This window comes from the organism of the source record quoted next, unplaced genomic scaffold (assembly GCF_019419815.1).
Source record: "Pyrus x bretschneideri cultivar Hongxiangsu unplaced genomic scaffold, Pyrus_bretschneideri_v1 Contig85, whole genome shotgun sequence".
In the NCBI taxonomy this organism is placed as follows: domain Eukaryota; kingdom Viridiplantae; phylum Streptophyta; class Magnoliopsida; order Rosales; family Rosaceae; genus Pyrus; species Pyrus x bretschneideri.
Genome location: NW_025999826.1, coordinates 1,254,127 through 1,325,198, shown reverse-complemented (window position 1 = coordinate 1,325,198; position 71,072 = coordinate 1,254,127). Strand labels below are relative to the sequence as shown.

Below are 71,072 nucleotides of genomic sequence, written 5' to 3'. Positions count from 1 at the left end.
AATCGGGGCATCTGACGCTGTCCGTACATACCATGTGAATCTCTCGGTATTCACTTCAATTCCAGACTTCTGGGGTATTGGGCAGATGTTCCCCATAGTCCCGATTCACCGCCTCGATCAGCGGCCGGCGGTGAGGGGAGTATTGTCAGACTTGACCTGTGACAGTGACGGGAAAATCGACAAGTTCATTGGCGGCGGGTCTAGCTTGCCGCTGCATGAGCTGGAAGGCAATGGTGGGAATAATGGCGGTGGGCAAAAGTACTATTTGGGGATGTTCCTGGGCGGGGCTTATCAGGAGGCGCTCGGAGGAGTCCACAACCTCTTTGGTGGCCCGAGCATTGTTCGGGTTTCGCAGAGCGACGGTCCCCACAGCTTCGCGGTGACGCGAGCTGTGTCAGGGCCGTCATGTGGGGACGTCCTGCGGGTGATGCAGCATGAGCCCGAGCTCATGTTTGAGACGCTGAAGCACCGCGCGGAGGAGTGCGGGCAGGGTGACGATGGGGGAATGGCCAGTGCGGCTGTGGCCACCAGCCTGGCCCGGTCCTTCCACAACATGCCGTACCTTGTGTCAGCTTCTTCTTGTAGCCTGACTGCAATGAATAACCATGGGTTCTACTATTGCAGCGAGGATGATTACGACGACATTGTTGCTGATTCGGCGGGGGCTGCTGCTCCCGTTAGCGAGGAAGAACAGTGGTCTTATTGCTGTGCTTAAGAGTCTCAAACATCCCTTTAGGTTGATGTTGGTGTGTCTGCTGGGGGTCGTCTGTTTAAATTTTTATTTTTATCTTTTTTTTTTTTGGTTTAATGTTTCATATGAAGAGCAAGGGACGTGATAGAGAGAGAGAGAGTCCTTTGTAATTTGTGGCAAAAAAGTAGGGGGAATGGGAGCCGAATCCGCCCTTTTGTAAATTCGGGGCCTTTTTCCCCTGTTCCTATGTTTCTTAGTAGACTTAAAATGTGTTTGGCTTTTTCAGATATTAATTGTCTTGGAACCAAATCTTATTTTTTGCCTTTTGTTTTCCCTTTGCATGTTACTATGTTTTCTTTCCGGTGCTACTCATGATGTTCTTGATTGCATTAGCAAGGAAAACTAATGAAAAGTGATTGAAAACTTTGAACTTTAATTAAAATGATAAAAAGATGTTGTAAGTGAATAGTACCAAGAATGATTTTTTAGAATAAAAATGTTATTTTCGTTAAAAGTGAACAGCACCGGTAGTGTTTCGTTAAAATTCCCTTCTTTCTTTGCATGCTAGGTCAGTTGATTAAAGTCTTGTTTTTGAACTTTTTGTATTCAAATTCGAATTCTCCTTGCTTGTTGTAATTTAGAATTGTTCACAGATGAGGATTCTCTTCCCTCTTGATCTCTCTCTCATTCCATCCTCTCCTACTTGAACGGTTACGATTAAATCACGTCAACATCTTATATTGATTTTTTAATAAAGACAATAAAACAAAAAATAAAGTATGAGAGGAGGGGAGGGAAGGTGATAAGAATAGGATGGAAGAGAATCCTACTCCATTGTTCACAATTATGTCTTGTTTAAAAAAGAAATTTGTGGGTAGTTTGGTTTGGGTAGTGCTATGTGTTAGTGTAGGAGAATCCAGTTAAGATTTTATTGGGCTAGGTTATGTAAAATCCTGTGGCTAGCTACTTGTATACCTTCACTTGTTTTGTTTTTTTTTTTTTGTCAAATGGTACATTTGTTAGATTAAATGTTAGATTAGAAAACCGATGTGGTTCAAACTTACGCTGTGATGCAAGGGCAATACTTCTCTTCATTACTGTGGTAGAGGGTCACCTGCTACACCGAGTCACTTGACTTGTATATATTTGCGCATTGTGTTATCAATTAAATCAATTACAGTTATAATTCTAGATTTCTCTTTCCTGGCAAAAACCCTAGCCTTATTCTCCCTTAACCATCCCCCTCTTCAAACACTTTTCTTAAACTTCTTCTTCCTTAAACTTCTTTTTGCCGTGCCTATTCTCACCCATGGCCACTCCAATCCTAGCGTTGCTCACTTTCTCAAACTTACCAATTTCAAATACCTCAGTTCGCTTTGTCAGATGAAGCCGTTCTTTGTTTTGTCACAATTTATTTGATCATGTGGATGGCACAATTCAGACCCTTGCCACTACTTTTTCTGATGTTGACAAAGAGCCCGTCAAGCCTAATTCAGATTTCGCTTTGTGATTTCATACTGACCAGCTGGTCGTTAGCTATTTGATTTCCATTCTTTCTAAACTTATTATTCCAACCACTATCGGCAAAACCTCTTCCCAGGCGATTTGGGAGTGTCTTCATGCACACTTTTCTCAGGCTTCTCTTGCCAATGCCACCAATCTCCAACTTCATCTTTTGGCACTTACGAAGGGCTCGTCCATCTCAAACTATCTTTAACAGGTTAAGTTTATCGCTAACTCTCTGGCTGATATCAATGGACCTATCTCTAATACTGATTGGGTGAGTTCTGTTCTCAAAGTCCTCAGTCCTGACTACTCCATGTTTGTGACTGCTGTAATTAATTCTCCTCCCTTGTTGGAATTCCTTGACCTTCGGTCCGGACTACTCATGTGAGTTTAAATTTACCTGTACACCAAGGGACTTCACTTGTATATATTTGTACCTTGTGTTATCAATCAAATAAATAAATTATATTCTACACTGTTCTTTACAATAAAACAATTTGGAATTATTTGGTATGGCGTTTTGTGGCGGTTGGGTTTGGTAGTGTTGAAGTGTTTGATAAAGAAAAAAGAAATGGAATGGGGTCAGTGTGTTTACAAAAGGGTTGGATAAGGAGATTCTGAGAGCATGGCTTATGGGGCCAGCTGTGTCTTTATATTCTGGATTTTTCAATGTGATCGTCACACGAAGCAGTAGATCATGTGTTCTTATGTAAATGGTAGGATATGTGTGTTATAAGGTTAATAACTTAAAAATTAAAATTTTCTACCACTTACATAAAAACACTTAATGTATCATCCGTGTTCCCATCATAACTAAAATTTCTCATTTTTTGGTTCAATAGTTTTCTGCCCCCCAATCATTTTGCTTGCTTCTGCCTTTTGAAAATTTTTAATATGACCGAAACACAGAGAGTACACCACATGTTATTATATAAATGGTGAGATATGTGTATTAAAAAATTAAATTTTCCACCACTTATCTAATAACATATGATATACTACTCATGTTCCGATCACAATAAAAAAAAATCTCCTTCTACTATTCTCATCGAATAATACTGTTTAAGGTTTATTCCAATTACTATTACATTACAAGTCTAAAACGCTTTATCGTGATGAATCCGTTTCAAACTAGAACGTGTCATGATGATAAATGTATTTCATGAAAGACCTTATGCATCAAATGACAATTTTATTTCAAAAAATGAAATAAAAATGGTTTTTTAACTTGAATTTAATACACACGTCCTATAGAAATTGTACTCGCTTGACCATGACCGCAATTTTGTGGGCTTATGGTGTAGGCTTTTAGCATCGAGTCTCGAGGCATGCTGTGGTCAAGATTGGCTGTGACACATGTTTTATTCAAAACTGGTGGTTGTGAGTCTTGTGACTTGCGAGGCACGAAAATTAAAGATGCAAGTTGGAAACTTGGGAAACTCAGCAACTGTACAATGTAAGACTAGTTAAATCATGCGGTCGAAGTTTTGCCTTTGATTTGTCCCTCTTATTACATCGCTTGTATCTAACCAAAAAAATACGAAACAATTTTAGATGGAGTTTTTTTTTTTGTTTAATTTATCTTTATTAATTAATGAAATTTTTTTTGTCAATCAAAAGATGATGAAAAGATTACTTAATTTTCTACCACAAAAAAAAAATGATAAGCAATAATATAATTTTACAGATCCAAAATTTACTGTTTTTTATTGAAGTTTCACTTACAATGATGTTCAAATACTCACTCCCCCCCCCCCCCACATTCTCTCTCTCTCTCCTCTCTCCCCCTCTCTCCTCATTTTCTAAAAAAATGTGCTTATACACACAAAGTGTGTAAGTAAATGTTAATTGTTATTAAAAGAATGAAGGAGAGTTCGAAACTATTACATTAATTTACAAGAGTTTAGAAGTCGAGATGCATTAGTAGAAACTCAACACCTTAACAAAAATGAATTCCTTGTACGTGTTTGGGAAGAAAACAATTGGACAAGAATTTAGAAGCCGAGATGCATCGTCATTCCGTTGATGGCGGTTTGGGGTGGGACTTATGGGATGGAATATGCATAATGCAGCTTTGTTGGACAAGTGCAGAAGATCCTTGATGATATTTTGTGCCCTCTAAGCGATCTTCTACAGATCTCTTTGTCTATCGGTTCCCTCAATTATGATCTCGTTAATTTTTTTTTTTAATTTTTTTGTCGATCTAGTGATCCCTGCAGGTTTGCTTGTGGCGATTTTCCGCAAATTTTGGTAATTGAGGAGTAGGATTTTACCAACCACATTGGAAAGAAGAATACATGCCTTTATCTTTTTGGCTAAAGTGGGCCATAAGATTGACATAACTATATATTTTGGTTATTGAGATTGAAAATTGATATAAATTCTCCTTGAGTTTGTCCACGGTCAATCATTTTGGTTATTACGTAAAAAAATCTTCTTCAAATTGAGGGTATTTTTGTTCAATAAACCCCTCCACTTGCTTTTCCATTAACAAAGATATTTTATAGAATGACCAAAATAATTGATAGTGGATAAACTCATGACCCACATCTATCGATTTTCAATCTTAAAGATTAAAGTGAGGAGTCGTCAATCTTAGGACCATTTTGACTAAGAAAAGCTTTTTAAATTAAGAAACAGTATCCCATCAGATTAATATCGTTTTAGTTTTGAATGGAAAGGAATCTAAACAAACAAGATACAACAAAGGCATACATCAGATACAGACGCTTAAGATAGAAAGAGCATATCAGCTATGAAGAAGATCCAAATATAGATTCTTGAGCTGGAGCGAACTACGCTGAATCTATTTTCGCAGAGAATATTAGTCTTTTACCGTTGTAGGCATGAACCGCTTTCACTTATTTCGAATTCTCTTGTCAATTCATACGTGATTTGATCAATGAGATTGGAATAGTTTTCTGAGTAGAGATTGCTATTTATGTTATGTAGTTGCATTTGCTGATTCGTTTGCTGGAGGAGTATGAACTCAAATAATTTACTGCAGATTCGATTTCCCTTGCTGTTTTTTATGCCATGGAGACGGAACACAAGATAACACAAGAGATTGGGATAGAAAGACTAAAGCGCAAGCAAGCATTATACTAAGGTGGACCTGGAAGACCATCCGCGGAGAGAATATAAAACTGTGAGATTAGCAAGGTACATGTTCAAGAAAGAAATGGTGCAGTAGATGCAATTGCCTTTTTGTTAATTTGATTGTTATTTCGGATCATTAGGCATCGAGTCTTGCTCTCATGGTGTTTCGCAACTTGGGTATACAATTATTTATGGTACCAGTGCTTTGGTAGCCTTACACCTTGAATAGGATTACTACTTCCACAGTGAAACAGTGTCATGATATAAAGTTTTGGCTAAACTTTCTGACTTGGATGTCTCCTATCTGCTATGATGAGGTACAAGAATTAACTCGCCCGATTACTAGACTTCAGAACATATGTAATAGGAAACAAAACACGCAGATAACTTCTTAGAGTTAATATATTTATGCTTTCTTTTCTGAAAGTTGGATGAAGGATTGTCGATGCTGGTATAACAATAAGTGACTTCTGCTAAAACAACTGATGCATGCGTTCATACTTTGTAGTGGAGATTCGATATTCTGCTCATGGTGGTTTGCACTTTTCAGGTGGACTATAATTGAACAAAGTGACGAAGATCCTTCACGATATATAGTTTGTACCGGCCGCTCCAATTCACAATGGAGCACGTAACTAACGCGAACATGTACAGATTATATGTCAGTCGATTCCCTCTATATCGATCTTGTTGAAAATTGAAATTGTCAAGAATCGCACCAAGATAATTTTGTTTTTGAATGGAAAGGAATCTGAACAGAAAGAACGGACAGTGGTGAATAAGCATATTCAACTGTGGAGAAGATTCACAGGGAGCGTTGGACCATACTTGTCACAAGACGGAATATAATTAAGGCTTTCTGCTGCTGTGGACATGGATGCTTTGCTTGTCAACTCTCATGCATGATCTGATCAACACCTTATTTAAATGGCCTCAAACTGCAGGGTCAGCTCAAGCACTTGGTGAAAGTGGCTTTTGTTCTCTCTTCTGGGTGGATTCTACTTTTAGTATTACTTTACTTCTTAAAACCTGTATTGAATCTGCTGGTGTCGATTGGAACATTCGTTGATATGTATAATACAAGTGTAGGGAACATTTTACTTTTTTAAAACAACAAAGCTCGGGCTCTCTCTTGAACTGCAAATCTCACAAACTAACACACATACTAAACTGACTTAAAACAATCATAAAGGGAAAAGTTTTTTACACGTGTAAACTGTGATTTATTTGTAAGAGATTCCTTCAACGTAAGAAACCAAATATTTTCCTTTCTGATCGAGATTGTTGTGTTGGTTAATTCTATAATGGCCTCTCGTTTAACTTTTGATGGAGAATGATGAATTGAATGAATTTGAGCGTTACAAGACATTACATGAATTAGTAGAAAGAGTAGGGAAAAATAAAAGGAAATAAAAAGCTACCAATTAAGATGAGAACCAGAAAAAGAAGAAATAAGGTGGTCCTCAAAGACCAATCTTGGAGTTGGTTAAAGAATCAAAGACGATGGGGGATGTGGAGAGCTAAGGGAGACACCACATCCTCTTTGGCAACCCAATCTGCTTACTAAGATATTGGCATGAGATATATATTGTACGCAAGCCATGTCCAAGTGGCAATGTTATCTGGACGGTTTACTTAGGATGACAAGACACTATGTCGAAGTTTCCTTGGCGTTTCTCATGTTTCTCACCCTATTTGATTCAAAGCTCACGATTCATAGTTAGCTCATACCTCCTTGGAAATTGAAGCATTCAGATTGGTGCTTTGATGGTGTTGGTTCTAAAAATTACAAAACCTACGTGACGCGTATGCCGAGTAACTAATAAGCTAACTACGTCTTTCGATTGAATGCGGGGCATGCCAACTCATCGGCTGAGCTCGGCCGAGGAGTAAAATTTGTTGATGTTGCGTTGAGTGCGTTGCTGACTTCTTTATCTTGCGACTGCGGTCGAGGAAGGAACAAATCTTGGCCTTTGGATTCTCAAGCCTGAAGACAAGGCTGCTAATTCTGCGAAGTTCACAAATCGTCGGTGCCGGATTCGGTCACAGTGATTATATTTGTGAAAGTATAAGCACGTCGAATCGACACCAGACTGCATGGACAGAAGTATTCAAAGGTGATGTATGTCTTGATGGTGAATGTGGTTCGGCCATTAGAATGCCGAACTCTGAAACTCACTTGTGAGTATCCAATCATAAAATCACTTGGCGTTCAATGCGCCGAATGTCGTAACTTGTGACACCTTACTTCGCCGAGAAGGCTAATAAGATTACCTCTGCCAATAAGGATTCGGAAACCCTTCTCGACCGAGACTTGGATAGGTAACCAGTCGACCTCGACACAGTGCTGTTTATCCAAACTGAAGGTGCTTCTCGGTCGGCTGATTCTACTGCAACAGTGCTGTTTATCCAAACTGAATGTGTTCGCTGGTTGCCTTCATAGTGCTATTTATCTAAACTGAAGATGCGTCGGCGGAAAAAAGAAAAAAAAAATCTCAATATGTTTGAGAGGTTTTGCACAGGGCAATTGTGTGTTGAAATGGAGGTCCTCCGATTGTTGCATGATGTCTTGTATTTATAGCACCAAATCCTCCTTGAGATCGAGTCAAAATCATATCTGGATTGGGACTTCTTGTTCTGTTCCAACTCCACTTCGACCAATCCTACTCCTATTAGGACTTTGAACTCACCCCTTTTTGAGGCCATATTAATTGTTGGTCAAGAATCCAAATTGCACTAGGACTTCTTCGACCTTTTTGCTCATCCGAACTACTCCTTCTTGTGATAGGACTCGACCATCCTTGCTGAATGGCCCAGGACCACCATGCAGCCCATAGTATATTTGAAACAGCTTTGGGCCGAACATAAACCTACACTTGGCCCAATAATATTATTTTGGGCCCAAACATATGACCTTACATCTTAGATAGGATTAGACATTTACCATTGTGAAACTGAGTCATGATATCTTAAAATGTTTTGGCAAACATTGCCCAACTTTTGATGGTGTGTGGAGCTAGAGAGCAACTTATATCGTACTAGCTAGTTTACGGCACTAAGACGTGTTATCTCAATGATATAAAGCTATGTGAACAAAAAATTCTGTCTTTGAAATATTGGCAGGCGAAGTTACGGTGGCAATGTACACATGTTGTGTAAGCCCTTTTCCTGAACCAATGTATTTAGAAAGAAGTATACTCTGATGAGGAGTGCACAAATATATTTTTGGAGTATCAATAAGAGTTTCCATAAATAAATAATAAACCGATAGTATTTACAAAAGTAATAGCCAGAACATCATAATATATTATATTCAAAGTAATAAAAAAAGTAGTAAAACAAAACATATGCATTGATAATATTAGCTATTCACAATAATTGTAATTTTCCCCAACATAATTTCTTATTTTGAAACGATTGCATAATGTCTCTTCATCCAAATATCTTTCTCAATATAACCGACAAAACAATTGTTCATCCATAAATCACTCGTTTGATTTTGTAAGTTGTTTTGCACATTATTCGTTGCAGAAAAACTCGTTTTGTACTTGTGGTTGCAACTGGTAAGATAAATGCTAGTGTCAAAGCAAGTACATTACGAGAAAGTCTGATCTATGTTGTTCTTTGAGTAACTCAGGATAGTAATATGAAAAATTAATTGGAAATATAATTGGACAAGTTTCATTAACTTTTCTATGTCAAAAGCGTATACTATATTACTTGGTCTTAAACATGCCATGCAAAGAAGTAACTCGGTAATATTCTTAGTAAACCGATCATTTAACTCAATAAGTTGCTTATCTATGAATCAATGACATCAGTGAATAAAAACACCATAATGATGCAAGTTTGTGATAAGATGAGCCTTTAGATTTGGTCTCCCTCCACTCGAAAAAATATCATTCACATTAGAATTTTAATATGATGTTTGTCACAAAAGGAAGAAACTTCATGAAGTAAAGATTCTTAGCCCCTCACCCTCATCATTTGCATATATTGACTAAGTCTATTGCATTCACAATATCTTGATACTTCTTTTGTAATGCATGTGATGAATCATTAGTGATTCCTAAAAGTTGAACAATTAATAAAGTCAATTGAATCTTTGCTTTAACTGTTTTTTTTCTTTTTTTCAGAACCTAATCCATCTATTATTACAATTTCAAGTACTTCTATCGTTGATGATTACATTTTAACCAAAGTGATTAAACAACTATAGTGAGAGTTTCATTGTGTATCAGTAGCCTACTTAAGATAGTTTGTTGATTCAAACTTTGTCCACTTGAGAGCTCGTTGTTATTCTTTTGGAATAGTAATAGCATGTTTCTCTTAAAGAATATCATGAGCTTAAAAGATGTTGCCGCAACATGCACCGCATAAGAAATAATAGTATGAAGATCTCCAATTTCTGAATGATTCTTTGCAACCACCATAGAGCTAATTGATGTTGATGAGCAACACAACGAACATGAAAAGCAAACTCATTCTCATCTAAAGTTAGTGTTTTAAGGTCATTGATTGATCTCACCCTTCATATTACTTGCCCCATCACAATCTTGCCCTCACAATTTGGATATGCTTAATCTATGTCTAGAAAAGAAATCATCAATTGCTAACTTGAGTAAGCAAGATTTAGTATCTACAACATGCTTAATACATACAAAGTGCTCTTACATGACCCATATCCACATAGCATAGTACAATAGCTACTTGCTTATTAGAAGACTTGTCTCGTGATTCATTAATAAGAATGGCAAATAATGAATAAGAAATACTACTAGTGATTACATTAATGTTTCAAACAAAATAACAGTTTTAATGTCCTGAATAACACGTGATATCAATTTCAGATTTTTCAAGAATATTTTTTAGCTTGACAATTTTTATATCATCATTATAATGACATAGCTATCACCAATATGTTTAGGCAATTAAAAATGAATAAATTAAAATAATGAAGACAAAAAAAAACCACGTAATGAGAATATATGCGATAAACGGAAGAAGTTTTGCGGGATAAAATAGATAACCGCCAACATGGGGTTCAAACCTAAAAGAAAAATCTCCACATTCTACAAACTTATCCTTTTCCCACTTCCGATTGCCCCATAAGTTCAATTAATATAGCAAAATTCCCTTCGGCCATAAATCACTTTCCAACCTCTGTCTTAATTTAATTACAGAGTAAAAAATTTTCATTATTGGTCTTCTTCACTCAAGTTTTAGCTTTATCGTTCATTCTTTATCCACTGTGATGTTTCTCACTTTCGTTCAGGTTCGAGATCGTTGCAGGTACGGTGCCAATTATCTCTAATCGAATTCTTTCTCATCTATCTCGTTTGATTTTATAGACATAGATGTATAGATATGCCTTAATCTATTTTTCTTATCAAATAATTACATAAGGATTTTACTTTTAGAGGTGGTATTATGTGAGAAAAGAGGGCAATCGAAACTAAAGAGAGAAAAATTGATGCAACAACATCAATTTACTAAACACCAAAGTGTCGTCCCAAAGAAAGGCCAAAAAGAATAAGGAATGCCCCAAAGTGTGTTGGAGAATTTAAGAACAAATGGAAACCTTTTTTTCTTTGATTGCTTATTTATTTAGGGAAATAGACAAAAAAAAATGACCTTTTTTTTTAATCTTGGGGATAGAAATAGGTCAAACTGGCTATGCACAAGTCATGCACACCATGCACAAAACTGAAATTACCAAAATTACTAAAATACCCACATACAAATTCTAAAAACCCTCACCTCATTGCATCACTTTTCTCATTTGGAAGAGATGCATGTCAAGAGAGCTCTATGAGCTCTGGGTTTCTGGGTTGAGCTCATATTTCGAAGAGAGGGAAGTCCAAAAAGAGGTGAGAAGAATGAGCTGGGTTTTGGGTTGACTTCATACCTCTGATTTCGAACAAAGGGATGCGCGAGAGAGGTGAAAAGAGTGAGGTTGGGGTTTTTGGGTTTGAACTTAGATTTGTGAGCTATGTGTGTTATTCTTCCATAACCAAACATAACAAATTCTTCCATCCTTAAAGATAGGACGTTTATACCATATTTTCTATTTTAGCCGGAAAGTTCCATTTTTTATAGCAACTCTTCGACATGCATAGTAAGGTTGGGTGTTTAGTTCCAAGTTTCTACATCATTGATTTATGGAATAAATGGGTTGTTTGTAAGATGAATTAATACTTAGAAGTTAAATTAGGGTTTGTGTTTCATGTTGGGGCCTATGGGTTATGGAATAAACTTTACTTTTTGACGTGCTACAAAGCTGGGATGGAACATTTCTAATTCAAGTGTTCAATTGCAAAAATTTGTGAAATTTTTTCCATAATGTGTATGTGCATATGGTGTGCATGGCTACATTTTAATATGAGAAGCGGGAATGTTCACTAGTTATGATGCACGTATGTTGTGCCTCAGAATTTAGGGTCATACAACTAGTTGGCCTTGGCAAAAAACAAAATTAAGAAACAGTTTAGAGGTAGTTAAGGGTCATGCGTGTTCACGAAATAACAACAACGAATATCATGTTTTCTATGTGCACGATTAAGCACTGGTTGATATATGTAATAAGACTTTTAAATTGCCATTGTAACCTTATATACGTAACAATTATGTTTAATTGTATCCACTATCAATAGGTTGTCGTTAAAGTTTCTTATTAATGCAAAAGGTAGCTCATGATGCATAGGATCATTACCAACTTTAATAGACATTCATTATTGAGCAGACACATTGCTATCTCAAATGATAACCCTTGCAAGGCTTGTTCTCAAGGAAAGTTGGTAATTAGACCATCACAACTAAAGGTTGATGTTGAATCTGCATCATTTCTGCAAAGAATTCAAAGGGATAATTGTAGCCTATTCAACCATCTTGTGGACCATTTCAATATTTTATGATTTTGGTTGATGCATCTACCCAAAGGACATGTAATACCCTGTATTAATATATATATATATATATGTGTGTGTGTGGGGGGGGGGGTGATTATTTCTACGTAATGATTTTATTTGATTTATTTTTGTGCCTACTTTCGATATGTGAAATACTTTCAATGTAAAATCCTTTTTTGCTACAAATTATTTCAAAAACTAGCTAGTAGTACTTCATGCTCATATGTAATTAGAGATATTTTTAGTTTGAGTTGGAGAAGGGGATTATGATGAGTTTGGCTAGATTTTTCTCACAAAGGCTAAGTGGTGTTTGGCAATCATTAGAGAATAAAGAGGAGGAGTTAGTCACTACTCTAGATAGGTTAAGGTGGAAGTTGGTAATTAATAGAAGCTAATAATTAGGGTGTAGAGGTGTGAAGCCTTTGGCTTATACGTGTGGCTAGGTGTTGAGTTTGGTTTGATATTTTTACCAAGTAGGAGTGAGTTGGCAAGTTGAGTTAATTTAGGGAGATTACTCACCTCTAAACCTTGGAGAGGTGTGAGTCTATATAAAGCCATGGCTAGGTATGTGTATGTGTTGGCATGCATGTGGCAATATGTTGTTGTTTTAGAGTGCTTACTCACTAGCCTAGGGGAATTTCAATTAATTGTCTATATTCTCTCTTCAATGCTTCAATCTATCATTCCAAATTTTCCAATGAGGTGAGAACGGGTGAGATGCATATTCCTTAGAGATGAACATGGCCCTGGATGCTTGTATCCACCTTGCATAATATTGATTAACTTCACACATGTCTCTTTGCCATTTGAACACATATTAGAGCTAAGGTTTTGCTTAACAATTGTTGTTTGTCTATTGGACCACATTTCATTGTTAATTATGAGAACAACACTTGGTGACTTGGTATTGGAACATATATCATGGAACTACATTTGGTAATTTGCTATTGGAACACATAATAGGGCTAATGATTAGATTAACATTTGTTGTTTTTCTATTGGACCACATATCATGGTTGATAATTGGTGAGGATTCATTCTCCAAATTGGATGCAAGGAATACCTTGCATGATATTCATTAATTCATGATTAATCTAACACTTGTTATTTTTCCATTGGAACACATTTCATTGCTATTGATTAGGACAACAATTGTTGCTTTGTGATTGGAACACATTTCATGGTAACGATTAGCACAACACGTGCTTTCTTTCCATTGGCACACTTGCGGAGATTCTTTGGAGAAGAAGTTGTCATGCAATCTACATAAAGGAAGGAGAAAAGAAACAACGGAAGGACATAGAGGAAAAGAAGAAGAAAAGAGAGAGGAAGAAGAAGAAGAAAGAAAGAAAAAGAACAACTCCAACAAAAAGTCATTCTCCCTTTCATATTACCTTCCTATTTTTCTTTTAAATGTTCTTAGGGCTTAAAGCCATATTTCATTGTATTTATAAGGCCCTCATATATAGTAAAATACAATGAAAGAAAAACCCAATGGATGTAGTCGATTTGGTGAACCACTTAAATCTTGTGTGTTTATGCGTTTACATTTGAGATCATTTTCATGAGAAGCACTTCCACCAAACTATCAAAAATCTCCATTTATTTTCACTTGAGAATGATGTACAAGAATGTACAAGAGTGTGAGACAAATCCCAGAAAAATACATGAGACTTTACCCAACAAATATTTCCATCAAACTACCATCATTTTCATCTATCAAAAGAAAGATATTCACAAACTAGAAATTCGTCCAGCCTATTTAACAGATCAAAACACCATCATCCATAGATTATATCATAATACTTTCTTCATGAGAGTTGTTCGGCTTTATATCTAACATGATATATCAAAATTTCAGGAAAATCCAACGGTGCGATCTTATCGTATGTTTAAATTACCAACTCAGTCTCTAATCCCGCAGAAAACTGGACGGCCATGTTACGAGTACCAAAACCCCATTTTTCGTAGCTCTAATTGAAACACTTCCTTCATAAAAGTTGTTCCTTTTCATCTCCTCTATAACATATCCAAAAACCAGATCAATCTAATCTATATGCTTGACTTATATCCCAGTTCGAACAACTGATAGTTTCAGCTATATTAAAGGAGAAGAAGTAGAAGTGGTGGGCTAAAATAAAAATAAAAGATGACGTTTGGAAAGGGAAAAGCTAGAAACATGATTCCATGCCTTGTGGCCTTTGAGACATATATTTCACTCTAAAAATTATTTCTCTAACATGGATGTCTATTCTTTTCTAATGAAAATAGGTTGCCTGACCATGATGGACGAGACGTTGGAAAAACATATATGGAGTGGTCTACGAGCAATATTTTATATGATGGATTATAAATTATTACTTTGTTATTAATTTTATGATTATATTATTCTTGTTACTAATCAATTTGATTTATGTTGAAGCTTGCAGAATTGTAAGATAAAATGTGAGTATTGATATCTATGTGAACATGACATATACATATGCATTGTAAAGCGAGAAAAAGAGTTGTGTTGAGTTTGTAAAGCATTTGAGTTGTGAGGATATTCAAGGGCTGAAGTTTTCCTTGAATAATAATGAATCGTGTATCTGTCAAGCGTAGGGTGTAGGGCTTAAGTACACAAATTGGTTGATTATAAAAATAATGAAATCTTGTATATGACAGGCGTCAGGTGCAGAGCTTGAATATACAATTGGGCATCGGAGGAAGTGTATGTTTAATAAAGTGGAAACTGAGAGTTTAACTACACAAATTGGGTTTAAGGGATGAATGGGAGTTAACTCATATTCTAACTTATCCAGAGCTAAGTGGTATAAGCATGGTATGAGACGTGCAGGCTCGGGTGCCTTAGATATGTGTTGACGGGATTAGAAGGGAGTGAGTACATTCATCCATGTTATTTGCATATGTTCCATGCATCTCATGGCATACATTTTATGTATTTGCAAGAGCTACTCATTTCAATTATTATTTTAGTTGGTACTTTTGTTATGAATTAATCTGTGCACTATAGTTATTCCACCGCGTATTTTAAAAATTTGTATGTAAGATTTTGTTGATGTATGGTGTAATTGTTATAATTTTATTTTATTTTCCACCATATCTTGGTTGTAGAATTTATTTCTATAGCTAAGATATCGTTCACACCCTAACTCGTGAATAGTCTTTATTCGCGGGTCGAGATGTGACAGGTCACATGTTTGTCGCTTGTCTACTCGAAATGTAGTTTTTGCAAGACTTCTTGCTCAGATAATTAAGTTGTGATCACAGTTCCCAAATTACCTCTTTAAGTCAATTAGACTTGATAACACTGGTGAATTTACGTCTCAAACCTTTGATGATTACTGCATGACATTGGGCATTGATGTTGAACACCCTATTCCTCATGTCCATACTCAAAATGATCTAGCAGAAGCATTTATCAAACGACTTCAATTAATAGCTCGCACTCTGCTTTTAAAAACAAAATTGCCAGTTTTTGCATGGGGACATGCCATCTTGCATGCTGCATCATTGATTCGATTGAGACCTATAGCCAACCATCAATACTCATCAATACAACTCATGTTTGGGCATTAGCTAAACATTTCACATTTACGAGGTTTTGGTTGTGCTGTTTATCTGCATATTGCACCCATAACGCAGACTGGGAATTTATGTGGGTTTTGATTCACCATCTATCATTAGATATTTGGAACCCTTAACAAGTGATATATTTACAGCTCGCTTTGCTGATTGTCACTTTGATGAGACAGTCTTCTCGTCATTAAGGGAGAAAAGACCATTCCAGAAGAACGGCAGGAGTTAACATGGGCTGTACCCACCTTGTTTCATTTTGATCCACGTAGCGTTCAATGTGAAAATGAAGTGAAAATGATCGTTCATCTTCAAAGTATTGCTAATCAAATGCCAGATGCATTTAATGATGCTATGAAAGTGACAAAATCACATATACCAACTGCAAATGCACTTGCAAGAATTGATGTCCCTGTTGGAAAAAATAAAGTGGCAGCGAATGATTCATCTGGTGCATGCCTGAAGTGTGGTAGACCCCCAGGTTCAAAAGATTCAGCCCATTGAAAGAGAAAGACGAAGGTACAACGAAATCCAAATGAAATCATTTAGGAAGAGAAAATGAAAGACAAATCCACAATTCATGATTCTGTATTTCCAGAAAAAGAAAATGTCCTTGATGAGACACATGTCCCTGAAGAGCCGGAGGTACATGAAAGCAAAGAAATCTCCATAAATTATGCTTGTATTAATGAATTGTGGGATCGGAATGAAATAATCATCGACGATATGTTCGCATTCGCAATAGCCACTGAAATCATATTAAGCGATGACATTGAGCCCCACTCTGTTGATGAATGTAAACAGAGACATGATTGGCTTAAGTGGAAAGATGCAATATAAGCAGAATTAAATTCCTCGAAAAGGTGTAATGTTTTTGGATCAGTAGTCCAAACTCCGCTTGATGTAAACCCCGTGGATTACAAATAGGTATTTACAAGAAAGCACAATGAGAAAAACGAGATTGTAAGATATAAAGCACTATTCGTTGCACAAGCCTTTTCACAAAGACTGATAGGAGCATATTTAGGCGACTTACTTAGCTTGTTTTCGTGCATCTATGTTGTTAATTCATAGTTATTTTAGTCATTTATGCTTCTTTTGTGTGTTTTCAGGTTCTAAGGGCTTAGGGAGCAAGAAAGTGCATTTTGAGGCTATTTGGGGCACTTTTGGGCATGGATTGGATAGCTTAATCATGGAGCAAAGAGGATGGACGAAATTGAAGCCTTGTATACTCTTTGGGGACATCAAACAAAGGGCCTAGCCCAATCAAACAAATCCTTTGAGCCATGGAAAACCTCTAGCCCAATCAAACATATTATGCCATGCAAACCAACCTATTTTAGGCCCATTCTATGTACTTAAACCCTAGCCCTTTAAACTAGCCTTATTATCACTTACATTCACTTATCACTCACCACATATCATTCATTTATCACTTAACATATCATTCATTCATCTCCTTATCATAACCATACACTCATCTACTTATCATAACCACACACCTATCACTTATCACTTATCACAACAACAACCTAGCACATGCACTCCCATTCTTTAACCCAATTCCTTTCCAACATCTCACATGCATTTCCACCTTCCTACTTCATCATTTCATCACATTCTCCCTCTTTAATTCCACATGCATTCACTTCATCATTACACCACCATTCATTCTTTATTCCACATACACTCATCATCACACAACCTAGCTAACCCTACATGCATTATTTATTAACTCTTCATCATGCATAAACATTTTAAATCATAAAAAAAACCAACCAAAACCGTGCATTACTACCATCACTTTCCAACATTTCTCATTTCATTATTCATTCACTTTGCATTCATTCATTCACATATCATCTCATTCACAACACAACACACCACAAACACTTCCTTAGCCTTGAGTTTCTCTCCCTTAGAATCCAAAAACCATCTTCCATTTCCACCACTCCTCATCCATTTCCATAATTTCCCAACACTTCCATCCCCCCAACCAACTATCCCTTAGTCCTTGTGCCACAATAAAGAGGAAGATAAGAGGGCCTAAACGTTCATACAATTCAAGATTGAGTTGTTGGAATGTTTAGGCGTTTCTTTGATTTCAACGTTTAATTTCATTTCTCTTTGTTTTGTAAGTATGAGGAACTAAACCCCCCTTAGCTAGGGGGTGATTCGAAATATATGTTTATGCTTGCATTATGATTTGAGTACTTCTAAATACGTTTCATAAGTTGTGAATTCAATTTGTTTAACTATTTGATTGATAACCTATTTATGTATGTTTATTGAGAGTCGACGCTTAATTTTCATGCATGAATTTGACGCTAGAATATAAGTGAGTTTCACGTAATAGTTATGAACTTATATTCACAAGTAGTGGAGGTTGCTTATAAACAATCGTGTTAAACATATTCTTGGCATAAGTTTCATGCAATCATAGTAACGAATGCCTCGTCAACACTTATAGTTTTCATGATGCTTAATGATTCTTGCTTGTATCTCTATTATGCAATTCATGTAGGGAACTTATGAGGAATGCTTTGGATTGTCGTATGCAATCATCCAATTCATTAACTTAAGGAAAACTTGACGGTTAATTTAAGCGGACCTAATTAACCCGGGGCGTTGAGAATTCATGGTTTATTGAAAAGCAATTAGAAATCTTTTTATTATGCAAGTGTAACATGTGTGGAGATGAACCCCTTGGCTAGCATCCATTCATTCCATTTCATCAATTTCATATTTACATTATGTTTTAATTGCAATTTGTTCATTTAGTTTAATTCCGTCCAAAACTCAATCCCCCTTTACTTTATTGTTCAATTTAGTTAGAAATCATTTTAGTTTGTGTTTTTAAAGCATTTTGAGTCTTTTGGTTTGTCTTAGTGTTTTAACGTTTAGTTTCACATTCTTTGAGTCTAGTTTAGTGTTTTATATTGTGTTTTTACGTTTTTGAAGTCAAATCCAAGTGGTTAACAATCCCTCCTAATCCCCGGTCCAGAACGATCCCTACTTATACTTATACTACAATTGACAAAAAGAGGGTTTAATTTGTGTGCGTATAAAACTCGCATCAAATTTTGGCGCCGTTGCCGGGGATTAGCAACTTTGCTAATCTCTTGGATTGTTTTATTTTTGTGTGTGTGTATATATTTTTAGTTTTATTTTGTTGATTTTAGAAGCAAGACATGGCACTTGATAGTGCTTCCCTTTTGTCACAGCTTATGGAAGAGTACCAAATGCAAAGAGTTGGTACATTTGATCATAGTCAATCAAGAATTCTATTCAACGTCTATGCATCCACCACAACCTCATATTCAATATGCCCAACCAAACTCAAGTTCGTCAATAGATTATAATCAAAAGCTTAATGAATTACTTTGTTTGGTGCAGGGCTCACAAAACCAAGTCGAGGAGGCTCAACAAAGGGAATATTGGCAACCATATGATGAGTTCTATAAGACACCTATGCAGCCACCACAACCTGCCCAAAGCAATGTAAGTAATTCAAGTGATAATGATACGATTTTTCAATTACTTACTACTTTGACGCAGGAAGTCCAAACTCAAAACAAGAACGAACAAAATCAAGACAAGAAGTTGGGTAAATTGGAGGAGCAAATTGGGCAGATTATGGAGTTCATGAAACAAATTCAAGAACAAGAAGTGGATGAGGAGCTGCTAATTGAGGAAGAGGAACACACGCAACCTATGGCAAGAGTGGAAACACCGCCAGAGGCACCTATTGCTCTTACGCCATCCAATTTAGGTAAGGTTGTTCCAAAGTTAATTATTTCTAACCCCGTTCCACTGAATGTCCCTATTCCTTGCAGGTTTCTGAATTCCAAGGAAGAAGAAGGTGAGAAAGACATCTTGGAAGCCTTTCCAAAAGTGCAAAGTATGGAATATCAAGAATTCGTCAAAGAGGATGTTCTGGAGGCAAACAATCCCAAAGAAGTTGAATTTCACGACATTGGACAAGTCATAACCATCACATGCAATCTGGCCAAGTCCAATATCCCTGAAACTTTCAAGGGAGTGGTGTTTGTCATTGAGTTCTCGTCGGAGCACACAGGTAAGCCGCCTCCCCGAATTTCAATTTTCTTTTATATTGATATGTTGTTAATGATCCAGGCACCCACTCTAGAATTTAAACCATTACCGGATCATCTCAAGTATCACCCGCCATTCAGAGATAAAGTCCATGTCATGGGTCCTAAATGAGCCTAAGAAGGTTTCGTCCGGCTGCAAGACGTAAAAGAAAGCGCTACTTGGGAGGCAACCCAATACAGTAAATAAAACAAAGCTTGTTCATTGATTTTTTTCAATAAATTACAATTGTATCTAAACATGGCAGAAAGATGGAGCCTTCACAAGGGTTGTGTACGTGAGGCCCCACTGCGTGGCAACACTCTCGGAGCAGGAGGCATCGGAGCAGAAGGCATAGGAGCAGGAGGCACAGGAGCGGGAGGCACCGAAGATAGATCATTAAAGGCCCCAAACCTTGGTGGAACGCTAGATGACCCAGGAAAGAGGTGCCTCTGGAAGAAAGCTGCAAACCGTTGACGGTCATCAAGCTCATCAAGCTTCCTCTTCATGCCTGTCGAATAATTGTTGGCAAGCACGTGCAAACTTCGGTTCTCGTACTTAAGCTGTTTGATCTCCTGCTTAAGACTCTCCACCTCCGCCATCAAGGATTCAACCTGACGGGAGCGAGCAAGAAGGCGTTGGCCCATGTTGGACACAGAGCCAGCGCACTGAACACTCAGAGCCAGGGATTCTTGAACGGCCAACTCATCGGACCGTCCTGAAAGCTGCTGACTGTCTTTGGGAGTGAGGAGGTTCCGAGCCACTGTCGTAGCCGTTGTTGGATCCGTCATCACAGAGTCCTCATCTGTAAGAGGGCCATGAGAAGATAAGAAAGACGGGCACCATACCTTACCCTGACGAGGCGCAACAGGATCACTGCTTAGACTCAAATCTAAGCAAATGTTCGATGGGTTGGATGAGCTAGCCATTGTTCAAGAAGTTAAAAGAGAAGGGTTGGATGGAGGAAAATCTCGACAGGCCGAAGATGATTTTTGGGAAGTCTTCAAAGTGTGCAGATAGAGGTGATCGATCACCTCTATTAAAGGAGAGGCGTTCACCGATTCAGAAATGAAGAGACACCGCTCTTCAAAAACCGGTTTCCTGGCGTAAAGATCGCCATCTCTTCAGACGCAATCCAAGCTTTTCAGAAAGCGTGTGCAGATTTGTCAAAAGTTCCCATGCTTTTCAGAAGACGCGTGGAAGGCGAGAAATCAGCTGCACACTTTAGCCGACAAACGTGGGAGACAAAGCCGAAAGCTCCCAGCTTTCTAGAAAGCGAATGCCACTTTGTCGAAAGCTCCCGGCTTTTCAGAAAGCGTGTGCCATTTTGTCAAAAGCTCTCTGACAAAGCTGAAGACGCGTGGAGGTAATTTCCGCATCTGCATTGCCACTTGCCATTACAATCCCTATATACATCAACATTCATGGCAAGGCATACATCCAGAAGCGCATAACTTTCCTTCTCGGCCGAAAATGTAAGCTGCAACCAACCCTTTCAAACATGTTCAGTTTTCTCCTTCTCTTGAGAACGCACTTTCAAACATGGATGTATCCCCCAAAGAAGATACCAAATGCCTGCAGTACGAATGAGGAAGAGGAAACGGTGGATCGAAGCATGTGGATTCATTCGCTGCCTCTTCGAAAGCAAAGGTATCTCATATCATCAAGGGCGAAAGCAAAGGTATCTCATATCATGCTCTTTCCCTGTCTTTTCCCTTATCCTTGATATTACTTGCATGGCAAAGTGAAAGAAGCAATCAGCCGGCACTTGGAGTCTATCTGGACTCTATTCCCTGGTTGCTTACCTAGCTTTGCTGAGCTATCCTCTAACCCTCTTCAATACGAATTGGAGAGATTGAACAAAGAAACAGATAAGAGGAGGAAGCTCAGACCTTCGGAGGAGACCAAAGGAAGCCTGCTGCCCAGTTCAAGAGTAGCACAAAGGAAAATCAACGATGGGAGCAGCGCAGTTCAAGAGTAAGCCTGTGGAAACTCAAGATGAAGCCTCACTGCAATCACCAAGGAGAAGATGGAACGAACACTCCATAACCAGATTTGCATCTCTAAACTCTTCTCTTCGTTAGATACATTCTGCCATGTTTAGTATGTTTAATTGCTGTTTATATGTTTGTTTGTGTTTAGTGTGGTTTTTAACATTGAGGACAATGTTTGATTTAAGTGTGGGGGAGATACTAAAGTGTTTTGATGCAAATTCGTAAGGTTTTATCCACCATAACTTCAAATGTTGTTTCTTGCTGTTTTTAAGTGTGTTTAGTGTGTTTTGACTTAAAAATTCGAAAATCACATAAAAATTTGAAAAACATGTTTTGAAAAGCCTAAAAAGAGTGTTTTGAGTCGTTTTTGTGTCGTAGGTACCTTCCAACACAATGATAAGGATTTGGTTTGTAAGTGCATGACTGTTAAAAAGAGTTATAAACATAGAGAAAAGTTTGATTTACTCTTGGTATATGCTTGGTTATGGTTATAATGTATGACTTCACATGCAATCATAAAAGAAAAATTCGTTTTTGTAACATGCTTGAAGGAAGGAACTCAAACAAACGCTACAACCCTGAGAGACTTGAGCCTATAACGTTCTTTGGAGAGTATAATCTGTGATTTCTTGTTTTCTAAAGTCGTTGCATGATCTCATTATTCTTTGCTTGGTTACTACTTAGAAGGCGTTTCATCATATAGTTCCAAATGCTAGAACTCATGCCCATTTCATTCAAAGCATATTATTGATTTGCATAACACATATTCAAGATGAAGTTGTGTAGTGACCACCATCAAAGCCAAAAAGCCATGTGCCCTTAACTCATTTTGTGTTTAAGTTTAACCCCATTGAGCCGTGTTAGCCCATGTTCTTTGTTAACCCACTTTATCCTCACCTAACCTAGAATATGACCGTCCTTACCCTTGTTCTTGAAGCATAGTAAACAATGAATTCCTTTTGATTAAGGTATTGCAAGAAAATGAGTGTGGGGGAAGGAATGCTTGTTCTTACGTTTATATGTATGTTTTGAGATTCAAAAGAAAAAAAAAAAAGTGAAAATAAGTAAGAATGAACTCACGAGCGTTGATGGTTGAAGAAAGGGTCCAAAAAGTGAATATGGCCCTAAAGTTTTGTGTGACTTTCCCTTGGGTGTTCAAAGTTGACTTCTGCGTTCTTAAGGGAATTCTAAGTGCCTGATTCAATACTTTGCTCACTATTGCTTTAAGAATGTTTGTTTACCCTTCACCTTTCATTGTTAGCCAATACCCTAGCCCCGTTACAACCCTTTGACTTCTATCTTGAGTGTTATGTATTTCAATTGTGGAGTTTGAATTTGGTATGAGCATATGGTGTCACTGGTTCTCGCGTCTAAGTAGTAGCATTCCATTCATGAGATCATATCTAAACATGCTTATTAACTCCAGAAATTGCGATACATATATGTGAGTGTTCGTTTTCATGTTTACATCAATCTTCTCACATATGACTAGATTAGGGTGTGTAGTTAGAAATTCTGAGTGAAAATCGAGTGCATATCTTGTAAGGAATTGAGCAAATTCTCTAAGGCATGTTACTACATTCAAAACATGGTTTTAAATGCTTAATTGTGAACTAGTATATGGTGACTATGATTAAGAATGTACTTAAGTGTGAAGATGACTAAAATTTGTGAGAATGATGATTTTTAACATGTCATGTGCATTGGAAATCCCTAAGACGGTTGTTGGAAGGTTTAGGTTGTGTTTTACGTGTTTAGTGTTGTTTTGTTTATTTGTTTTTATTTCTGTTTTGCTCGAGGACTAGCAAAAGTTAAGTGTGGGGGAGTTTGATAGGAGCATATTTAGGCGACTTACTTAGCTTGTTTTCGTGCATCTATGTTGTTAATTCATAGTTATTTTAGTCATTTATGCTTCTTTTGTGTGTTTTCAGGTTCTAAGGGCTTAGGGAGCAAGAAAGTGCATTTTGAGGCTATTTGGGGCATTTTGGGCATGGATTGGATAGCTTAATCATGGAGCAAAGAGGATGGACGAAATTGAAGCCTTGTATACTCTTTGGGGACATCAAACAAAGGGCCTAGCCCAATCAAACAAATCCTTTGAGCCATGGAAAACCTCTAGCCCAATCAAACATATTATGCCATGCAAAACCAACCTATTTTAGGCCCATTCTATGTACTTAAACCCTAGCCCTTTAAACTAGCCTTATCACTTACATTCACTTATCACTCACCACATATCATTCATTTATCACTTAACATATCATTCATTCATCTCCTTATCATAACCATACACTCATCTACTTATCATAACCACACACCTATCACTTATCACTTATCACAACAACAACCTAGCACATGCACTCCCATTCTTTAACCCAATTCCTTTCCAACATCTCACATGCATTTCCACCTTCCTACTTCATCATTTCATCACATTCTCCCTCTTTAATTCCACATGCATTCACTTCATCATTACACCACCATTCATTCTTTATTCCACATACACTCATCATCACACAACCTAGCTAACCCTACATGCATTATTTATTAACTCTTCATCATGCATAAACATTTTAAATCATAAAAAAACCAACCAAAACCGTGCATTACTACCATCACTTTCCAACATTTCTCATTTCATTATTCATTCACTTTGCATTCATTCATTCACATATCATCTCATTCACAACACAACACACCACAAACACTTCCTTAGCCTTGAGTTTCTCTCCCTTAGAATCCAAAAACCATCTTCCATTTCCACCACTCCTCATCCATTTCCATAATTTCCCAACACTTCCATCCCCCCAACCAACTATCCCTTAGTCCTTGTGCCACAATAAAGAGGAAGATAAGAGGGCCTAAACGTTCATACAATTCAAGATTGAGTTGTTGGAATGTTTAGGCGTTTCTTTGATTTCAACGTTTAATTTCATTTCTCTTTGTTTTGTAAGTATGAGGAACTAAACCCCCCTTAGCTAGGGGGTGATTCGAAATATATGTTTATGCTTGCATTATGATTTGAGTACTTCTAAATACGTTTCATAAGTTGTGAATTCAATTTGTTTAACTATTTGATTGATAACCTATTTATGTATGTTTATTGAGAGTCGACGCTTAATTTTCATGCATGAATTTGACGCTAGAATATAAGTGAGTTTCACGTAATAGTTATGAACTTATATTCACAAGTAGTGGAGGTTGCTTATAAACAATCGTGTTAAACATATTCTTAGCATAAGTTTCATGCAATCATAGTAACGAATGCCTCGTCAACACTTATAGTTTTCATGATGCTTAATGATTCTTGCTTGTATCTCTATTATGCAATTCATGTAGGGAACTTATGAGGAATGCTTTGGATTGTCGTATGCAATCATCCAATTCATTAACTTAAGGAAAACTTGACGGTTAATTTAAGCGGACCTAATTAACCCGGGGCGTTGAGAATTCATGGTTTATTGAAAAGCAATTAGAAATCTTTTTATTATGCAAGTGTAACATGTGTGGAGATGAACCCCTTGGCTAGCATCCATTCATTCCATTTCATCAATTTCATATTTACATTATGTTTTAATTGCAATTTGTTCATTTAGTTTAATTCCGTCCAAAACTCAATCCCCCTTTACTTTATTGTTCAATTTAGTTAGAAATCATTTTAGTTTGTGTTTTTAAAGCATTTTGAGTCTTTTGGTTTGTCTTAGTGTTTTAACGTTTAGTTTCACATTCTTTGAGTCTAGTTTAGTGTTTTATATTGTGTTTTTACGTTTTTGAAGTCAAATCCAAGTGGTTAACAATCCCTCCTAATCCCCGGTCCAGAACGATCCCTACTTATACTTATACTACAATTGACAAAAAGAGGGTTTAATTTGTGTGCGTATAAAACTCGCATCAAAGACCTGGAATTAATTATGAGGAGACATACTCTCCTGTAATGGACACAACTAAGTTCCGTTACTTAATAAGTTTATTGGTTTCAGAAAAAATTGACATGCAAATTATGGATATCATCACCGCGTATCTATATGGAGAATTAGATATTGACATATATATGAAAGTCCTAAAAGGACTTAAGTTGCCTAAAACAACTAACAAACCACGAGATATGTTCTTAATCAAATTAAGGCGATCATTGTATAGGCTAAAACAATCTGAACGAATGTGGTATAGTCGTCTCAACGAGTATTTGATCAAAGAAGGGTATACCAACAATATCATTTGCCCTTGTGTGTTCATTCAGAAATCCGATTTTGGATTTGCTATAGTGGTAGTATATGTCGATGACATGAACCTAGTTGGAACCCCTGAAGAGCTCAATAAAACTGTTGAATATCTAAAAATCGAATTGAAATAAAAGACCTTGGAAAAACAAAATATCGTCTCGGCCTACAGATCGAGCATTATGTTAATGGAATTTTGGTCCACCAATCAACTTACATTGAAAAAATCCTGAAGCGATTTGGCATGGACAAGGCTCATCCACTCAGCACACCAATGGTCGTTCGTTCTTTGGATATTAAGAAAGATTCATTCCGCCCAAAAGAAGATGATGAAATGGTCTTTGGTCAAGAAGTACTATATATGAGTGCAATAGGTGCTTTATTGTATTTAGCACAATGTACTAGACCAGATATAGCTTTTTCAGTTAACCTGTTAGCAAGGTATAGCTCTACTCCAACAATTTGTCATTGGAAATGAGTCAAAGATGTTTTGCAATACCTTCGTGAAACAACAAATATGGGTCTCTTCTACTTATAGAAATCCACAAATGACCAGATCCTTGTTAGATATGCAGATGTTGGTTTTCTCTCTGATCCGCATAAAGCCCGCTCATAAACTGGATATGTGTTCATTAATGGAGATACTGCAATCTCATGGTGCTTAACAAAGCAAACATTAGTTGCTACATCTTCAAATCATTTAGAAATACTTGCTTTACATGAAGCAAGTCATGAATGTTCTTGGTTAAGATCAATGATCCATCATATCAGGAATTCATGTGGTCTACTTTCGAAGACAGATAATCTAATTATCATCCATGAAAATAATGCAGTCTGTGTTGCCCAAATGAAGGAAGGATTCATCAAGAGCGATAAGACTAAACACACATCTCCAAAAATTTTCAGTGTACATGAGCTTCAGAAGGCTAAAGTTGTTGAAATCAGATAAATTTGTTTCAATGAAAATCTAGCAGACCTATTCACCAAATCTCTACAAAGTGCACATTTCAGAAGTTAGTGCAGAGTATTGGATTACGTCGACTTACCAATCAACTAAATTTAAAGAATGTGGAATCAGGAAGAGACACATATCAAGGGGAGCATCCATGATACATGCATGTTGTACTCTTTTTGCTTCGGTTAGGATTTTTCCCATTAGGTTTTTCCTAACAAGGTTTTAACGAGGCAATGTGAGCATACTTAACACTATATCAACAATCCAGGTAAAGTTGTACTCTTTTTCCTTCGCTATGGTTTTTTCCCACTGGGTTTTTCCAAGCCAGGTTTTAATGAGGCAACTGATGTTGATATGTGGGCATCCAAGGGGGAGTGTTGTAAATATTGGTGAATGAATGAATGCCCGCACAACAATATGGACTTGGGAAAAGAATGATGATTGTATTTGTGTGATACTTTCAAAAAGTGTGTTGTGTTTTTCAAAATGTAATTATTACATTTGTTTGGAGTTGCTCTATAAATAGAGCGCTCCGTGTGCTATCAAATGACACTACGAAAAGAAAAGATCAATAACATCAGCATCTATCCCTCCCTCTTTTATTTGTCATCCTCTTGTGTTATAGCTACAGTATGATATTTTACATTTGCTTCGCTCCTGTCACTAGCAAAGGTTATCTCTCTAACTTTTGCCTATTTATAACATAAATTACTGATGGGCTATGTTTTTTACCCCTTCGATTGGAGATGATATATAAATATGGCTTACCGTTATTCATTTACAATAATTCTAGACAAGACTATGTTTAGCCCATTCGATTGGAGATGACCTAACAACTCTCCACTCAGATACGAGGGAAGACTGGAGGGGAAAAGGGCCCATGTCACATAGCCCAATGATATCTAAATTTGAATTGGGCATGAGTTGTGGTCCAATAACTAGAAACCAACACAAGGCGGGAACAAAAGAACAGAAGCATTGAGTTGGTGGCAGATGAGCTAAAGTTGTATGGCCCAAAGGACATTTGGACTTGGGCTGCCACCCAATAATTATAGCGTGCACAAACACACAGGGGCGCATGTTAGCCTTTTCTTTTCTTGCTCAATCGTCCCACCTCTCTTCCCGACAGAGATCAAAACGCAACCAGACAGACGGACACTGTGGCTTCTTCATCTGCTCCTCCTCCTCTCTACGTTTGACGGTATCAAAATTCTCAACCCTAAATTTCAAATTATTTACCGTTTTGTTTCGCCTTTAGTTTTCCAATTCACAATCTAATTTCACTACTTGTAGATCCATCCAATTTTTTCCTGCCTAACAAAAGACCCTCAAATTTCTCTTTCTGTTTTGACCATATCGTTTTCTTTTGAATAAAAACATCAAATTTTGCTTCTTTTTTTTCCATTAAACTAAATATTGGGTTGAGTTTTGAGTAGTGGTTATCTGCAATTCTAGTATTTCATTGATTAGTTATCAGTTTTCAGAAATTGAATACGATATGTGGTTATTTATTTCTTAATTTTATGAATGTAATTGTTTATTTCATTCATTGTAGCCTGAATTTTGTACAATGAGAAATACAAAGGAAATTTTGATACGAGTTGAAAAAATTGGAACCTTTGAATATTATGAGTACCTTGATACTGGCATTAGTTGCTTGTTAGGGTTGATTGTTTTCAATTTATGAACTCATGATAGTTTCAGTAGTTGATTATTTGGTTTCGTGTAAGTACATTGAGCATTGTTTTTGTTTTGTTTTGATAGGGAGCTTTCGGAGGTTGATAACCGGTGTTCAAATCTGTCCTCACTCAATATGGTATGGGTTTAGTTTACTATATCTCATTATTTATATAAAAGAATAGAAACTCAGTGCCAACGGGCAGCTGATGGTTTTCTGGGTTGATGAGTATATTATTGACTATATTAGTTCATTTTTAACTTACAGCCATCGATTATGTGTATTACGTTAGGTGACTAAAGTCTTTGCCCCTGGTTCAGTATGACTAATGCTGATTTCAGCTTTTGAGATACTAATTGTTTGAGTAGTTTTGAGTTTAACCCATAGCTTACCGTCTACTTTGCATTGTCATGTGATTCGAGAAGTTACTAGTTACGGGTTCTTTTTCTTTAAGACTGATGCTAGTCATCTGCTATTAACTTATTGCAGACCAATTTAGATATTATTATCTCTTCTTCTTCTTTTTTTTTTCTTCTCATTTTTGTGAATAAAAGTATGTTAACTGCTACCGTTTATTTTGGTTGGTTTTTGGGACTTGAAGAGATTGTGCTCATGTATTGTTCTCCATTCAAATTTCATGAAAGTCTTATAACCTGGTATTCTTGATTAACCCTGAATTTTTGTTAAAATTTGTCCATCTTGTTGCAGGATTTTTATGGATACGGGTATCATGGGACATCGTTTGAGCAGACATATCGATGTTATCCTGCATCTTTCATTGAAAAGGTTGGAATTTTCAAATATGTATATATCTCAGCACAGTTAAAGGATAGATTGTTGTCCTTAGTTAAAGGCATCCTTTCCATTTTTCTTTCTCTCCCCTGTTTGGAAGAAGTTTCATTTTTCTTTGTAGTTCTGGGTCCATTATTTTGTAGTTGTGGTTGAATTTATAGCACTTGGTTACTGGGCTTTGGTTTTCTACTGGATGAACTCCCCCTCCCCAGTGATTTTGTTCTCACCTGTTCAATTCCTTTATTCTGATATCAAATTTTTCCTTTTATTTTCAGCCACAAATTGAAAGTGGTGATAAAAGTAAGTCTCCAACTTGTAGCTTAGTTTTGTTAGGTTTTCCCTTTATTGTGTATTTGTAATTTTTTTTTTTATCTTGCTTATTTTTCAGTTATAATGCCTCCCTCAGCCCTTGACCGTCTTGGTGAGTTGTTTTACTTTAGTCCTTTGTTATGAAGATTTCTTTGTCAGATGAATTTATTTCGTATTGCTTGCCAACTATGATATATTAATGCTAATATTGATCATAATACAGCATCTTTACACATTGATTATCCAATGTTGTTTGAGCTTCGAAATGAATCTGTTGAACGGGTCTCTCATTGTGGGGTGCTGGAGTTCATTGCAGAAGAAGGCATGATCTATATGCCATATTGGGTAAGAATTCAGCGTGTTCTAAACTTCTAATATATGCACGGCTTTACTTGTTAAAGTTACTTTGCAGTTGATTTTGCAGCCAAAAATGCTTTCTGATCTTTAACTTGAGCTGTTTCCTTTTGGCGTTTTTATTTCTTAGATGATGGAGAATATGCTCTTGCAAGAAGGTGATATTGTGCGAGTGAAAAATGCAACTCTGCCGAAGGGAACATATGTTAAATTACAACCCCATACAAAGGACTTTCTAGATATCTCAAATCCAAAAGCTATGTAAGTAAATGATTCATATGTTATTCCATATTCATTATTTCTTTCTCTTGGAAAAGAAGATTTTTTAAGGTGTTATTCGATTTTCATTATTCATTATTTTCCTCTTTATCAATTTTGTGTGTGGTATTTTATTCCAACATGTCTCTGCGATTGTTGTACTTGTGTTAATTCAATTATTTAGGGGAAACCTAGCTATGGGATTTAGGAATATTTTTGTTTTTCCAATATATCCTTATTTTACATTAAGATATTAATCCATTGTTTCTTTGATTTGTGTGCTTAAAGGAGGGAAAGTTTTCTTGTAAAGGAGGAAGCGAGATCAGTATTATAAGAGTAAATAGAATCACTGTTATAACATAGAAATGAATTGATATGATCTGTTACTTTGAGGACAACAAATGAGTCGATAATGCGTATTTGACTTGTTAACGTGTCTTGTTGAATTATTGCATTTCTTTGTAATATGTGGTGTGAGTGGCCTGTCTATTTTGTGCTGAGTACCTCTTCCAAGTGCATTCTATGAAACAGTCTATTTATTGTGACGATCATTTCTTGATTTTGTTTCTTAAGTTTTCTGTTAAAGTTCTTATGAAAAAGGCTACTTAGTACTACAGTCTAGTGGTATTCCTCTTCACTTTTAAGTGAGAGGTCTTAGGTTCGATTCTTGCCAAAGGCGATTTTGAACCACATTATTGCTAGCCCATTGTGAGGCTAAGCCCATCCCCTCCCCCTTAGTGTAGATAACATTCGTTTGTTTAAAAAAAAAAAAAAAAAAAAAAAAAGAGTTCTGATGCAAAAGATGTTGATTATCTTGTTTGCAATGCAGCTTGGAGACGACGCTGAGGAATTTTTCTTGCTTAACCACTGGGGACAGTATTATGGTAGCATACAACAACAAGAAGTACTATATAGATATTATAGATGCGAAGCCTTCTCACGCAATAACTATTATTGAGACAGACTGTGAGGTAGACTTTGCACCTCCACTTGACTATAAGGAACCTGAAAGGCCAGCCACATCTGGCCCTCTAAATAAGGCAACTGCTCAAGGTACAGATTTCTTTCCTCATGGCCATAAGCATGGCTGGCATAATTTTTCCGGCTTTTCTATTTGTTTATTAAAGTTCTTGGTTTGTGGTTGATTGGATTCCCCTATTGTTTCCTTATTGTTCCCTTTTCTTTCTCAAAGCTATTTATTTTCTGTCCTTGCTCTTTTCTGAGGTTGAGTCGGCTTATCTGGTTCGTCTCATGTATGTCAGCTTTGTGTTGGAACATATTGTTCTAGTGTAGTTAGACGTAGGTATTATACATTTTCATTGATGAACATACTTCTAGAGGCTACACAGATACAGATTGAAATATCCTGCTATGGGATTCATTTAGGAAGAAGCTAGACTTGGTGAATGCCTGAGATTTTACCAAGTTCACTGCCACTTGGCCATCCCCATTAATTTTTAAGATCTTCCGCATTGTTTGCTACAGTTGACAAACAAATTGTTGATTAAACCTTTTGGATTGAGCATTTTTACAGAATCCTCCTACTATTCAACTTTTTGACACTCGAGAAATTGGTAGAAAACTTTCACCAAAGAAAACCAGTAAATTGTCAATTACTGAAAAACTGTTTACATTTTCTGCTTGACGGCTGGAATGGAAAATATAAACATTCTTGCATATGGTCACTAAGGTTTTCTTCAAGTCACAGAAATTACACAGTTTTAGTCCTGTTAATTTTGAACACCGCATGTATTTCAACATAATAGTATTCCGTTGTCCAAAAAGAAAACAGAAAGAAATTAGATGAGTTTCTGTTTTTCTTGCAGTTGAAGAGGATCCTGCTGAGGCTGAACCTAAATTTAACCCTTTTACCGGATCTGGAAGACGCTTGGATGGGAAACCTTTGAAATATGAGCCAGCACCAGCTTCTTCCTCAGAGTCCAAAGACAAGAAACCTGCAGTCACCAATGGAAATGCACAACCTTCTATGGGATCTAGTTCACAAGCTACCAGTCGTCAGGCTCAGGGAAAACTTGTTTTTGGAGCAAATGCCAGTCGCACTCCAAAGGAAACACAAAAGGTACTCTCGGTTCTCTTGTTTCACGACATCCATCAGCTAACTTTGGAATTATATTACCGACGTTGCCAGTTTGTTGTGATGCTGATCATAAATCACTCTTGATTTATTCAATTCTGCAGGAAGCTGCAAAAGAGACTAAGAAAGAGCAGCAGCCGGAAGCGAAAGAAGAGCCGAAGTTCCAGCCGTTTACCGGGAAAAAGTACTCGCTGAGGGGTTGATTGGATCGGATTATCAAACCAAGTGTTGGTTTTAACTTATGTTGTCCCACAACATCTGACCTTATCTGCGTCGGATTGGGTGAATATAACAAAATTATGTACTGGTCTTAGATGTTGTACCGTTGGATAAAACAGTAGGTTTTGTCAAAACTGAGGATAGAAATACAGTTTTAGTTTGTGCAGCATTTGGATTTTTTATTTTTTATTTTCCCCTTGCAATCCACCTGCATTGCAACAAAAACCGTCTATGGTTAATCTAACAAAATTTATCGTTTGACCCACAAAAAAAACCTATCGTTAATTCGTTATACATGTACTGATGATTACAGAAGGGGTTTGTTTGGTATCAACTTTAAAACTCAAGTCATAAACTACAAGGCCCTGTTTGGTAGCATTTTACAAACAATACACCTCACATGAAATTTCAAGCATTTTACAAACAATACACTTAACATGAAATTTCAAGGATTAGATCCGTTTATTTTTCAAAAGCATCTCCAATGGCATAGGCAATCGAAGCAGGCAAAACAATACTATAAAGGTTGACGTGGCAGGATGCCTACTCAATTGGCGTATCTCAAATAAGAACTAGGAGTAATTTATATATGACACTTTGAAAATGTGTTCAGATAATACGTTAACCACTTAAACAAGAGATCCACAGCATCCACAAGGACCAAAATTTCACCTGATTCCTCAAATCTGAGATTCTTATAATCTGGGATACCTTGTAGCTAAAGGAATGAAAAACAAAGATGTTTCCTCTGCAACTTGTTACAACACTTTCTTTACGATAACTGATCGTGATGCATCTTTCATGTAGGTTTTGGAGATTGTGATACCCACTGCCTAAAAGAATGAAAAACTACAGATATTTCCTCCGCCAAATTAGGCTGCCTTTTGTGAAATAATGGACCGTAATGCATCTCTCACATACGAGTATTTGAACGAGAAGCCCAACTCCTTGGCTCTAACTGGAAGCACCCTCTGCCCATCCAGAACCTGCAACGACCTTGTTATGTATCTCAGCAATATGAAATCAGGAAAGGGGTTGAAAAGAAAATAAAGAAATTCTTACCACAGAAGCGCCTTCTCCAAGGACTGCTTTCAGGGCAAAGTCCGGTACAGGCAGCCATGAGGGCCTGCCCAAGACATTTCCCAAATGCTCACACATTTCTGCAAATCGAACAGGGTTTGGTGCAGTTCCATTGATAACTCCTGAGATTTAGGTAAAAACTGTGTTCAATATGTTGAAAAGTTTCGAGAACCAGTGTCACACGAGATTGTTGAGTGAACACATATCATCATTAATTCGTTTGTTGAAATTCTTAAAGAGTATTCGAACTATTTATAAGTGTAGTTATCTCCACGAGCCAGCAAACTTTAGATGAAACCAATATCAATCCTTTGGTTCTTTGTTTCACTTCAAATCAGTAATAAGCAATGAATCTTTACCTTTATAAGATGGATTGGATAGGGCTTCATATATCAGGTTCACTATGTCATCCAGATGAATCCAGGAAAACCTACATGATATTGAAAAGGATCAATTATCCAAGATGTTGACAGGAAGGACAAAATAAACTAATAAATGCCATCCAATCAGTAAGTGTGAAACCTTTAGTAACTTTAGTTTCTTCTTTATTAAAAACCCGACATCCTCGGTTGATCATAAATATCTAAAATGAAACTTAACTGACGATGTCATATTGTCTGATTAGCTAAACCAGAGCAATCTTTGCTTTCAAAGTGGCAATTGGAAAGTGTTAGTAGTAAAACATTGACTGATACTCGTCGGACAGAATTGAGGACAATACCATTGCTTTCCAGAGCCCAAGGGTCCTCCAGCAAACACCATAAAGAGAGGGATCATTTTAGCTGCAAATGCTCAAAGGTGTAAGCATGCGTGAGGCAGACTGAGATTATTAGTGTCATATGAACCACAGTTATAGATATGTAAAATTTGTAACAAAATCGAGTGACATTTTAAATGTTTTTTTTGCCAGTATCTAACGGAAGACATGGCACAGAACCGACCACAATGGCATTCTAGGGCCAACCCCACTTAGTGGGAAAAGGCTTTGTTGTTGTATATTTTTCTAACATGACATCAGAAATTGAAAGTTAGAGATAATTATGCATAGAACAGCCTGATACAATTACGAGGTCATGCAAACCTCAGTGCAACCAGATTGGTCAATGTATAATCAAACATAAAGCAGAAAAATTGCAAACCGAAGTCAATTTTAGCTAGTCTAGTTAGTGAGCAAACATTGCAACTAAGGTTTCACAGTATAGAGCATACCTAAAGCTCCACCATCATTACCAAGAACAACACCAATGCGAACGAGCGCTAGCCTAACATCCTTATTCACTTTGAGGGCAGTTCCTTCCCATTCTCTACAAACCTGAAAAAGACTTACATGTTAGTTGAAGATCCTGAAAGGCTTAGATGCGAGTTAAAGATGAGGACAATTTTTTTGCACAAACGAGAAGTTGCGATAGTGATGATGTGATATTCCGTCATGGACTGGAAGCTCTGTGTTGGTGATAGAGTGTATATTTAGCCGGACTGACAATACGTCCAAAAGTCCATTCTACAACTCATAATAACACTAGGCACCACGTCTATGAGTTCTAAAAAGAAAACATAAACATAATTCATCCGAGCTGCAAATGCCCTTGGCCAGTGATCCTAAAACTCTAAAACCGAGATTAAATATGATCAAAGTAATCAGGAATTCTTCTACCTATTCAGGTCGTACAGCACCATTGAAATTAGAAAGTTCAATTTTCCATTTAATTATTTCCATCATGTCATTTTTTTTTAAATAAAAATAAAAAGTTACTCTATCACAACCAAAGGACATGCCAAGAAGCTATTATTTCAATTTCCTGGAAATTCAAACCTTATTCAGAAAATTAGTCATCCGTAACCACAAAGCCTAAAGGAGGTTGAGGTAGCATCCCCAAAAGGGTTTCAGGGTGGTAATCAGTTTGATCCAACTACATTGGCTATGTTGTTGATCAATCTGACTATGCATTCAACATCTATTTAGTATGACAGTCATTAGTCAGATAATTAAATAGTCTCAAAACATACTGGATAATGGAAATCTTAGAAGTTTTAGGCATCTTTTACCACGTCAATCAGGCTTTCATATATTCTTTTTGAAACTGATTATGCATAAAACGTACATAATAAAATAATTCCATTGCTTACCTCAGCTAAGTAATCATTCCCTGATGGACTTTGCTCATCAAATATTTGTGTCTCACTAGTACCTGACCATAATGAATAAAAAATTAAAGATCCAAAAAGGAAAATGAGCTTAGTAACTTTAAAGAGGCTCCTTAAATTTGGATTATGAGTCTCAAGTAACAGAAAATCATATGCCAGCTATAGGGAGATAATGAGTGTTGCCTCAGCACAATGACTATATAATAGTTACTAAATGGTCTTCTAACTCACTCCAACATCAGAATGTATCACTTTAAGATATTTATCAATTATCTAAGAACTTTATCAATTAACTAGCAGATCCAAGGACGCTCCAATTCCATGGGGTATTGAAATGCTTAGTCAGAATCTAATGATCCAGAAGAATAAATTCCGCATAAATGCCTACAATGTTTTACAGATGAATACTAGCACAGCAAGAAAAATAACTGAAACTTCATGCAAACCAAGCAATAGGATGATGCAGTTACTTAATAGATAAAAAGCATGAGACTGAACGGACCATAGTAACCGACAGCTGTTGCGCTAACCAAGACTGTAGGTCGAACTGCATCTGGTAAATCGTTTATTAAATCTATGACCTTCACAACCAGTTGAAAGGCCGAATCAGTTTTTGGTTAAATAATACTCTTTTTATTAAGAAAAGGAACAAAAAGTGATTTGTATTTTGACAGCCGCATGAACTAATCAGTGTAAGAAACACTACTAACCTTCGATGTGACTCTAATCCTGCTAGTCTTGATCTCTTTCTTTATCTGCAGTCCAATTAGAAGTTAGTAACTTCTAGGCATACATACATACGTTCACTTCTGATATTGAAACAGCATGAATCACATACTGTATGGCCTTAGCCAGCAATGTTCCGTCAATTCATGGCAGTTTTACTGCTATAAAGTTTAAATATTCACCACTGGTACCAACCTCAGGAGACCATCTTGTGCTTATGGGCAGTCCAGCCAAATTTACGACACCAGTTGAACCTTGAATGCTATCTTTCCACTGTGGCTCCTCTGCAATCACGATTCCTGGAAAGTCCTTGACTACAGATGGCAGGAAAATTTTCAAGTGTTAACCCAATAGAGAAGACCATCTCAATATTACCCTGGACGATAAACCAGCAGTTAACGATGATTCTAGCATTGGGGTTATTTCAATCTGTATACGAATGTAACAACTTATATTCGGCAATTTTTTTATATTTCATAATAAACAAATAGAATCATTTTTTTGTTAAGTTACCATGTCCCCAAAAGCTTAACTATTAGGAACCAAGCCCAACAACATATATCAAGAATAATTTAACATGAAACACTAACACTCTTTCTCACATGACGTTCACACAACAACTGAACCAAATGAGGCCTCACAGGAGCACAGTAGAAATTAACAGAAAACTGGGGTATCAATAGTAGAACCAATGGCTTGAGTAACAACCTCTCTCCAAACCCCATCAAGCATCAAACAACAACACACACTAACAATTTGTTTAAAGTATACATAAAATAATTCTTCCTTTAGTTTTTGAGTTTATTCTTTGGGATGAAGGAGGGGCTCTTGGACAGATATCCAACTGTTTAACCCATTCTAAAGAGCATATTTTTTTTTTTTCTAGAAGTTGATTATCCTTCCAAGTGTTGGAAAAGTAAACACTAGCTGCTTATATATCATTGCTTTTGATGTAATGAGGAAGTGACCGGTGGAAAGCACTGGTGGAACAATAGAGCAGCTCCACTTTCAAATGATTCACATGAATTTGATTTTCTTGGTCCTCAGAAAATCTAACTGAGTCTAATTTAACTTGGATTCATAGAATCATGTGCACAAACTTACTATTCCTCGATTTCAAAAGATTTGAGAAAATAGCCAACAAGTGTAAATTACCTTCTTACCCGGAAAAATTAACTCAGACTTCGATCTGGACCGTGTCAAGACATGCACACTATGATTATCTGCATTACAAATTGGATCGAAAGAACATTTAGCTAGTGAAACTACGCACATGTAGTATGAGTTTCTGCTTCATAGACAATAAGTATTAGGCAACATAGTCTTAGTTAATGCAACCAAGCAGCACCACAACCTTGAAATCATTTGATTTGGTTCTAAATGCACCTTATTATGCATAAATACTGAAAGATATGCATGTCCCGTCTTGCTAGCTCCAGTAAAAAATAAGGACCAAATCAATATGCATTGGGAAATAATCAAATAACATAAACAAGCATTAATCTGAGGTGGATGCACGAAAATAAAATATAAACACAACAGAATGGAAACACTGCGTATAAGTCCGCAAGATTTCTATAATAATGGAGAAGAGAATGAGCACTACCTGCATGCAGCCTTTGCACCAATCTTCTCCCGATAAAACCCGTAGCTCCAGTTATTGATACAGTCAACTGATTTGCCTAAGACAACCTACAAGGAGTCAATCTCCAACAGGCAAATGCAACCTATAAATGCTCAAATACATTCATGTGACTTTCCAACTTTGTAACCACACACATAAATGCAATCATCCTAATCATCTGATTTATCACTCATCATCACCCACTATGTTATATAAAAAGGGCTGATGATAAGTAACTTTGTGAAGCCCAATCCCTACAAGTTCTGGACCAAACTGCAATGCAAAGAGGTGGTAAACGTTAAGTTAGTTATGTGGCAAGTCCAGTTGGTGAGGGCAATGTGCGCCCTCCTTACACCCAAGTTCGAATCCCCCTCCCGGAAAATTAGAACAGTTTAGAATATCGCTTGTGTCAGTGACAAAGTATTAAATTCTAGTAAATACTGAATCGACCAAATAAATTTGTATAAATATGAACAGAAATGTACGTGTGCGTGTTTGGAAGGATTCATAGTTTGAAAAGCATTACCTTCTGGGGTTGGTCAGAGGCACACCAAACACTGAGCCTCCTAGTCCCACACTTCTAAGAACCCAGAAAACAAAAAAGATTAAAAACAAAACAAAGGAGAAATTGGAGAAGTGGGTAGTGAGTTACTCACAGAGAGGGGCAGAGAAACGTGAAGAGAGGTGGAGACAGTGTGGGTCCATGAGAGAGCAGTGGCTCCACAGACCTCCATTGCTGCAGCAGCTTGCAAGCTCTCTCTTTCTGCTAAAACAAGATGTTTTATTTCTGTTTTGTGAGATGGCGGTGAAAGGAACGGCTAATGCTAATCCACCGAGTCCGAGTCACTCACAAATGGAAATGTGTTTGATTTCGAACCACACCCAATGACCCAAACTAAAACAACCGCCCATTTCTTTTTTAGGGTCAAAGGAGATTTTTATTACAAAAAACCACACCTTATAACATAGGCTCAACACATATTTTAAATACAACCAAAAAGGCCTAAGACAAAAACTAAAACAGAAAAAAGGCCCAGCAACAATAAGGCCCAGAAACCAAACAGCTTCCACCAGAAGCTTCTATAGCCACCTCCACCCTTTGAAACAGGTCCTTCGGCCGATTCCCATCCTCTGTCCAGTAACGCCTCCACAAATGCCACCTCCAACCCAAATTTGCTACCAGAGCACAACCATAAACAAGGGATAATTGGCAACCAAGTGAACGAAGCCAATTATCAGTATGAAGTTCGTGGATATCCACAAACGACACTGCTGGAAGCAACAAACAACAAGGAGAAAGTGGTGGTGTTTGTAACACCCGAGCTAGTGTAAACACCGGAACTCTACACACAATCTTCTCAAGAAACATGGCTGAAGATCGGATCAAGGATGAGCAGGGAAGAGGTTTACCTTTAGGAGTAAAGGAAATGGGGAGACCATAGTGAAAATTTGGAAGAGGTAGCAGTAGAGGTAGGGAGAGAAGAAGGAAAAGATAAAGTAAAAGACACAGCAACCGACCCCGGTCGAAGCTAGGGTCGGTGCCACCCGAAAATCCCAAGTTCGAAAGACTCACAGGCAATTAGAAATTCCATGGATTTTAGTGACGCATTTTTAGAGGAGAGCTAGTCGATCTCGCGTTTGACAATAAAAAAAATTAAAAGTTCTAAACTATTGAATGATGGTTCAACAAAAAAAACATATTATTGAATGATGATTGGTAGTGAATGGCATTTGATTATCCTGATTGAGGAATCTTTTAATACTTAGACGTGCGAATAGCCACATTGATTTGAACAGATTTATTCTCTTGAAGTTCAAATCACCCTCCACACATTTTAGATAAATTTAACGCATAATGTTCCTTGTATGAAAAAACCAAAAGGATCTACCAATCCAACAAGTTAAGTTTTGTCATGTGCTAAAAAATCTTAATTTATTGATAATGTGTTAAAAAAATATAAATCATTGTCGTTGACAAGTGATGTTTAACAACTTTCAACTTCAACTTATAGATCGTGTTGTATCAAACACTTGATAGTTGTGCTTCAATATTACATATTTGTATCTGATTTAATAATTTATTTCACTCTTGTATTCTTATCTTCGGCTATTTTCAATGTTTAGGCATAAAGGTTGAAGTTATAAAGTCATACTTAACTTCAAATTTGACTTCAAAAGTTATATCATCTCCAATGTGCATTTTAACTTTTAACTCTTGTGCATTGAAAATAGTTAAACTTAAAGCTAATTTTTTATTAATTTTGAATCGTAAACCACCGTATCATATGTACATTTATCCATGATATAAAAAACCATCATCGAGGTTCTCCTTGTTGATTCCACAATAGAAGCATCTTGAGTGATACAAAGCAAGTCTTACAAACAGCAATATCTTCTTCATGAGAAACTGATGGACCTCTTGCTCTTTTGATTTCCTATCTCGACTACGAGTGTCTTTCATATTGTAACGAGGCTAAACGGATTAAATGTACTTCGAATAAAAAGAAAGGTATGCATTTGTAGGAGATTTTAGAACTAGTCGTCACTACTTTTCGTCAAGATATAGATTATGGCCGTTGAACACATGTTAGGTGCAAATCTTTCGAAGAAAAAATGCCAGCAATTATTTGAAATAAAATAGTCATTAAGCAAGAATTCTATTGTATACCATTGAATGATGACAACAACTATTTGTAGGTTGGTCCGAAGGTGATCTCTGTTTGACTAGACACCCGCTTTCTCGAACACTCACTCATTTGGACACCTATGTGGTCGGACACTCGCAAGCTCGGACACCCATTCGTTCGAGCACTTACAAGATTGAAAACCCACAAGCTCAGACACCCTTAAGCTTGGACCTCGACTCACGAACCTAACTTGTGGACCCAACTCAAAGACCATAGGTATGGCCCCGACTTAAAGACCTGACGTGTGGACCTAACTTGTGGACCCACACATAGAACCAATATGTGAACTCGACAAGCGGATCTGGCTTATGTCAAGAATCAACTCATCGTGAGTGCACAATGATGCAAGTGTATACTCGCAACGAAGAACGCCACCACGTGTCTAGTAACGAGCATAGCCTCCAACCTCGCAACAGCCTCGCCACAAGCACTGCCTCTAGTCGAGTAGCCTCGCAATGTGTTCTACTTTTTGCCGAGTATTGCTTCACGTTGAGCACCCCCTCATGCTGAGTTCGGCCTGCACATGGATTGGATTTGAAGTCTTTAGCCAAAAAACTCTCTTGAGTGAAGACTTGGGGGACTCTTTGTTGTACCATATATGGGGTCTCAATCTTTGGGCCTCATTACATAGCCCATGATGTATGCATGAGAGGAGGGAAACTCTTAGTCTATAAAAGGAAACCTTCACCCTCACTTTAGGAGGATGACAAACCTAGCCTCTCTAGCAACAAACCTCCATATACAATGTAACTCTCATTTTATATAATGAAACTGGATCGACACCAGTGTGGCCATAGCCCCCACTTGAGATGAACCACTATATATCGTTGTGTTCTTGTACGTATATGTGATTTACGGTCGGATTTAGTTAGTCCAAGATCAATCCGATTTTATGCATCTACAAAGTTGGTCATCACTTTTTGAAATGATAATTATATTTTGTGTAATTCAATGAGAATCTTACTTTTAACCGAACAATTATGTCGATTTTAGAGTCAAATATAACTTTTGACTCTAAATTATTCAGCCTATTAAAGATAGCCTTAAAAGTTTACAGGTTGTTTAAAGAATTTGGCATAGATTTTTTGTTATACAATTTCAAATTACAAAAAGAGAAAGAAAAAAGGGAGATAATTCTCTAATGTGGTTTGCATCACCCATTTTTCTAGTAATATTCTCTCTTCTCTATTTTTATTTTATTTTTGTTTTATTTTTTTATAGTAATTAGTAATAAGGTAAATCTCAGTTTACTATCCTCAAGTTTCGTAGTTTTCAACATTTGGTATATGAAGTTTTTTTCGTCCCAGAGCCATACCTAAAGTGTTAATTTTGAGATAGTCTTATGTATCCGTTAGTCAGACTGTTAAGTCTTTCGTTAATTGAAGTGGCACCCATGTGAACAATGACTAAGCGCCACGTGTCATTAAGACGTCCACATGGAAATTAAAAATTCAAGCTAGCCCCACTTGGACATAAAAAAAAATAAAACTAAAAAAATAATAAAAAACTAAAAATAAATAAATAAATAAAAACTAAGGTTTTTTCCCATTCCCATTTCGAACCACGTTGCAAATCCCCAGCAACCCCATCTCCGTCTTCACCATTGCAAATCCCCAGCAACCTCCTGCTCCAAACCTTCATCCTCCTCATCCCAAAACCTAACCCCATCCTCCACACTCCAAAACCCAACCTTAGCCAAGAGACATCGTCGCATGAAGTTATTCATGGAGCCTAATCCTCCAACACACCAAGCCCAAGGCCGCATATCTCTACCCTCCCCCTCTGGATCCTGTCAAGGCCTCCAAACCTTCGCTTGAAATCCGATGCCAACGTGGATCTTCCCGAATCCGACCCGAAATTCGTACCATTGGATGCTCCCGAATCGGACCCCTACCCACATCTAGCCTGGAGACCCTGACATCTTGCAAATCCAATTGTTGTTGGCGGAGATTGGATTTTGAACTTCCTTCAAATTCACAAAAAATGGAAGGAAAAAAAATTAAAAATCACAGAGGTAGAGAGAGACAGATTGAGGAGGACAGGGATAGTACCTGCAAGCTTTAGGTGTCTTCGTGTAGAGAAGAAGAATTGAAAGCGAGAGCATAGAGGGAGAACAAAAAAGAGGGGTTGGTCACTGGATTGGATGGGAGGGAGAAAAGAAAGCTGGGAGGGGAGTGGTGCCGGCGAAGGAGTAAGGGGAGGGGGAGAGGCGGAGGAAGAGGAAGGATCGTGATTTTTTATGTTGGGTGGGGAAGAAGAAACAGAGAGATGAACCCAAATTGGTTTTTTAGTTTTTAAAATTTAAAATTGTTTTAGTTTTTAATTTTTTTTAATATTCATGTGGACCCATGCTGACACGTGACATTCATTCATTGTCCATATCGATATCACATCATCAGTTAACAGAGGTTCTAATGGAAATTTAACGGATATATGAGACTGTCCTAAAATTATAACTTTAAATACATTTCTGAAATGAAAAAAAACTTTATGTATTAAATGTTGAAAACTAAAAAACTTCAAGATACTAAGCTGAGATTAACCCTTAGTAATATTATTAGAACACAATGGATTTGGGCTTTATATCCAATCCGGGCACAAAACAACCGAACAACGGAAGCCTACTTAAAAACTAAAATATTTGATAACAGCAGCTCTGAATAGTCAGAGAGAATAGTGGTGAATGAAGTGGAAGAAATGGCGATGATGATGCGGTGGTGCGGCGCAGCGGCGAGGCGGGTGCTGATGGCGGAGCAGCGCGCCATCTTCACAACCTCCTCTTCTTCCTCCTCGGCAGCAGCAGCAATTGCAAAAGCAAATGTGCTTGGGGCGCCGATGCTGTGCGGGCGAGGAGACAAGAAGACGAAGAAGGGGAAGCGATTCAAAGGGTCGTTCGGAAACGCTCGGCCGAAGAAGGAGAAGAGGATCGAGCGCATTAAGGACAAGGTTGAGGTCCCCAGGTCCACCCCTTGGCCTCTCCCTTTCAAGCTCATCTGAATTTTTCAATTTTTCACTCTCTTTTCTCTAAGGGGTTTTAGCTCCATATATGTAATGTGGAACTCCCTAGTTTTTAGGGTTTTAAGTGTTTATGTCATACCTTGTTATCAAATGGAGACATTTTTATTTTAAGGCAATGCATATTTCTGGTATATATGTTTCGATTGTTGATTTGATTGTTTGATGGGTCTCTTGGTCTTGTAATTTTGTTGTCTAAAACCACAAAATGCATGGTAAAATTTGAAATTTTGATTGAGAACTAATAACAATTGATAGACATGAGCGTGTGTGCTCGTATCCCCCTTCCCGTAGTTTAGATTGGATTAGGTGTCGCTCGACCTACTTAGAATGGAAATGTCGGGACTTATGGTGTTTAACTGTGCTATTCATTCTTATTGGGGTTAAGAATGAAAATGGTGATTGCTGATGTAGTAGGGATTTGATCTGCATACAGTGAAGTATATCGAAGCAATTTTGTTGGAGTGGAACTGACAAAAAGAGATGAGTGCAATGCTAAACGGAAATATTGAACTAGGTAGGTACATTAGAGTTCTGGTGGGTGCAATGTGAGTGTAGCATACAAGGAGGGTTTGTGCTTTTTATAAGATGGACACCAACTGTTTACTTCAAAATGCTTTATGCATAGGAATAGGCGTCATGAGTTATGATATTCAGTTTGTGCGCAGAGTGGAAACACATTGCAGTTCAGTTTGTGACACTAGCTGCTTGCCTTTGGTATTATTCCAAGCATTGGTATGATTATGTACGGATAATAGTGGTTATGGTAGAGCTTAGTTGCCTCGGTATTATTCCTAATCGTTGAGTCAATTAGCTAGATAAATGTTGCTAAGTGATGTATAATGCTAACTTTGATTGAAAGCTAGTGACTTCATGCCTATCCCCAAATCATTTTGACTCTTGCTAGACATGGAGGGCAAACCTTATAGGTAACTTAGGTTTTTGGAGTGCCGATTGTAGATTGCCGGGTGGTTCATAAATTGGTAGGGAACTAAATAATAGCACATGATTGATAGAGCATCTGGTACCAAAATCCTTTCCGTCTCAAGTTTTGTGCACAACCAGAACATCTCAAGTTTTGTGGATCTTTCTAGCAATTCTGTGAGCTGGAATTTTGATTTTAGGAGAAATCTGAATGAGGTGGAGATAGAAGAGGCGGCTAGATTATTACAAAATGTGGAAAATGTTTGCTTGTCTCAATCAAGAGTGGATAACAGAAGGTGGAAACTGGACTTATCAGGATTGTTCACTTGCAAATCCTATCGCTCTTTCTTGAGCAACAACGGGATTGTGCAACATTTTCCACCCTCTTCTCAAATTTGGAAATCAAAAGTTCCTCCTAAGGTCAAAATTCTTGTGTGGCTAGTGGCTAATGGGAAACTCAACACTTGTGATCAAATTCAAAGGAGAAGCCCTTTTATTTGTTTCTCTCCCCATTAGTGCAGTTTGTGTAAAGCTAAGGAGGAGAGTGTTAACCACATTTTTCTCCATTGTTCTTACACGATTCAACTGTGGTGGAAATTGTTTCAGGAGGTTAGAGTTAGTTAGGTCATTCCAAAGGGTTGTTTCGAGCTTCTAAGTACCAATTTTGAGGCTCTAGGAATTGGGAGGAAGGCTAAAGCTTTGTGGGGTTGTCTGGTGTCGGGAGTTTTTTGGAACATTTGGTTGGAGCGTAACAAAGGAATTTTTGAGGATTATTCTGGTGTGGGGGTAGCAGATCCATGGGCAAGAGTAAGATATTGGGCAGTCCTCTGGGCTTCAGTTTCAAATGATTTTAAGAATTACTCTCTTCTCACATATTGTGGGATATGTTAGCAACAGTAAAGTGATTTTGGTTGAGTTTTTGCTACTTGGAATCAGATCCTCTTGAGAGATTTTCTTGTTTTGTTCTTGGTGGATTTCTTATCCACTTCGGTGTAACTCCACTTTTCTATTTTAATAAAATGTTATAGTTTCTTCTGAAAAAAAAAAAAAAAAAAAAAAAAGAAAATCCTTTCCATCTTTCTAGCTGATGCCCTGGAGCCATAATCGCAGCTTAAATCAGAAAATATAATGTTATTTACACATGGTGTGGTGTATTATAGCAGTGTCAAACAGAAAATTTGACGTTTATTTTGCCTACTTGTTGATTAACATTTTCATTTTTCTCTGTCGTTTGCAACTGCTTTCTCAACTCCACTGCTAGCTCTGCAATTATGCAGAGTCCGATGATAGAATAAGTGAAGCCAAACATGATAGTCACGACACCAACTGGGGATGCTAGAGGATAATATTTGCCTTCTCTTCTAGGTTCAGTTGCAAGCCTAAATCCAGCGTTGATTGCCCATGCCAGCATGATCATTGCGATGATACTCACAACCATGCGGCTGACGATGCATATCGTCTTCAGCTTCCCTGCTGCATCATTAGGAATCGAGTAAGATGAGAAGTTCAGATGAATGAAATTTCATTAATTAGTTTAGAAGGCGTTAATTTAACTATCCCGGTTTCATACACCCCCGCCCCTCCTCTAGGCTCTCTCTCATCATCTCTCTCATCATATGATGAGAGAGAGTGAGGAGAGTGAGGAGAGTGGGTGTGTGAAACCGTTGTGTAAGTTTCCTCCTAGCCTGAAACTAACACCTGCTGCTTTGTATTAAATTCTCGTTTTCGGTGTTGGTTGCATTACCTTGAGCTTGAGGCTTCCTGATCTCCTCCTGCTTCTTCTGCAATTGTTCTGAGAGTTTCATAACCAAGTTTGCAAGTAAAGGAAGACCAGCAGCCAAAAACAAGAAACCGAGAACTATAGTCAGAACTCCGACGCAGAATGCCCAATTGTTCGACTCCCGCTTTATCCCCGGCGTGTCTGCAACTCCAGATTCGGACCAAATGGTCCACAGGAACAGAACTACCATGACAAGAGACGTCAACACAGAAAACAATCTTGCACATCGGGTCTTGGCATCTCCTCTGAACTTCCAGCGGAAGGCTCTTATGCCTTCTTCCTCCATCTTCAGCCGCGGGACGGAGTTGGAAGAGAGGAGAAGAAAAACAGAGAAGAAACTGAAGAAATGGTTTTGGCACTGAGAAACTGTAGTGGGTTTTTTGTTTATGGGTCAGCCGAGATAAGTGGGGGGAAATTATCTGATTTAAGTTAGTTGGGTCATCACTTAATTCAAAATTAAACAAACATGAAAGAGATGGTGGTAATTAACCATGAATTATCACCCAATTTATGAGTAAAATACTCTGTTCCCTCTTGGCTTTGTTTTGATTGGCCGATATCATGGGAGAGTTAGAACGGAGATGCAATGAGTTGAAGAAGAATACGGGTATACTTTATCTGTCACAATGATCCACCACTTGCTATTGATGATTGTCAGTAAACACGAGTCATTAATAATGAAAAGAAAGAAAATAACATATTAGGATTGTGTGCCAAATTTCACCATTAAAGGAAAGAGACTGTATTAGGAGACTTAACAATTTAATTACGTTTTCCACAATGATAGCACTTTGAAATTGAAATTGAGACGTCTCATCTTCAAATTTTGAGTTATTGTTTTCCATGCCAATTTCAAAGTTATTTCAATATTAATTAAAACAGAAGGTAATGTCAAATATTAATTATAACATCATGTCCTAGTCACCCTTCAAATTCAATAGTGTAATGATGCTGATTAGTCATAATTAGTGGAAGTCGAGTACAAGCTTATGATCAGCAGCAACACTCCTCGGTCTCGTGGGCGTTTCGGGTGGGCGGACGACGACCGGAAAAGTAGTTTAAAATGAACAAGTGCCTTAGCCCAGGGTCGATGAACTTGACAATGATGAGACTGAACTCGTTCAATCGAAGAGACACATACCAAATGAGGTCCAAAGTCGTACCTCTACGCGCCTATGTGCAACGAGATTTTTCTAACGAAGAGACCGATTTCAAAATGACAGACCGCTGCCTCGGCATTTTATTTTGCATTTTTCTAAAGGCGAATTCCAGATCCGGAAGTTCATACGGACCAAAACCACTAAATTCACTACTGGAAATGCATGCCTAGAACCCAACCCTATCAAACAAATGTGCGTGTGTGCGAGCGCGAGCGCATGTGTGTGGACATAGAACACGTATATGCACTCGTGCACCCACACTACATGACTCCAACCGCAGGTCTAGTACTTGCACACCGGTGATAACTCAGTTCAGGGAATCCAAATTACATGAACAGGCGAAAATTGTTCATATCAAGCGTCACGCTTAATCCAATCCTGATCCTGCAGCATATGCCGCATTGTACAAAAACACCAAACACACCTTGAACGGGAGATACTAAGCATTTAAAAGTATTCAAAGCTTAAATCCGTCATTTGCTTAAGCAACATGTCACAGATGCTGGCATCAATAATTATCTTCATCATCATCATCGTCACTCTCCATCTTGATCTGCATCGTTAAAAATAAGAGACATCAACATATAACATCATATTATTATTTTTATTATTAGAAAGAATAAGAAGAAAAGCATTGCATGACGGGGTAATGCTTCATGTGTGTTAAAATGGGAAACACATTGCTACACAAAATAACTCAACAACATAACCCAAACAAGTACTTTACTATCTTTATCCATTTTTCCCCTTTTAAACTTGTCTAAGGAAATAATCTCTCTCCCTCCTTCCTCCTCTAGTCCTTTGTTTTCTGCCTCCATCTCCCTCCGTCTCCTTTCTCAATCAGTTTCCTAATTCTCGAAGCTAGCGCCATCAAAACTTCACAAGAACTACTGCCAAGGACTAGTAGTCACTATGGGCTTCACAAACAAGAGCCCTTATGCCTACGTTCAACTTCATGCACACACAATTGCAAATTGGTGGAACTATTGAAAATCTTGATTACATTTCAGGGTCTTCTACTTTCCAATTTCCCTCCCGTTATTCCTTCTCTTTGTTTCTGTTGCTTTAACTCTTTTTGGGTTCATATCATTTTTTTTCTTTCTCCCTTGTTCTATTTTCACTCCCTCTTCACTTTCTGTGTACAAATTTGTTTCCTTCAATTTTTCAAGATTAAGCAGGAGTTGATGCAAGATGAGTAACAAAGAAAACAAAATTTTCAGTGTAAGACTATAATCCCCTTGCAATCAACAATGTCACAATTGGGGCGTATAAAATTGATGCGAAGACTGGTTCATATTGAACTAAAAGAGGTGGAAAAATAAGATTTTGAATTTGTGGATGGTAGAAGAACAAGACTGTTTTGGTAGCACACGATTTGTGATTTCCTGTTAAAAATACAATGAGGCTACAAGCTGTGCTTTTACTACACAAATCACTTTAGCTATTTATTTATTTATTGGAAGTAGGAAAGAGGAAAATCTCAGTCTAGTGAAGATGTCACTAATCTGTTAAGAAATGGCGAGTTGACAAAATGTGGCACTCGTCATGTAAAAATTAGAAAGAAGGTAAGTGTGATTCTGAGTCTCGGAAGAAAGGGTGAAAACTCAAGAAAGCCAATGAACTGAGTATCCACACTGAAAAGTGTTAAAGAAACCACAACGAATAACACATATCAAATATATAATTAAATTGCTCACCTTTATTTATTGTGAAGAAAAACATTTGAATTTTAGTCATTATCCTCTTTTCCATAGTCGTATACTATCTCAATCTGCATTAAACAACAAATACCACCATGGTTAAACCCGTTCCAGGGTGCAGCATTGTTCCAGGAGGGAATAGCATGATAAACAGGAACAATGCAAAGCCAAGAAATTTTTTTAAAAGTAAATAACTTTCTACTGGCAATAGGAAGCCACCATTTTGTTGGAGACTGACAACAGTAATATTAAACCAAAAAAATCGTAATTAAGAAAACAAATTAGTGCTCTAAAGGATCCTTTTAAACTTGACCAATAACAGTATTCTATCTTCCTGAATGAAATAAAGAATGATGGTAGAACATCGGTTAAAACAAATTAGTAGGTAACTCAGTAAACTCTCAAGGATCCATTTTTTAAGAGTGGCCAATAACAGTACTCTTATCTTCCTGAAAGAAATAAAGGATGATGATCGAACGTAAAAAATAAAAGCAAAAAGTCAATCAAGACAAATTAAACTCTTGGTTTTGAGTACTCATCTAGAAATGATAATTATGCCAGCTATTATACGACTGTCACATATGAGAATACTTGTCCAATTCCACTTGTGCCGTCTGGTTAGAAAACAAATGCGTGACTAGTTTACTAGACACAAAGTAAACATAAGACACAACACAACAAGTGAATCAAAAGCAAGTAAGAAAATGATTGAAAAAAATGTAGATGTCCTCAAAATAGATGTGAACAAGTAATACTCGAAAGCACAATGATAAACCAAAGAATGAGTTGTAATAAAATTACCCCAGCCGGTGGAGTAGGATTCCGGTGAAACTTTGAACCACCGGGGGCCCAAGGAACTGCACAGACAAGATGGAGAGAGGAGAAGATGAGACCATATATAAAACCATTAGTAAAAACATAATCTGGGAAACACATGGATTAATTAAGTAAAATAAAGATAGACCAAACCTATTAGAATTTACAAAAGCAAGCTCTGAATTCAAGTTTTTATCAATATACAAATGAGAACAAGGACATGGCTTTAGGGATATGTTAATAGGGCATCACAATATTGATTCCAAAAAAAAAAAAAAAAATTAATATGAGCACCAAGCTAATCAGAGATAGACATAGACCACCATAGAGATACGCATATAACTTTCTAAGCACTGATGAGTTTGTTGATCATCCAAGATAATTTCTCGAGCATAAGGTACCTTAAACGCACTAAGAAAATTTGAGGTGAGGTTGAAACCCCATCAAATCTAGAATGAATGCCAGTTCCAAAATCCTCTCTCCCTAAACTACTACCCATATTAAAAGCTTAAAAGACATTAGAGCTTACAGCAAAAAATGAGGTCCAGAACATCAAACAAGAAACACAGAACCTATATGCCTGGAATTTTATATAAGCTGTTCCCTTGCTTTCCAATTGAGGGCAAAAGCAATGAATTTTTGTAAGTAAAATCGGCATTTTATGAAAGGGATTGTACCAATGTAAGGATCGGGGTGGCGCCACTTATTGTAAGTGGCTTCGGCATTCGCTATGAGTCTATCAACGGTGTCAGGATCTTCCTGTAAATCCACACCAATCAAACAATCAAACCACCAATCAAAAGGGTACCTTTATTCATTAGCAAAGCAATCAAAAGGGTACATTTATTCAATACAGAAAATGCAGACAAGCCAAACAAATCAAAATTTGAAACTGAATGTGAAAAATTCAAAAGTAAACGAATCGAAATCGAAACAAAAACAATAACAACAAAAATTGGGAAATTGAATAAAAGGGAAGAGACCAACCACATGCTTGTTGGTTTCGAACCTCTCGCGGAGGGCATCAGCCTGAAAAAACAAAAAATAATCAGAAAGCGATTGAAATCGAATGCATGCAATGGTTGATGGATGGTTGTGATTGAATAATGAAGATTGTAAAAGGGGGCCGAGAGCTCGAGTACATCTGGGTAGAAGAGGTGGCGGTGAACGGCCCAGTTGAGAGTGTCTCTAAGCGCTCGCCTGTAGAGGATCCGAACCTTCTCCTTCTGAGCTGCTCGACGAGCTACGTACGCTGCTGTTGACACTCCGCTCATCTCTCTCTCCTCTCTCCCTCTCTCTGCAATCTTCCTTGTTTCACGTCTTTCTACAGATGAAATTTGATGACGAAATGACTGGCTGTCAACACGGCGTCGTTTCCTTTCTGGGCCGAACGATGTTAACGTAATTGGGTAGGGCTGCGCAGGAACCGAAACTCAACCAGGTTCGAACCGGTCGGTTCGGTTTTATTCAGTATTTTCTCGGTTTTCATATGAACCCAACGAGTTATTGTAGACATTAAAATTTCGGTGAAATGAATGTTGACCAATAATTAAAATTTCAACGCTCACGTGTCACACAAATTTTACATGTACCGTGTGACTCAACGAAAAATCGAAATAAATTGGAAAAGTCATCAAATATGACACGTGTCAATACCTGGCAGAAATGATTTATTTCATCTGATTATTTAAATCCAAAAATCAAGTTTTGGAATTCTATAAATAGGAAGCCAAGGCATTTATTTTGGAGGAGGAAGAAAGAAGGAAAGGAAAGGAAGGGAAATTGATGTCACACCAAAACCTTGAAGCTTTGAAACTCTAAAGCTCTCAAGCAAATCTCGAAGGATCAAGAAAGCACTCTTCGTTCTTCGTCAAATCCTCCTTCAAGATCAAGCCCCAACGGCCCTTGAAGAACTTCCACCAACTCAAGGTCAAGCCCGACGGTCCTTGAAGAAAGTGTTCATCGTTCATCATCCGTTCATCCTAAGATCAAGCCCCAACGGCCATTTGGATCAACAACCTCAACAAATCCACACATCCAATCGTTCTTCAAGATTAAGCCCAAAAGCCCTTGAAGATCCGCCCATCCATCAACCTTCAAGATCTAGCCCCAACGGCCCTTGAAGAACTTCCACCAACTCAAGATCAAGCCCCGACGGCCCCTTGAAGAAAGTTCATCATTCATCATCCGTTCATCCTAAGATCAAGCCCCAACGGCCCTTTGGATCAACAACCTCAACAAACTCATACACCCATTCTTCAAGATCAAGCCCAACGCCCTTTGAAGATCCATTCATCAACTGTTCATCCTTAGATCAAGCCCCGACGGCCCCTTGAAGAAAGTGTTCATCATTCATCATCCGTTCATCCTTAGATCAAGCCCCGACGGCCCCTTTGGATCAACAACTCATCCACAAACCTACACCCTACGAAGATAGAATCAGAGGACCAAATTACAAAGAGATTGTAACCCCAAAATCTTTAAACACAATATATTATTTTGTACATGTATTCTTGTCTCTTGTTTCAGGAATTTTTCGTGTTTACAAATTTGGCACGCCCAGTGGGACAATCTCTACCTCTCATCTCTATCCTCAAATCATCGAAAAACGCAAATGGCATCAAGAAAGGATCAAGATGTTCCTGCAATCAAAGCAAAGAACAAGAACATCATCGCCGCAAGTGGTGATATTTCGGGCATCATAACCCGAAGAACATCATTACCTGAGGTACGAGCCTAAAAGGCGACAACCAAAAGCTCCTTGCCTGCACGAGTTAAAAATGCAAACGGCACCAAGACGCTCCTGGCCCGCAAGAGCATAAACTTTGTACGGCAAAATCATCATCAAAATCATTATCAAAACCATCACTCATTTGAACTACGTTATGACTTGATCTCTTCTTTGGAAGAGTACGTAGGCAACTTGAAACTTCAAAACTTCAAGTACAGTCACATCAAAATAAATAAATAAATGTTTCATTAAAGAAAGTAAATTTTATTACAAAAGAAAAGAAAAAAAAATACATATGTTACTATGTATTAGAAAAAAAAAATATATATATATATATTCTCTACTCAAAAAAAAAAAAAAAAAATGTATACATGTTAGAGGGAGTCCTTCTACACTTAAAGACTTGTGCCAAATCAAAGAAAACAGAAGTTGAGACCCACAAAAAGAGGAACCCAAATGCCAGGCCCATTTTTTTCAAACACATAATTGTTTTGAGCTTGCTGTGCAAGGAGCTCTGCTTCTTCTCCCGCCAGGCCCGGGCCCGGCTCTCAAAGCCCAATCTGCGTGTGCTCCGTCATCCGCTCCGTCATCTCCTTAAACGTATCTCTCTCACACACTCTCTCTCCACAATAACAACAAAATTGTCAAATGGCTCCAACGCCATCGCTCGTCGGACTCCAGATTGAGACGACCGCGTTTCCACCGTCCGTCAAACCTCCGGGCTCCTCCAACACTCTCTTCCTCGGCGGCGCAGTGGTGAGGGGGCTGGAGATTCAGGGGAACTTCGTGAAGTTCACGGCGATCGGAGTGTATTTGGAGGATAACGCCGTGCCTCAGCTCGCTGTTAAGTGGAAGGGTAAGACGGCCGAGGAGTTGACGGAGTCCGTTGAGTTCTTCAGGGACATCGTTACAGGTCCATTTGAGAAATTCATTCAAGTGACAACGATACTGCCACTGACGGGCCAGCAATATGCTGAGAAAGTTTCGGAGAATTGCGTTGCCTTTTGGAAGTCAGTGGGAATTTACACTGATGTTGAAGAAAAAGCCATTGAAAAGTTCCTTGAGGTCTTCAAAGATCAAAATTTCCCGCCCGGCGCTTCCAAAATCCCCAAAACGATGCCGCCTTTTCCGATATTCTCGATCCTGACCTCCTCCCCGACATCGACGCCTTCTTCGACGACGTCGAGAAGCACCACGACTCCCCCATACCTGGGCCGCCTTCATCTGGCTTTGTGGCCCCATCTCTGGCTTGCTCGTCCAGCCCATCGTCGGCTATCACAAGAACCGCTCCCTCCATCCACCATTTCTGCTACTCCTTCCCCTCCCTCAATTTCAAGGTTTACATATTCTGGGAGGACACCGTTATTAATCTCATCTCGTCATCGATTCGGCAGGCGCTCGAGAACCTGCTCAACTACGCGAGAAATTACCGAAAGAGGATCGAGAACTGGATGGAATTACAGAGGAAAAGAAGGATTTACGAGCTGGGTTCTCTGCTGCCGTTCCTGCTCGTCTTCGCCGACAATGTGGAGGCTATAGACCACCGGTGGAACCAACACGGCCTCGGCGGCAGCAATGTCAGAAGCAGCTGCCGGTCTTTGCACCCTGGTCCAGTCAGTCTCCTCCATTGGAGCGGCAAGGGCAAGCCGTGGGTCAAACTCGAAACCAAGAACTCGTGCCCGCTGGACCGACCATACTCGAAACAGTCCAAGAGTTAGCAAGAGAAAATGGTTCTTCCCAGGTGAAAACTCAAGTGCAAAATGGCCCTGCTGATGCCTTTAAAAGGCGGTTGCAGTAGCTGATTGACTCCAATCCAGTCGTGCTTTTCATGAAAGGTAGCCCTGAGGCGCCCCAATGTGGATTCAGCCAAAAAGTTGTTAACATTTTGAAGGAAGAGAATGTCAAATATGGAAGTTTCAATATTCTTTCGGACAGTGAAGTCAGGGGGGGTTGAAGAAGTATTCTAATTGGCCAACATTGCCACAGCTTTACTGCAAAGGGGAGCTTCTTGGTGGGAGCTGGACGTCGCAAAAAAAAAAAAAAAAAAAAAAACAAGAACTCTGCCTCACACTTTCGCCACATGACCATTAGCGAGGCTCTTGAAGCAGCTCGGATTGTTGCTCCAAATGGAGTTCACCACCCTGCATTAAAAAGCAATGGTAGAGTCCTCAGCTTCGGAGTGGATGCACCTATTTGTGATTCCATGGCTTCTTCTCTAAATCCTGCAGATAAAAAGGTTCCGAATGGTACTCGAAATGGCTTACATAAAAGCGAAGAACAGAATGTCAATGGCTTCTCTTCGCAAATTCCTTGTCTTCCCGGTGTTCCCTGGCCTTATCCATGGAATGCAGCAATTCCTCCACTTCAGGCTTGACGCCTTGCACTACCTTGAGCATGTCATTCTGGCCACCATGATCAAAATCAACGAAGAGCTTCATTGACCGCTGTCAAACGACTAGCCGGTCTTCAAACTCGACGTCTTACACTCTGCCTTAAGCTCTGGCTGTTTCTGCACCTCCACCATGGCTGCTGCCTTTGAATGTGATCAACAAAATCAAAGTTTGTCAACTCACACTCAAAGATCTCATCCGTCTGCTTGCCTCTGCTGCTGCCTTTGAATGTGATTGACAAAATCAAAGTTTGTCAACTCACACCCAAAGATCTCCTCCGTCTTCTCTCGGACTCGCCTAGGTTTTCACCCACGAACTCAGCCTTGCAGATGGCCATATAAAGAAAAAAAAATGATGATAAGCATCTTTCAAAAGAATAATATAAAATAAAAAAAATAAAAAAAAGTAACAATGATGGTGCTTTCTGGAACCATGTGCAAAAAGAAAAAAAAATATATATATATATAATAAAAAGAAAGAAAAAAAAACAATGATGGTGCTTCTGGCACCATCTGAAATATATATATATAAATGAATGGTGGATCAGTGCCACCGAAAGCGAAGAAAAGTAAGAAAAAAAATAAAATAAAATAAAATAAAATAAAAAGGAATGATGATGGACGGTGATGTATATGTTTTATCTGTATTTAGCACAATACACTAAATAAAATAAAGCATGTCCATTAATTTTCGAGAAATTACAATTCCGTACAAAAAAAAAAAAAAAAAAAAAAAGATGGAGCTTTCACAAAGGTTGTTCACGTGAAGCCCCATTACTTGGCCAAACTCCAGGAGCGGGAGGCACCAAAGATAGATCATTCGAGGCCCCAATACTTGGTGGAACACTAGATGATGCAGGAAAAAGGTGCCTCTGGAAGAAAGACGCAAGCCTTTGACGGTCGCTTTGAATTTGACCTTGAGATTCTTGCATCTCATCAAGCTTCCTCTTCATGCCCGACGAATAGTTATTTGCAAGCACATGCAAACTTCTATTCTCGTACTTAAGCTGTTTAATCTCCTGCTTAAGATCTTCCACCTCTGCCATCAATGATTCCACTTGACGAGACCGAGCAAGCAGGCGTTGGCCCATGTTGGAAACAGAGCTCGCACACTAAACACTGAGAGCGAGGGACTCTTGAACGGCCAACTCATCGGACCGTCCTGAAAGCAGCCTACTATCTTTTGGTGTGAGGAGGTTCCTAGCTACTATTGTAGCTGTTGTTACATCCTGCATCACTGAGTCTTCACCTGTAAGAGGACCGTTAGAAGATAAGAAAGACGGGCACCATACATTACCTTGACGCGGCGCAACCGGATCACTGCTGAGACTCAATTCTAAGCTAAGGTTCGATGGGTTAGCCATTTTTTCAAAGGTGTTAAAAGAGATGGGTAGGTGGAGTTAAAACTCAAAAGGCCGGAGATGATTTTCAGGAATGAGCAACCTTCAAAGTGTGCATGTTAGAGGTGATCAATACCTCTATAAAAAGGAAGAGGCGCTTGCTCAGAAATCGAAGAGGCGCTTGCTCAGAAATCAAAGAGGCGTTGGTTCAGAAATCGAAGGGCCGCTTATTCAAAAGTGAAGAGACATCGCTCTGCAAATCTTCAAAGCTGGATTTTCCGGCGTAAGTTGGTGACGCTTTCTCAGCTTTTCAGAGCACAGGTGCCACTTTGTCAAAAGATCACGTGGAGGTCATCATCGCAGCTACACATCTTTAGCCGACAAGCGCAAAGTTCGGCGACGCTTTCTCTGCTTTTCAGAAAACGCGTGCAGCTTTGTTAAAAGAGGCGCTCGTTTAGAAATCGAAGAGGCGTCGTTTAGAAATCAAAGAGGCGTATTCAAAGATCGAAGAGTCGTCACTATTTCAAAAAGCCGGATTTGCGGGATCAAAACGTTTGTCGACAAGGGTAAAAGAACAGTACCACCACTCGCTATTGGGAAATCCCTATATATGTCGACCTTCATCTTTTATGGCAAAGCAGACCTGCAAACAAAAAAAAAAAAATGCCCAACTCTTCCTCACCTCCGAGAGTACACTCCCAGCAAAGCATCTCAAAATGCTCAGTTTTCTTCCTCTCCGAGAATGCCCTTGTAAACAAATGACACCAAGGCAAAAGTATCTCATGTCATCAAAGGCGAAAGCAAAGGTATCTCATATCATACTTTTCCCCTATCTTTTCCTTTGCCCTTGTTCTCACCGGCCAAAACAAGGACAGCGAAAGCAATATGTCGGAACCTCCACTCAAACTTGCGCTGCCACCAAGAAGTGATGGTCCATTCAAATGCAAGGTTTGCATTCAACTCCTGCATCAAGAACAAATACTACAAGAGAAGATGCTAAACTTGCATAAGGAAATACCACTTCTGCAAAGGGGAGCAAGTAAGGCAAGTGAAAATGATACATCGAAGCATGTGGAGACAAGCACAACAAATATATGTGCTGATTCATTCGCTGCTTCTTCAAAAGCAAAGGCATCTCATATCATGCTTTTTCCCTGTCCTTTCCTTTGTCCTTGTTATTACCCGCATCGCAAAGTGAAGTGAGCAATCAGCCGGCACATGGAGTCAGTCTTCCGATCTGGAACCGACTACCTGGAATCTATTCCCTGGTTGCTTACCTAGCGTTGCTCTCGAGTAGTCATCTTCAACGGTTGATACACTTCCAGAGAAGGAACCACTTCTGCAACGGGAAGCAAGTAAGGCAAGTGAAAATGATACATTGAAGTATGTGGAGACAAGCTACAACTGCATATGCTGAGCTATCCTCTAACCTTCTTCAATACGAATTGGAGAGATTGAACAAAGAAACAGAAAAAAGGAGTAAGCTCAAACCTTCGGGGGAGACCAAAAGAATCCTGCTGCCCAGTTCAAGAGTAGCACAAAGGAAAATCAACGAGTGGAGGAGACCAAAAGAATCCTACACCCAGTTCAAGAGTAAGCCTGCGGAAAATCAACGATTGGAGGAAACCAGAAAATCTTCCGGTCGAACTCAAGATCAAGCCTCGATGGCCCTTGAAGAAATTTCCAGCCCAATTCAAGATCAAGCCTCGACGGCCCTTGGGTTGACATCTACATTAAGAGACTTCAAAACGCATCTTCTACACGTGACAAGCACGTGTCTACGACGTGCCTTGAAGTGGGGGCATTTGTAGACATCAAAATTTCGGTGAAATGAATGTTGACCAATAATTAAAATTTCAACGCTCACGTGTCACATAAATTTTACATGTACCGTGTGACTCAACGAAAAATCGAAATAAATTGGAAAAGTCATCAAATATGACACGTGTCAATACCTGGCAGAAATAATTTATTTCATCTGATTATTTAAATCCAAAAATCAAGTTTTGGAATTCTATAAATAGGAAGCCAAGGCATTTATTTTGGAGGAGGAAGAAAGAAGGAAAGGAAAGGAAGGGAAATTGATGTCACACCAAAACCTTGAAGCTTTGAAACTCTAAAGCTCTCAAGCAAATCCCGAAGGATCAAGAAAGCACTCTTCGTTCTTCGTCAAATCCTCCTTCAAGATCAAGCCCCAACGGCCCTTGAAGAACTTCCACCAACTCAAGGTCAAGCCCCGACGGCCCTTGAAGAAAGTGTTCATCGTTCATCATCCGTTCATCCTAAGATCAAGCCCCAATGACCCTTTGGATCAACAACCTCAACAAATCCACACATCCAATCGTTCTTCAAGATTAAGCCCAAAAGCCCTTGAAGATCCGCTCATCCATCAACCTTCAAGATCTAGCCCCAACGGCCCTTGAAGAACTTCCACCAACTCAAGATCAAGCCCCGACGGCCCCTTGAAGAAAGTGTTCATCATTCATCATCCGTTCATCCTAAGATCAAGCCCCAACGGCCCTTTGGATAAACAACCTCAACAAACTCATACACCCATTCTTCAAGATCAAGCCCAACGCCCCTTGAAGATCCATTCATCAACTGTTCATCCTTAGATTAAGCCCCGACGGCCCCTTGAAGAAAGTGTTCATCATTCATCATCCGTTCATCCTTAGATCAAGCCTCGACGACCCCTTGAAGAAAGTGTTCATCATTCATCATCCGTTCATCCTTAGATCAAGCCCCGACGGCCCCTTTGGATCAACAACTCATCCACAAACCTACACCCTACGAAGATAGAATCAGAGGACCAAATTATAAAGAGATTGTAACCCCAAAATCTTTAAACACAAATATTATTTTGTACACGTATTCTTGTCTCTTGTTTCAGGAATTTTTCGTGTTTACAGTTATCTAATTAACTGATTCTGAGACCAGTTTTGGATAGTTTTAGGGGTGTGCAAACAGGTCTAGGACCACCGCGGCAGGCAACGGATGAGTTCGAATTTAGTAGAGAAGAAACGGGGTAGAACGGGCGGGGCTTGGATATTTATGAGGCAAGATGGGTCAAAACTTTAGTAATACGGGCTTCAGACCGACTTGTTTATTACATACATTAAGGGCGCATTTATGCAATCGTAATCGAAATCAAAACACGAATTGAATTCCAATTACGGGGTATACCTTTGCTTACTAAACTTGGGGAGTAAAAGAAAAGGTGGGACCCACACAAAATTTTGGAATTCAGTTCCAAAATTTGGAGGATTTGAATTCCTTATATTAACATAGTATTTGGATTCATGATTGTTTGGGCAATCTGAATGACATTTTTGTTTCCTCTATGGCTTCACATACTTTTTTTTATTTCCAAAACTATCCTTTATAAATCAATTAAAGTAAATACTTAAATTTATAAAACTAAAAATAAACAAAAGCATTTAGCGTGTATGAAAATAAAAAAATTTAATTTTTTTCTTACTATTAGATATTATATCAAATTTTATTAAAAAAAGTATATAAAATATTTGATTTGGGACAAGGGCATTTTAGTAATCACGAGAAAATATGTCCGCGCGTTGCTGTGGGAACCTGTTGTTTCAGGTTTAATCGGATGAATGAAACACATTTAAGTTAAATAAATTCAACACAATTATGAACAAACAGAGGGATACATGAGTGAATGAGATTGATAAGATAAGCAATTTTTTTTTTATATACATTCAAGTGAGCTGGCATATAAACACATTGTACAATGAGCAGGAAGAAACTGAATGTCTTTGATTAGAAATAGATGGTTTCCAAAAAAGTTCTGTTTCCTGAAGAAACATGTAGTTCACACATAAAATTTCAGTTACCAAATCCAAAAAAAAAAAAAAAAAAAAAAAAGAAAACAAAAACAAAAACAAAAATGTGACTCTATATGGTTTTCTTACTGCACAAAAATATCCCTTAGTTAAAGCATGCCACACATCATCACATTGCTATTATATGAAGTATATTCCTCAGTGGCAAGTAATATACTCTCCTTAGCATAACCTCTTAATCCCCTAAGCATCTACAAACCATGAACTAAGGGTGGCAATCTGACCATGGTTGTGTATGTTAGGTCGACTCTAAGCAATTGAATATATAAAATTTAAGCAGCCCCAGACAATCTCCTAAGCATCTACAAACCATTAACATTATTTCCCCAATTTTATCAAATGCTGGATAAACGATCACAATTTACTCCCTTCCAATTTCCACCTAACTCCAAACAAACAATATTGATAAATCTTTATCATCACCTTTAACAAAACAGATTACATCGAAAAGAAAAAACAAAGTTCCTGTGCAAACAAATTTAAGCAATTTCAGATAGTCTCCTAAGCACAAAATTATAGTTCAATAAAGAAAAATCCTGATCCAAAGCTCCAACTTTTTAACCCAAAATGAAAACGAAAAGCATGGAACATATAATTCAATTTTGTTATTAGATTCTCCAAATCCCCAATTTAAATCCATTGTAAAGATAATACCATCGACTAAGGGTGGCAATCACAGAAATGGAATCCAGGTAAAACCAAAATACATTAAGAATCCTCAATAGTTAAATTGCAAGCTAAATCGACTAAGTGCTCCGAAGATAAACGCATAAATTTCCAAACAAAGCAAAGAAATTGAAACTGTGACATGAAAACTAATTAAAGATCATATAATGTGATTGTATCATTAGCTAAGAGGCCACATAGAATGTCGATACTGCATGGCACAAAAGCAGTGTAAAATCTACATGTTTAGGCAATATCATCACGCTTGAGAATTTGAAATACACAAACACTGCACACACTCACACACACCGGAATTCATATTATGATCCAGAAGCTTTCAAACTATGCATCAAAAGCAAAAGCAAGATATAAGAAACGAAAACGAAAGCAAAAGCAAAATGAAAGCTAACATATGTCTTGGCCAACATATTTATAAGATATGGATACCAATCCACTGGACTCCAAACACCAAATAGTTATGAACCAGCTTCTTCCTCCCACGACCCGAGTTTTTGAAAATTCCAAAGAAAATAAATCCTTTAGCAATTCAGAGAAATTTGAGGACCAAGTCTGATTAAATTCTGGTTAAATGAGCAAAGCTACACCAATTAAATGAGAAATTAAAAACAGTTTGAATCTAAGAATAGAAGAATGATCACACTAAGACTCCCCTAAGACTCCCAAGACGACTATATTCAAACATTTTAGAGACGAAAGGCGCATGGCAGGTCAAATACTTTTAGTAAAATGCAATGATTTACCAATCTGACCACCAGAAAGGAGCACACAACACCAATCCGAGAAATAGGAACTTTGGGATTGAATCCAAAATCACATGGTCAATGAATTTAATAAGTTTAGGGATTAGGTTACTGAAAGATAATTGAAATCATAAAGAAACCAAAAATAGGGGTAAAATTCTATACATGGAAAGACAGTGAAACCTAAACCTTTATTTTCAAGCTCAATATATTTTCCGTTTTTATCATGTGAAACACATCGAAAGCCAAAGTTCCTGATCATGTTTACAACAACAAACACATCACAACTTGTTGTTTTTAAGCGAAACACATCCAAAAGTCAATAAATTTGTTGTTGTTGTTGTTTTTTTTTTTTTGTTTTTTTTTTTTTCATGAACCAAGCTCAACCCTTTATGATTGCAAGAAACACAAAAAATACAAAAAAAAAAAAAAAAAAATGCATACAGCATGAACCTTACCCAAAAAATCTTCAAGAAACAACACAATCTCATCAGCGGTGAAACAATAATGGCCTTGCGCCAATAACCATCAATAACCAATGGCTCTGTGCCTTAAAACTTGTTAATAAAAATTAACAAACAATGGGAGCAACAAAAGCTTGTTAATAATAATTCTATAAACCATTAACATTATTTCTCGAAATTTCTTCCCCAATTTCATTGATGGCAATTTTATTGATGGCAATAGATGGTCTCCTAAGCATCTGCAAACCATTAACATTACACCAACTTAAAGACATAGCAATTATACATTCCACTGTTATCGTGGTCATACATAGTCAAAGGATGCCACAATTACATAGCCAAATCTAGTCTCGACGTGAGCAAAAAAAAAAAATGTAACAACTGTCATGAAACCACCGTAAACAAATATACCTCAAAAGCCAAAGGGCCAAGTGCTCCATCCAACGATCCAAGTTTTTGAAAACCGCAAACACAGCAAATCCATTAGCACTAACTCACAGAACAACGACGAAAATAATAGCTCATAAACAATGTTGAAATTCCATTAGCACTAATCACACACTGCGGGAACAGAGATGCTAGCAAAGCTTCACCAATTAAATGACAAAGACTAAAAACCACAAACAAGAAAAAAAATAAAAAACAGAGTTATCAGACAGGAGGAAACTGCCAGAATGATACTGGCAGGTGGAGAGAAATATATATATATATATACACACACTCAAAAATTAGAAGAAAAATAAACATGATCTTATTTGTCAACAAACAGGAAAAAGAATACAAAGAAGGCGTGGAAAGCTTCAACCAAAAACAAAACAAAGAAAAGGCTCAACTTGTAACCACAGTTATGGAGGTAATTACACACGTAAGTTTGAAAGTCATTATACCACCTGTTAGATTCTCATATCCTCACTTGGGCTCCATATGGAAAGATTTTCTTGACAGTTCCTTCTAAAAGTGTTCCCTCCTTAAAGGTATAATAGTTCCTGAAACATTATATGGCAAACCAATGTCAGTTCTTATGAAAATTAAAGATCACAGAATCTCAGAACAAACAATGAGAGAACATAGCAAGCAACAAAAAACATGAATAAATTAAATGTCGAAATCCAACTGACCCAAGCTTCCTTCTCACTCAATACCAAGCCATTCTTAGCTTTGTCTATTCGAGTAATATGCACATGCATCCGGCAACCCACCTACACCATTAGGACACAACGTGTGTTAGAAGCAGATTAACAAACATATGCAACTATCTAAGGGAGGGAAAAATTAAACAATGAAAAGTTATCAGTGCCCTGTTTAGAGGCTGGGGCGGGATGCGAATATCCAGCCTACCCTGTCTGTTGCCATTCCTAGTCTCTTTACTTGTACAAATAGCTTCACCAAAAAGAAGATTTTCAAACTTGAATTTAAAACTTTCACTTAAGTTCAACACGTCAGAGATGAATTGATTAACTACAATATCTGCTGAAAATATATGACAAAAAGTTAAGTTTGAATACTGATTAGGAGGTCAAATACCTTCACCTAAATACAATGCTTTAGCAAGCTGACCACCCGTAATCTGCACATAACACCAATCTGAGAAATACGAACTTCGAGATTGAGTGAAAAATCACCTAGTTAATAAATTTTGATTAGTATTCTGAAAGAGGATTGAAATATTAAAAAATAAAAAAATAAAAGGGGTGAAATTCTATACATCGAATGACAGTCAACCCTAAACCCTGGTTTTGAATATCAATATATTTGTTGTTTTTATCACGCAAAACGCAAAGAAAGCCAAAGTTGTTGATCATGTTTACGATGAGAAACACTTGACAGCAACTTTAAAAGCATGCTTGTTAAAAGACATAAGCTATAATCAAACCAAACATAAACATTAAATCTATTTCTAACAACAGCAACCATAATTTGCTACAAAAAATAACATATCTCAACATATTTGTCAGGAAATGATTCACAGTGCATCATATGTGAATGAACAAAAACCAGATGCATAATGTATTTTAGAGGGATAAAAAAACTGACTATTTGATTCATAGGGTCAGCACAACAACAAATAATAGGGTAATGAACAAAAAGGAGCAAATTGCATACAGTTTGATTTCTGCAGAGAAGCTATAGCACTGAAAGACCAACACAATAGGAAGAAAAAGAGAAATGAAGAGGAAGTGGTATTAGTAGACAGTGAAGAAAGCAGCTAGGGGTGGGCATAAAAACCGCAAAACCGCATCGAACCGTAAGAAAAAAAACCGAAAAAAACCGTGTTGACCGGAAAAGTCAACTTTGAGTGAAAAACCGAACCGAACCGTTCAAACCGGTTCCGGTTCCGGTTTCGAATGACCAAGAACCGGCCGAACCGAACCGAACCGTTTTATTAATAATAAATAAATAAATTATATATACACACACATGTCATGGTATAATAGGTTGAAAAATTGTGTACAGGAGCTGCTGCTTCTTGCTTGCTCTCTGAAGTTTGAAAACCTGCAATTTGCTTCATCATTTTTTTGTTTGTTGACTGATTGACCAGTGCATATGTATTTTAGTTGTCTCTTTTTGTTGACTTGGTGCCACTACCAAAAACATTTGTATTAAAAAAGATGTGTTGTATGCAACTTTATGTAATCAGTTTTAGAAGATGTATTTGAATGCATAATGATTTGGTGTTCAAATAATTTATTATTAGGAACCGTAAACCGGCATGAACCGAATCGGAACCGGTGTAGACCGAACCGTAATGTTCTAGTAATAAATTTAAGTGGAATCGCACCGAATCGAACCGTTAATATATTTCAGTTTCGGTTCCAATTTAGGGGTGGAACCGCTCCGAACCGCACCGTGCCCACCCCTAAAAGCAGCACAAAATATCTTTTTTTCTGTCCCAATTTAATAATTTAAAAACAAATCTTGCACTCCCAACTAAAAGTTAAATAACCGAACCAGAACCAGACAGAAAACAAAGCAGGAAAAAAAACAGGTTTCTAAGCAGGTTCAAACCAGAAACAATGAAATAAGGGAAAATTCAGTTCGAAAGGGACACTTGGCATTGAAAGGAATTGAAGCTGCCAGCTGGGAGAAATCCTCATCAATGCTTGCAGAGATATCTTCCAACTGGAACCAAATCTCTGAAATCAACCCTCGGTTTAGGCATCCCTTCATGCCTCACTGCTTCTCTAAAGCAGATTTCACCAAGAAAAAACAAAACCCAAATTCCGGGCAGGCCTACCTATTGCTTTGCTCATCCTACCCTTTCTTCTCTCCTCAAATTTTTCCTTCCAAGAGTCATCCTCTTTCTTCTCTCTGGCATCGCACGACCCTTCTCTCTTCTCTTTGCCATCGGATGACTCCTCCTCTCTCTCTTCTCTCTCGCATCACACCACACCCCCTCTTCTCTTCTCGCTGGCATCGTTGCAGGCTAGGCCTGCCCGTGTCGGCCATCCATCCGAAAAACCCAACCACAAACAAAACCCACCAACCCAGTGACAGCCCAAACCCGTAAAAGTCCATACAACTAACCCTGAAAAAAAAAAAAGAAAAAAAAAACCCAGGCAAAATCCTTAGAGCAATGGCATGTCCGTAAATAGTGTGAAATTGGGATCCGAAAACTATTCATTTGTACAGTGCAATTGAAAATCCTTCTTTAGACTAAAGTAATATTGGTTTATATTCCGATTTTGCTGAATTAGTAAACAATTTTATGGAATTAGTGTCATTTCTATTCCAATTCTAGAACATTTAAGTAAACAACTTCAATAGGAATCTGATTATGACTTCTCCTCGTTCCAACTTCTTCTCAATTCAATTTCTTCTTAATTACGGTTACGTAAACTCGCCACAAGTGTTAAACTCCCAACTCCCCCATACTCCCACTTTCTTGTTTCTCCCAACCATCTCCCACCCTAGACTCCCCAGTCCCCATCTTAATCTTCTTCTCCTTCCCAACTCCCATAGTCCTTTTGTCGAATTCAATTGGGGTTTTCTTTGGGAATTTTATTTGATTGTTAAAGAGAAAATGATTTGTTGTTTGCTCTGCATGTTTGAATTTAGATGGTTGGCATTTCACAATGTCTCTGTGGGTGCAAATAAGACAGCCTGATAATGTCTTTTCATAATCAAGATTGAAATCGTCTATAGCCACTGTCTTCAAGAAGCTCACGCAGGAGGTGTCGCGTTTGGCCAGTTGGTGCTGCCCTTTCAACTTGTCTCTCTCACTCAATCTTTCTCTTGATTTTATCGTAACCTCAGACTTATATCGACAAAGACGGCGTGAGGCTTTTGATCGGAGAAGACATCATGCTCCAAATGATAGTGGGCTCTAGATCGGCGAAGATGGCACGAGGCTTCAGATCGGAGAAGACAGTAGACTCCAGATGGCGGTGGGCTTTCAATTGACGAAGATGGCATGAGGGAGCTGAGGGATAGTGGAGATCGAAGATGGTGTGACGACAATGGGCTCCAGATCGACAAAGATGAGGTATTTTTGAAAATAAAAAAGGAGTTGGACCCGTTGACCGACCCCGAACCGGTCTGTTTCAAATCCATGTAGCTGGCTCGGCCAGCCCCATTACATTTCAAAACGGGTAGAGTCCGGTTCTCCCAAATTTAAGCTCGGCCAACCTTGTGCCTATCCCTAAATAGTTTGAGTTGTATCGTATTGAGTGGAACAAAATTTTGTTTAAAGGTTAAATTGGATTAATTGTTATGTTCCCTTTAATACCTTAATAACAATTAGTGATATTTTTTTTTTTTTGAACAAACGAAGGGTTAGGAGTAGGCTAAGTCTCACAATGAGTTAGCAATAACGTAGTTTAAATTCGTTTTTGATGAGAATCGAACATAAATCCTCTCACTTACAAGTGAATAAGAATGTCTTCAGATCATAGTGACATAAGTGATTAGTTTTAGCCTGCTAGATAAGAAAACAGATCAGTTTTACAATACAAATCAAATTAGAAAAATATATTAGAGCTCTGCTCCTTTTTCCTTTCACCTTCATATATTTAGGTCTTAGCAATGGTTTCACCTAGGGGTGGTTTGGTATGGGATATCGAACCGAAATTAGTATCCCGAATCCCAAACCAAAATTTTTCGGGACGGGAATTTAAAGACCAATCCCAAACTAAATTTTTAGGAATCCAGAAATATTTTCGGGATTTTAGAACAAATCGGGAATCCCAACTTAAAATATGAAATTATGAATTATTCTTCAAATTATAATTCAAGAACACACACTACCATTTAATCGAACACTGGCAAGCCTGACTGTTTTTATTAGAGTCAAAATTCAAATTAATTAAACTCTTTTAGCAATCTGTTGAGAAACAAAAGAATCAAGCCTTCTAAAATTATCAGCCAGGACAGCAACAATAATAAAATCCAAATGAATATCAAACGGAACATGAAAAATATGCAAGATGTAGAACATTTTAGGTTGCAAAGCATGAATTAGAAAATACTAGCATCAATTATAAAAGAATAATATATATAATATATATGTATAAATATATATATATATATATATATAAAATAATTAATAATATATGTTTTCGGTTCAATATGGGATTCTTGATTATGAAGAAGTCAATCCCGAATCTCCGAAATTTCGACAAAAAATGACGATCGACAAGGCCTTCGCGACCAAGCTTCTAGCCTATTTCGAAATATTTAATCGCGAGCTGAACTCTCGAGGCGTTGGGGAAGGCAACTCTACCCCTCTTGCCGCCGATCATTGTGTTTCTCGTGCGATTGATCCGATCCAACTACCTTAGAGCCTGTTATGGAGGAGCCCAATCGCAGTGTATTCCGTCGAAAGCTGCTGCCAATTCCACTCCAACACTGCTCTCATCCTCAACATTGTTACCTGTTGCGCTTCCTGGTTCGACGCCAGTGCTTCATGCTTTGATCATGGCCATAGCTTCGCGTCTGCTACTAGTTGACAATGAATTAGTCCCTCATCACCTTTGGACATTACTTCTACATACCAAGAACACTGGGCCAGAGGTTGTTTTTTATTTGCCTACTATTTCAGCAACTTCGGAGGCTATATTCCATTCGCTTACGAATGATAACTGTACTGCAGTCTTGAATAATAAACATGGGTGGGTTAGTCTGTATCTTGTGGGACCATAAATTTTTCTGAGCCAAAGTAAGGTGGATCGAAATGCGAGTGCCTCAAAAGTCCAGTCATGAACTCACAGGATCTAATTGGACTAAGCCACTTAAATGAAACCAACGGTGCCACCACACTGTATTGGGCTCTAGAATGGTAGGTGAGGTCTGCAGGCCTCGTTGAGAAAAACAATGCTTGCTCCGCAAGATACGAAAGCCTGATCTGATTGGGATCAAATGATTTCCTATATTCTTTGAGATTCTTACAATCTAGGAATTGGCGTAAGCTGCAAGTAATCACAAACTTTAAGGGAGATAGTATCTTATGCTAGATATCTTTTAGGACTCTCCCCGATTAGTGTAAATACCCTTCCTAGGGCTCGTCAATAGTTATGCTTTCATACACATACTTTGCTCGCCCACGGCTTGAGTTCTAAAATTTATTCGGAGAGCCTTTGGTCGGCACCACACTAGTACCCTAGGTTATTCACAGCTGTTTTTTCATGCTTGTAGGTGGCCGTTCTCGCACGAGTCCTCCATCCACGGTGGTGCAAAAATTTGGTTCCACATAGTTCCTAATCTTGTTTGGTTGTCATACATCAGTGGTTTTCCAGTGTTGTTGGAGGTTGGAAAAGGTTATTCTTGATCTGTTGCAGGTGTTTTTTCTTGTTGTGCAATCGGAGTCTCCTTTATCCAAAATTGAAGCATACATGATCTGATTTGATAGTGGTTTGGAACTCCACCTGATTTAACTCAAGGTGCCTTTGTAGTGGACAATTACCAACGAAACAACACGGCAAAAATTGTTCTTCCTTGCAAATTTGGATAGGTATTTTTAGTCTTAGTGTGCACTTCCTACACTTCTCATCTTGTTTTGGTGATTCTAATATTCGTAAATTATAATTACCATGAGCATACATTACGTATAATACATGTTTTCGAAAACCTGATAGCGTATGAGACAGAGGCTAAGGGAAAGACAACAAACCATTTATTGATAATTTTTACACACAACAGTCACAAAGATTAAAAAAAAAAAACTACATTTCAGGAAAGCTGGAACAGAACCAGGAAACCATATTACCAAAATCACAACATAGCTTTCTAAGCTGAGCATGCCGCCTAAGATTTATACAATTCCTATAAATAATCGTAGGCAATCTGTTTCAAGTTTTGATGACGAAAACAACGCTATGTGGCCTATATGATTTGAGAAACCGCCTATCTATAGTGGTATATTATATGAGAGCAGCATGTTATATAAGAGATACCATGCTATTTTTCCATCCAAAGGATCTACGCCTTGCTTTCGGCGGTGTGAAACTAAGCCCGAACATTCCCTTGAGCGCCTGACCCTGCTCTGCGAACATCACCAGCTTTGCAACAATGGCGGCGCTATCTGTAATGTGGTTCATATCCTTTGTGTTACTCCACAAGCAGTTGGCCAGCTGCAGCCTCCTGCGCTTTGAATGCAGTGCAATACCCCACTTCTGGAAGAGTCTCTTTCTCTCTTCTGCCGAAAACCTTTTCTGCATCAGCTTGCTTAGCTTTACTCTCTCCCGACCGATAGCTTTCATGCTGTGTCGAAATAAACACGTTGCAGCCATAAATCAGAACGGTATTTTAGTCAACTTGTGCACGAAATAGATGTTAGCACAGAAACAAGACATTATTCAAAAAATAAGAACGACATTGAGTAAAAAGAAAGAAAGAACAGACACGAGAGTGAACCTTGAAGCCAGTGTGAGTGCCTGACCATTTTCGACAGCTTGATCTCCACGGGAAAAAGTTTCCTTGAGGAAAGATAATCTCCTAAGTTCAACCTCCATGTAAATGGAATCCGTTGGATCACCTTTGAAGAGCAAGAAAAAGTAGGTTCGATGGACCACTGATATATAGCAAGTTTGCCAAAGTTCAAATACGGCCCTCTGCTTTCTCTCAAATTCCAGAGGCCAATCAGCAGTTTCTGATAATTCCAGCATTGGGTCTACTCCTACATCTTTCACATTCTTTGCAAACTTTTCCCCCGTCTCTTGGTCCTAGCACGCACATACAGATACATGTCAAACAAAGCAAAAGATTTGTGAGAAGCTGACTAGCCCAAATGCCTTACAATAAATAAATGCAAATTACAGTATAACTATTTGTAAATAAGTTGTGAGGGCATGCAACTTAAAATAATTTATGAATTTGTAAAATTCCACATCCACGCAAGCCACATTAACCTGTTGAAACTTTTAAACGTCTTTAAGTTTATCGATTATCTCCAACATGGAAAAGCAAATGTTGCAATCTCACCCCAACTTTGTTGATATAAAAATTATAAACTTCAAAAGTG

At 38.0% G+C, this 71,072-nt stretch overlaps 7 protein-coding genes across 8 annotated transcripts in view; 3 read left to right on the top strand and 4 right to left on the bottom strand.

Annotated features, from left to right (window-relative positions):
- LOC103938520 (arginine decarboxylase-like) overlaps positions 1-980 on the top strand; it is a 2,955-nt gene extending 1,975 nt beyond the window's left edge. The window contains 1 exon segment of the mRNA XM_048576120.1: positions 1-980. This exon segment is cut by the window's left edge and continues 167 nt beyond it. Coding sequence (XP_048432077.1) covers positions 1-715 — 715 coding nt within the window. The 3' untranslated portion in view covers positions 716-980.
- Positions 981-28,096: 27,116 nt separating this feature from the next.
- Positions 28,097-32,915, top strand: LOC103937083 (ubiquitin recognition factor in ER-associated degradation protein 1). The gene is made up of 10 exons (XM_009347001.3): positions 28,097-28,242; positions 28,806-28,857; positions 29,428-29,505; positions 29,787-29,811; positions 29,900-29,932; positions 30,044-30,165; positions 30,305-30,435; positions 31,262-31,485; positions 32,259-32,512; positions 32,632-32,915. The coding sequence occupies exons 2-10, from the start codon at positions 28,855-28,857 to the stop codon at positions 32,728-32,730; spliced, it is 969 nt and encodes a 322-aa protein (XP_009345276.2). The 5' UTR covers positions 28,097-28,242; positions 28,806-28,854; the 3' UTR covers positions 32,731-32,915.
- Positions 32,916-33,303: 388 nt separating this feature from the next.
- Positions 33,304-39,172, bottom strand: LOC103937082 (epimerase family protein SDR39U1 homolog, chloroplastic-like). Its single transcript, XM_009347000.3, has 13 exons — positions 38,978-39,172; positions 38,848-38,901; positions 38,304-38,379; positions 37,861-37,920; positions 36,893-37,011; positions 36,682-36,726; positions 36,474-36,552; positions 35,954-36,015; positions 35,036-35,138; positions 34,548-34,608; positions 34,186-34,256; positions 33,809-33,948; positions 33,304-33,732 (listed from the first exon to the last, which is right to left on the bottom strand). The coding sequence occupies exons 1-13, from the start codon at positions 39,053-39,055 to the stop codon at positions 33,619-33,621; spliced, it is 1,062 nt and encodes a 353-aa protein (XP_009345275.2). The 5' UTR covers positions 39,056-39,172; the 3' UTR covers positions 33,304-33,618.
- Positions 39,173-43,583: 4,411 nt separating this feature from the next.
- LOC103937077 (30S ribosomal protein S31, mitochondrial-like) lies at positions 43,584-44,159 on the top strand. Its single transcript, XM_009346996.3, has one exon. The coding sequence runs from the start codon at positions 43,706-43,708 to the stop codon at positions 44,003-44,005; it is 300 nt and encodes a 99-aa protein (XP_009345271.2). The 5' UTR covers positions 43,584-43,705; the 3' UTR covers positions 44,006-44,159.
- Positions 44,160-46,094: 1,935 nt separating this feature from the next.
- LOC103937078 lies at positions 46,095-47,475 on the bottom strand. Of its 2 annotated transcripts, none has more exons than XM_009346998.3 (2): positions 46,692-47,475; positions 46,095-46,417 (listed from the first exon to the last, which is right to left on the bottom strand). In XM_009346998.3, the coding sequence occupies exons 1-2, from the start codon at positions 47,011-47,013 to the stop codon at positions 46,113-46,115; spliced, it is 627 nt and encodes a 208-aa protein (XP_009345273.2). In that variant the 5' UTR covers positions 47,014-47,475; the 3' UTR covers positions 46,095-46,112. The 2 variants fall into 2 exon arrangements, with proteins under 2 accessions (XP_009345273.2, XP_009345272.2); XM_009346997.3 differs by having other exon boundaries at positions 46,095-46,420; positions 46,692-47,460.
- A 738-nt stretch (positions 47,476-48,213) lies between these two features.
- On the bottom strand, positions 48,214-51,726 carry LOC103937079 (NADH dehydrogenase [ubiquinone] 1 beta subcomplex subunit 9). Its single transcript, XM_009346999.3, has 6 exons — positions 51,546-51,726; positions 51,391-51,432; positions 51,081-51,162; positions 50,389-50,444; positions 49,585-49,658; positions 48,214-48,440 (listed from the first exon to the last, which is right to left on the bottom strand). Exons 1-5 carry the CDS (start codon positions 51,675-51,677, stop codon positions 49,617-49,619), a joined length of 354 nt encoding a protein of 117 aa, XP_009345274.1. The 5' UTR covers positions 51,678-51,726; the 3' UTR covers positions 48,214-48,440; positions 49,585-49,616.
- Positions 51,727-69,703: 17,977 nt separating this feature from the next.
- Positions 69,704-71,072, bottom strand: part of LOC103937076 (kinesin-like protein KIN-7E) — a 6,525-nt gene continuing 5,156 nt past the window's right edge. The window contains exons 14-15 of the mRNA XM_009346993.3: positions 70,466-70,773; positions 69,704-70,312 (exon numbers count right to left, since the gene is read on the bottom strand). Coding sequence (XP_009345268.2) covers positions 69,991-70,312; positions 70,466-70,773 — 630 coding nt within the window. The 3' untranslated portion in view covers positions 69,704-69,990. The remainder of the gene's footprint in view (positions 70,313-70,465; positions 70,774-71,072) is intronic.

Excerpts from the sequence above, each read along its gene's own strand:
- LOC103937077 (XM_009346996.3), top strand. The coding sequence starts at position 43,706 with ATGGCGATGATGATGCGGTGGTGCGGCGCAGCGGCGAGGCGGGTGCTG.
- LOC103937079 (XM_009346999.3), bottom strand. The coding sequence starts at position 51,677 with ATGAGCGGAGTGTCAACAGCAGCGTACGTAGCTCGTCGAGCAGCTCAG. Across the intron at positions 51,433-51,545 it reads GCCACCTCTTCTACCCAGAT|GCTGATGCCCTCCGCGAGAG; the intron begins GTACTCGAGCTC and ends TTGTTTTTTCAG. Across the intron at positions 50,445-51,080 it reads CCACCCCGATCCTTACATTG|TTCCTTGGGCCCCCGGTGGT; the intron begins GTACAATCCCTT and ends TTGTCTGTGCAG.
- LOC103937078 (XM_009346997.3), bottom strand. The coding sequence starts at position 47,013 with ATGGAGGAAGAAGGCATAAGAGCCTTCCGCTGGAAGTTCAGAGGAGAT. Across the intron at positions 46,421-46,691 it reads CAGGAAGCCTCAAGCTCAAG|CAGGGAAGCTGAAGACGATA; the intron begins GTAATGCAACCA and ends CTAATGATGCAG.
- LOC103937083 (XM_009347001.3), top strand. Across the intron at positions 29,812-29,899 it reads AATTGAAAGTGGTGATAAAA|TTATAATGCCTCCCTCAGCC; the intron begins GTAAGTCTCCAA and ends CTTATTTTTCAG. Across the intron at positions 29,933-30,043 it reads CTCAGCCCTTGACCGTCTTG|CATCTTTACACATTGATTAT; the intron begins GTGAGTTGTTTT and ends ATCATAATACAG.
- LOC103937082 (XM_009347000.3), bottom strand. The coding sequence starts at position 39,055 with ATGGAGGTCTGTGGAGCCACTGCTCTCTCATGGACCCACACTGTCTCC. Across the intron at positions 36,727-36,892 it reads GCACAAGATGGTCTCCTGAG|ATAAAGAAAGAGATCAAGAC; the intron begins GTTGGTACCAGT and ends ATTGGACTGCAG. Across the intron at positions 35,139-35,953 it reads GGAATGATTACTTAGCTGAG|GTTTGTAGAGAATGGGAAGG; the intron begins GTAAGCAATGGA and ends AGTCTTTTTCAG.